The sequence below is a fragment of the Dendrobates tinctorius genome, unplaced genomic scaffold (genome assembly GCF_039654945.1).
Source record: "Dendrobates tinctorius isolate UK_male_01 unplaced genomic scaffold, ASM3965494v1 ptg000157l, whole genome shotgun sequence".
Lineage (NCBI taxonomy): Eukaryota > Metazoa > Chordata > Amphibia > Anura > Dendrobatidae > Dendrobates > Dendrobates tinctorius.
In genome coordinates, this window is record NW_027361824.1 from 15,741,351 (window position 1) to 15,813,439 (window position 72,089).

General features: G+C 44.6%; 1 protein-coding gene across 3 annotated transcripts; it reads right to left on the reverse strand.

Annotated features, from left to right (window-relative positions):
- Positions 1–5,879: 5,879 nt before the first annotated feature.
- THAP12 (THAP domain containing 12) lies at positions 5,880–54,111 on the reverse strand. Of its 3 annotated transcripts, none has more exons than XM_073548611.1 (5): positions 53,984–54,111; positions 52,556–52,676; positions 42,348–42,452; positions 39,441–39,477; positions 5,880–8,241 (listed from the first exon to the last, which is right to left on the reverse strand). In XM_073548611.1, exons 2-5 carry the CDS (start codon positions 52,568–52,570, stop codon positions 6,323–6,325), a joined length of 2,076 nt encoding a protein of 691 aa, XP_073404712.1. In that variant the 5' UTR covers positions 52,571–52,676; positions 53,984–54,111; the 3' UTR covers positions 5,880–6,322. The 3 variants fall into 3 exon arrangements, with proteins under 3 accessions (XP_073404712.1, XP_073404713.1, XP_073404711.1); XM_073548612.1 differs by having other exon boundaries at positions 53,951–54,055; XM_073548610.1 differs by lacking the exon at positions 53,984–54,111 and adding an exon at positions 53,712–53,944.
- Between the last annotated feature and the right edge of the window lie 17,978 nt (positions 54,112–72,089).

Sequence of the window (72,089 nt, forward strand, 5' to 3'; positions counted from 1 at the left end):
CCGACAACCAGCCTCGATCAGCTGATCTAGGAAGCACCTGCAAGTCCACCTGGAATGGACTGAGGAACTGAAGTATCAGGCACTGTACCATAAAATTAACAGATTTCACTTTTGGTCACCAATGAAGAGGATGCTGCCCCATTTGCACCAAAGTCCCTATAAGTCCTACTTCATAAACCAAAACAATATTGCTCATCAGTGTAAGTGCGCTTTCCCACATCAATTGTTTTTGCCAACCGGTATTTTTATGGACAGATCACTGACACATTACATTCTATGTGCCTTTGCCAGTGTCATCCATGTGCAATAAGGATTGTTATATTGCCACAAGACAATGGTTCCAGCGCGCTTTAACCTCTTAACGATCAGAGGTATTTTTGTTTTTGCATTTTTGCTTTTTGCTCCCCTTCTTCCCAGAGCTATAGCTTTTTTTTATTTTTCGGTCAAAATGGCCGTGTGAGGGTGAAATTCCGAAAACAAAAGTTCAATTCCACAGTTGTTTTTTGGGGTTTTTATTTTTACGATGTTCAATAAATGCTAAAACTGACCTGCCGTTATGATTCTCCAGGTCATTACGAGTTCACGCGTCTACTCATTCCTCGTCACTATGTAATAGGGTTGATATAGAGCACCCCAATGGGTTAGACAGCCAAGATTGGAGTTATCTACCAGCCGGGCATTAGCTGGAAGAGCCTTGGGGTGTTACAGCTGTTCTGAAGCCACAACAATGCATGTATGATGGACAGTACGCAGGAAATCCCAATGCTCAATGTCTGAAAATTGCAAACATTTGTCTTCTAAAAAGAGAAGGATGGCAAGCAAGCATAGTCTATGAAGAAGGTTAAAACAGGTCACCGATAAAGTGAGTCTTCTCGAGGTATAAATCCAGGTTTGTGCGTACAACTATGCGACGGTGGAAAAACAAAGTTTTTATTGGCGCCATTGATCAAAACTCCTTGTCACTTGAATTATCGGTTAGATGCAGACTATTCCTTTTATCCGTCCTTTCATCACCTTGAAACCTGACGGAATTCTCTCCGACAAGGACAACAGACCCCATTAGTTGAGCATGTTATCCATTACGTCTTTACCATTTGCCATCTTTAGGAATAAACTTTTTTTTTTTTTTTTTTTACAAATTACCGTCCAATTTGTTACGACTTTGTCTTCTTTTGTTCCCCCCCCCCCCTGCCTTTTCCTTCTGGACTTAGATTGGAGAAAGGAAGGATTGCGGTGACATGAAAAGTACACGAGAATGTGATGAGGAAATGTTTTCTTCATGACATACAGATTGGCCGTCCGCAATCGCAGTTCCTGAGCAGCTGTGGCTGATAAACGCTGTCACAATCTTTCAAAGATGAATTTAAAAGTGGAGAAATTGGAAAGGAGAAAAAACACAGAACATTCCAGCAGCCGGAGCGACGGACGATGCGAGGATTAAGTCGTTCTTTGTGCAAGGAAAATGATTTGTGGAATTTGTTTTTCCCAACTTCTTGCTTTCTAAAAATTAAAAAAAAAAATTAAAAAAAATTTAAGAGATCTACTTTAGGAATTGAACATTTTATAAAAAGTGCCATCCTATAGTTAGGCTACACAATCACCTCTGCAATCTTCTACCAGTCCGGAGAACGTAAGGGCAGCAGTTACGCAGGTAGTTTTTATGCTTCAAGCTACTTGCAGAGCTGAAAATTAGAGCCGTACTGTATCTCCCTAGACAGTGCATGGTCAGAAGTACAAAAAAAAAGCTAAAAAAAATTTCTACTGATTGACTTTCTACAGAAATTTTTCCCGTTTCATCAAACGTCTCGGCACACTCAGGCATTTGGTAGAATCTATCAATCTTTTTGGCCAAATTTAGAGTTAAAAAACAGAGATACAATTCATGAGAATTAACAAAAAAAAAATAAAAAATTGATGACCACCTGCTGATGTCCAACGTGGAAAAGGGGCTTTTGGGTCCATAAGGCACCAGATCAAAGGTTATGAGTGGTAATTCTGCAAGGCAACGTGTGTCACGATATTACAAGATCCCTGTGATGTGGTAAATCACAGCCCTTCTGTCGCAAAACAGCCAAAGATTTTTTGTTTTCTGTTGAAATGCAGGTTGTCTGCAACTTGTCTGCGACCTGTCGGCAATTAGGCTTTTCTTTTGCAGCTCTATGTTACTGTCTGGAGTCCTAATTATTTGTGGACTAACCCACAAAGTGAATCAACTTCCTTAAATTGTGACTCTGATTCTGTTCCATTCTTCAATTTTATTAAATATTGGCGACAACTCAGTATGCAAACACAAAGAACAAATGAATCGGTGCTCAGTGTCCCTATACAGTTCAATAGACTCAGCTCAAAGAATCCATCATCTCATCGTTTTAGAAATACTCATTGAATCAGTACTCATCCTCCCTTTATATCAGCATAGCTCAATGAATCAGTACTCATCCTCCCTTTATATCAGCATAGCTCAATGAATCAGTACACATCCTTTTATATCGGCACAATTCATTGAATCAGTACTCATCCTCCCTTTATATCAGCACAGCTCAATGAATCAGTATTCATCCTCCCTTTATATCGGCACAGCTCAATGATCAGTACTCATCCTCCCTTTATATCGGCACAGCTCAATGAATCAGTACTCATCCTCCCTTTATATCGGCACAGCTCAATGATCAGTACTCATCCTCCCTTTATATCGGCACAGCTCAATGATCAGTACGCATCCTCCCTTTATATCGGCACAGCTCAATGATCAGTACTCGTCCTTCCTTTATATCGGCACAGCTCAATGATCAGTACTCATCCTCCCTTTATATCGGCACAGCTCAATGATCAGTACTCATCCTCCCTTTATATCGGCACAGCTCAATGAATCAGTACTCATCCTCCCTTTATATCGGCACAGCTCAATGAATCAGTACTCATCCTCCCTTTATATCGGCACAGCTCAATGATCAGTACTCATCCTCCCTTTATATCGGCACAGCTCAATGATCAGTACTCATCCTCCCTTTATATCGGCACAGCTCAATGATCAGTATTCATCCTCCCTTTATATCGGCACAGCTCAATGATCAGTACTCATCCTCCCTTTATATCGGCACAGCTCAATAATCAGTACTCATCCTTCCTTTATATCGGCACAGCTCAATGATCAGTACTCATCCTTCCTTTATATCGGCACAGCTCAATGATCAGTACTCGTCCTTCCTTTATATCGGCACAGCTCAATGATCAGTATTCATCCTCCCTTTATATCGGCACAGCTCAATGAATCAGTACTCATCCTTCCTTTATATCGGCACAGCTCAATGATCAGTACTCATCCTCCCTTTATATCGGCACAGCTCAATGATCAGTACTCATCCTCCCTTTATATCGGCACAGCTCAATGAATCAGTACTCATCCTCCCTTTATATCGGCACAGCTCAATGATCAGTACTCATCCTCCCTTTATATCGGCACAGCTCAATGATCAGTACTCGTCCTCCCTTTATATCGGCACAGCTCAATAATCAGTACTCGTCCTCCCTTTATATCGGCACAGCTCAATAATCAGTATTCATCCTCCCTTTATATCGGCACAGCTCAATAATCAGTACTCATCCTCCCTTTATATTGGCACAGCTCAATGAATCAGTACTCATCCTTCCTTTATATCGGCACAGCTCAATGATCAGTACTCATCCTCCCTTTATATCGGCACAGCTCAATAATCAGTACTCATCCTCCCTTTATATCGGCACAGCTCAATGAATCAGTACTCATCCTTCCTTTATATCGGCACAGCTCAATGAATCAGTACTCATCCTTCCTTTATATCGGCACAGCTCAATGATCAGTACTCGTCCTTCCTTTATATCGGCACAGCTCAATGATCAGTACTCGTCCTTCCTTTATATCGGCACAGCTCAATGATCAGTACTTATCCTCTTTATTTCAGCAGAGCTAAAGGAATCTGCACTCATCGTCCTTTTATATCAGTACAGCTCAATGAATCTGTATTCATCGTCCCCCCAATATCGGCACAGGTCAATGAATCTCTAATCTTCGTTGCTTTGTAGAAAATGGATCTGATGTTCTCAAGTGTTCCAGTTGAATAGCTAATGTATTCGCATGGTAGACCATTTTAGAAGGTGGCACATAGTAAAAGTAAAAGTAAGACACATGCATTTGCCCTTTATTTCTATTTGCTTTTTTCTTTAGCTACAAACTACGGCATGATCCACGGAGTGGTAAAGACATCTTCTGACTAAATGAAATGAGAAAAGTCCTGCTCAAACTCTTTTAGATACCACTATAAATCTCTTCTTCTGCCAGAATTAAACATTTGGTGTGGATTACTCCAAGTATCCAGATGTTCAGCTATGACAATCTAAAAGGAATTTACCAAAACCTGAAGGAATCGTAGACCACCTGCAACATCTTCTAGAAGAATCGTTATTCTTCGTAGAGTTGATGAAATGCCATCTGATGAAACCGGTTATGACCAAGACCCGGCTCTGTAATGACGACTTAGGAGAATTATTCCAATCCTGTAAAGGTTATTAAACCAACTAGGGAATCATTCTGCCAATTTTCTTGTACTGTCATCACTACAAAAGCTGCTGCAGGCTGGGGTGGGAACGTAAAAAAATGTCTACATTTCTGCGTATCCGATTACCAAAGTGATATAATACTGAGCACACGGTGCATCTACACAATCATTCCATGGCTTAGAAATAGTTTGTATCTTGCATTTTCACTAATTTTTCAATCTGCATGCTGTAATTATGCAATTATCTCTGAGCTAGTGGGTGTAGACCAGCTGCCATGTCTCCCATACAGACTTGAATGATTCCTGCTCTCCAGTCTCTTTGAAACAAGTGTACAGAAGAAGCAGAAATCATAATGCTGAAGAACTGAGCAGTGTAACTGTGAGGCCAGCACTGTGGTGAGATAAAATACTAAGAACGCAGAAACAGAGTCTGTGTCTTTCTGCCCCTATCTCCACAGATTTCAATAGGTAGCTGTAACCTGATCTTTAAGTGAGCTGGCATTTCGTCTCATTTTTGGAATATAGTTGATTTTCGAAGGCGGAGTTGAGGAGGCTGGGGGAGAAGTGGCTCATAGTTACTAGCAGGGACGTTTCTATTTATAAACGTTCACCACAGACTGAACTACTGTGTTCCTAACTGTAGCATGATATTGTTAAAAGTCATACGCAAAAGTCATACGCCAGTCGTTCACATTAGATTGAGGCCTGTTTAGCGGACAGATATTCTTTCCATTGATCCCACCCACACTCATGCATGCTTGGGCTTGGTGTGCACGAGTGTCGAACCGGAAACAATCTGAAATCGAATAGCCCGATCCATCTTTCCCCCTTCCCAAAATCTGACATACAGCAACAGTCGGGGGAACCCCACATACCCTATAGAGATTTGAAATCTTCCATAGTTTAGTTCTAAGGAAATTTAGAAAAGTTCATTGCGGCCAGTCGTAAAGGGAGTCCATCAGCGCAGAATTACTGTTCAAACAGAGTACGGGCACTTGGGGCACCCTTGGCGTAGCAGTATAGTACACCTTCCCATCATGTCTGTCCCCCCTTCATTTCTGATTAGTTTTGGCTTTATAGAGCCAGAGAAGGGTGGAGATTGTCGCAAAAACAAAAAAGTAGGCGGTAAGTCGTACTGAACTGTTTGTCCAAACCTAGGGAGCACTAAGCGCCGGTACTTGGGTTGAACATTCATTCTGTGCCGACAGTCTCCTTTTAGATAAGGGATAAAATTGACCGTGAAAGAAGCCCCTTGTTCAAAGTGTGTGGATAATCGACGTATGCTTCGCCCTCAAACGAATTTCTCACTATTGTAAATCAGCGATTGAGAAAACAGCTTAAAAATTACTTTCTGCAAGGAAAACAAGTTTATATTTATGTTCTGTTAAGTCTTAGAAAAAAAACAACTATTTCAGTATAAAAATACAAACAGTACAATATTTGTACACCTTTCTTTCCCCATCTCTATAGCTCGGCTCTTCTGTACTATTCCAGTAATTACGGTAATAAACAGTGCGGAAATCAAATTTACTAAAATTTCTCCCAAACGTCTTCAAGTCGTAAGCGTAAGATTCTCTGTACATAACTACAATGTTAGGGTCAACTTAGATCGAAATACTAAATGCCCTAGTCGTGGATCATTTTATAAAGTTTTGGTAACAAACTGCATTTCTTTTGGCAGATGATCAACAGAATGGCAAACTTTATGATCCAAAGTAGGAACCCCATGAAAAACTCAAATTCTTGACGGCTAAGTACAAACATGTTGGACTTATGTGCAATCGGCATCAAACTTCGCCCACAGTTTCCGAACTTGGAGATGTGGACTCAACGTTATTTTCCACCATTTTCATGTACATGTCCACCATTACATCCAAATCATGTTTGGAGTCATAGCTTATGTTGACTAAGGCCAGTTGACTTGACCTTTGCTCCACAGGTGTGCTCTCCAAGTAGAACCTCAGACGCTTTCGTCCACTTTCAAATTTCTCATTTTCGACTTTAAAATCAGGTAAAATGCACAAAACCTTAAGAAGGGCGTAAACGTTGGGAAAGAATTTTATATCTGGGAGATGAAGAGACTCGAAGATGTTGGACGGAAGCTCAACATCTTTGCTTCTGTGTTTCCACTTGACGCGCCAACAGTGAAGTTCTGCAGAGAGTGTTTCGGGACTGGGGAGGTCAAATTTATATAGATCTGTATTATGTTCTTCACTGGTGCTGAATTTGAGCTGGCCCATGACAGATGGAACAAGCGATAAGCATTTGAGGGCCTTCAGGTGCTGTTCTGAAAAGATGTCCTTCAGACCTTGAATGATGTGTTGGATGGTCGGTATGCTAAGAGTTTCTTTATAGAAGTTTTCTGACGTTAGGTCCGGTTGCAAGTCTGTTTGCTGTATTCTACGGAAACGACTTGGAAGTTTTACCGGGATGTCGATCTCGGCTGCTAAGTTTGTGGCTTCCTCAAACCAAAATTCGTGATAAACTTCGATATTCTCCATGACTTCATTCAACGCGTGTAAAACTGCAGTTAAGCTATTGGCTGCTGAAAATACATCGGAGGTCAGTCCGTGCAAGTTTTTCCCAAAAGCTCGAGTAAACGATAGAGCGTTTTTCAATATGACGATAGTGACGACAAAGTCAAAATCCGTCAAGGCACTGGACAGTTGAAACACGCGTCCGGTGATTCTCGTATTCCATCTAGAGGAGTTATCGCAGGCTATCCCATCCAAGCAGACAACAAGAGAATGAAGGAGCGTCACTATAATTTCAAAGGCATCGTGCCTGCTTGTCCATTCTGATCTCAGGATTTCCTTCAGTTCATTACCCTTTTCAATATTGTCTATAAAAAGATTGGTGATAGCATTTTCCAGCTCGCACTGTAAGCTGGGCGTCTTACTAAAAAGTAAATAAATATCTTCCAAAGTACCTAACACCACCGAAACACCAGCAATGGGTATTGATTTTGCCAACCAAATATTCAAGGCACAAGAAGAACAGAGCGTATATGTTGCTTGGGGACACTTTTGCAATAGCCGTGAAGCTACAATCTTCATTTTAGAAGAGAGCTTACTGGAAGCAATGAACGACTGTCCGCGGCAATATTCCAGATTTAGTTTCCATTTTTCTGTGATGGTTGTAAGGAAGTTCATGGCTATGATTTCAGCATCCTCTTCGCAAAAGAGAAACCCAACAAAGTCTTCGTGGAGGTTGTTGGCGTCGTCTATATATCTAATGAAAATGGGCATGTGCTCTTGTCCTGCCAAGTCAACCGCGTCTTCAACAATAATTGAAAAGAATTGAGAGTTGCGTACATCCCGCATCACCTCCTCTCTTATGCAGCTATCGCAAACTTCCAAGATCTGCTCCTGCTGAAAGCGCGAGCAGTACTCCTGATTGACGGCGAGCATCTCAAATCTCTTTCTGAGAACTTCATCCCCAGAATTTATTCGAAAATCAAGAAGGGCCTGGAAGTTGTCCGGGGAATAAACTCCATCCGGATCTTTAAAACTTCGTCCTTCCAAGGATACATTCTGCTTTCCCATCAGTAGCACAATCTCAAACAAAGACTTGACATAGTCCTTGTTATATCTTTCCTCATCGGTCATTGGCGTGCTTTCTTCTGAGTCTTCAATTTCAATCTGGATTTCTACATCATTGTTGTTGCCTTCATGGTTTTCTTGCAGAGGGACGACGGAAGCATCAACTGAAAGATAAAAAAACAAAAACTGTTTACTGCACAGAAGATACACAATTTCCTAAGAATGACATACAGAATTGAGTTTGCCCATGTGAATTTTTGATATTTGCCTTTCGCAACTGCAGTGATGCAAGACTAAACATATTGGTCTTCACTTCAATCAACGATAGTAAGTGTACATTGTGAAAAGATTAAAAGATTTCCTAGAAAACTTGGTAAAGCATTGGGAGCATGGTGGTCGAAAATTAAAGGGGTTGTACCGGACTACAATATTAACGACCTATCTTTGGGACACGCCATCAATATCAGATTGGTGGTGGACCAACATTTGGCACCTCTAATGATTAGTTGTAGGCCGTTGGATGTAAAAAAAAGGGTGCAAAGCCAAAACAACTCCATATACTGTGTAGTAAGCCAATGACTAGTAATTACTGCAGATTTGCCTTTGAAGTGAATGAGATCTATGGTGCAGTTCCCAAGAATGACGAGAAGAAGGCATACGTAGCTGTGATGTTTTGGCATTGTAGACTATGAACATGCAACAACCAGGTGATCGATGGTGGTGCTGGGTGTTGGACCTCCTCCGATCTGATATTGCGGATTTATCCTTGACAACCTAGACTTGGACAACCAGGGTTGTGGGATCGGTAAGCCAAACCTCCGACTCCACTGCACTGCCTGACTATTGACCATGTACATACAGTATGGTGCAGCACTGGTCACTACTGAGCATGTACATAGAGTGCAGCACTGGCTCACTACTCAGCATGTACATAGAGTACAGCACTGGCTTACTATTGAGCATGTACATAGAGTGCAACACTGGCTCACTACTGAGCATGTACATAGAGTGCAGCACTGGCTCACTACGGAGCATGTACATAGAGTGCAGCACTGGCTCACTACGGAGCATGTACATAGAGTGCAGCACTGGCTCACTATGGAGCATGTACATAGAGTGCAGCACTGGCTCACTACGGAGCATGTACATAGAGTACAGCACTGGCTTACTATTGAGCATGTACATAGAGTGCAACACTGGCTCAATACTCAGCATGTACATAGAGTGCAGCACTGGCTCACTACTGAGCATGTACATAGAGTGCAGCACTGGCTCACTACGGAGCATGTACATAGAGTGCAGCACTGGATCACTACTGAGCATGTACATAGAGTGCAACATTGGCTCACCACTGAGCATGTACATAGAGTGCAGCACTGGCTCACTACGGAGCATGTACATAGAGTGCAGCACTGGCTCACTACGGAGCATGTACATAGAGTGCAGCACTGGCTCACTACTGAGCATGTACATAGAGTGCAGAACTGGCTCAATACTCAGCATGTACATAGAGTGCATCACTGGCTCACTACTGAGCATGTACATAGAGTGCAGCACTGGCTCACTACGGAGCATGTACATAGAGTGCAGCACTGGCTCACTACTCAGCATGTACATAGAGTGCAGCACTGGCTCACTATGGAGCACGTACATAGAGTACAGCACTGGCTTACTATTGAGCATGTACATAGAGTGCAACACTGGCTCACTACTGAGCATGTACATAGAGTGCAGCACTGGCTCACTACGGAGCATGTACATAGAGTGCAGCACTGGCTCACCACTGAGCATGTACATAGAGTGCAGCACTGGCTCACTACGGAGCATGTACATAGAGTGCAGCACTGGCTCACTATGGAGCACGTACATAGAGTACAGCACTGGCTTACTATTGAGCATGTACATAGAGTGCAACACTGGCTCACTACTGAGCATGTACATAGAGTGCAGCACTGGCTCACTACGGAGCATGTACATAGAGTGCAGCACTGGCTCACCACTGAGCATGTACATAGAGTGCAGCACTGGCTCACTACGGAGCATGTACATAGAGTGCAGCACTGGCTCACTACGGAGCATGTACATAGAGTGCAGCACTGGCTCACTATGGAGCATGTACATAGAGTGCAGCACTGGCTCACTACGGAGCATGTACATAGAGTACAGCACTGGCTTACTATTGAGCATGTACATAGAGTGCAGAACTGGCTCAATACTCAGCATGTACATAGAGTGCAGCACTGGCTCACTACTGAGCATGTACATAGAGTGCAGCACTGGCTCACTACGGAGCATGTACATAGAGTGCAGCACTGGCTCACTACGGAGCATGTACATAGAGTGCAGCACTGGCTCACTACGGAGCATGTACATAGAGTGCAGCACTGGCTCACTACGGAGCATGTACATAGAGTGCAGCACTGGCTCACTATGGAGCATGTACATAGAGTGCAGCACTGGCTCACTACGGAGCATGTACATAGAGTACAGCACTGGCTTACTATTGAGCATGTACATAGAGTGCAGAACTGGCTCAATACTCAGCATGTACATAGAGTGCAGCACTGGCTCACTACTGAGCATGTACATAGAGTGCAGCACTGGCTCACTACGGAGCATGTACATAGAGTGCAGCACTGGCTCACTACCGAGCATGTACATAGAGTGCAGCACTGGCTCACTACTGACCATGTACATAGAGTGCAGCACTGGCTTACTATTGAGCATGTACATAGAGTGCAACACTGGCTCACTACGGAGCATGTACATAGAGTGCAGCACTGGCTCACCACTGAGCATGTACATAGAGTGCAGCACTGGCTCACCACTGAGCATGTACATAGAGTGCAGCACTGGCTCACCACTGAGCATGTACATAGAGTGCAGCACTGGCTCACCACTGAGCAATGACATAGAGTGCAGCACTGGCTCACCACTGAGCATGTACATAAACTGCAGCACAAATTCATCAATACTAATAGCCGAGATCCTTAGCTCACGAACAGAACAGACATATTAAATTTCAGAAATTCATATGAAAACATTTACAGCACATTCTGCATTGAACCTCTGTACCCAATTTATTATATATTTTAGGAGTCAGTCGGTCCATTTTATACCAACTCCACCAAAATGGACACCGACTCCACAGCCCTGTGGATAACTCCTTTAATGTCACATAGAGAAATGAAAACTGGTAGAAATAAAAAGAACGACAAAACCCCATGGACCTGAATTCTAAGTAATGTTTGTGACAGCTGTGTTTTGCATCAGAGAGAAAACAATTTGAACAAACCCGAATTTCATTGTTCTCCCGGCACCTTCAGAACAATTCTGTCTTACATTACTGTTGTCAGACATTGCCTTCCTTGCCCCTGCTCTTGTGAAGTCAAGGCAAAAATGAGGTCTTACGTGTAATTTAAAGATATGGTGCAGCACTCAGTCCACATGAACACATTCTACATATTTATGCACTAACCCTGAAAATGACTTTGGGGTAACAGAAGTGAATTAGGTAACTTGTGCAACATATAAACAAAATTTCCCCAAATTTTTGCAAGCCTCTGTGAGAAAGTGGGGCAAGAAGGAAGTGACTAAAGTCAGAAAAGTTCTTAAAAAAAAAAAAAAGAAAAAAGTACACGTAACATCTGACATGCTGTGCGCATCCCGGCGATGTAGCAAATGTCACCTGCAAGGAAAAAAAAAAAAGACAAAAGTTGTGGCCAGATGCTCCCATTTATTTAAAAAAAATCTGTTTTTTTATGTTCCCCATGGAGCATCCAGATGCCGGAGTGGACAGGCTACAGGTCACTTGTTACCAGGTGTTTCCCTTCAAGGCCCAAATCCACAAATTATAAAGTCTAATTTGTTTTAGTGGTTAAAGCTGCGGACAATTTTTTTTTCTTTTTGTCTAGAGTCTTATCACCCCCCTCCCATAGAAGTCATGGAAGGTCTGCTCACACTTGTAGAGACAGAAGCAGGTGTAAAGCTTATAGGGTTTGCATACTTTTACAGTTTTTACATCGCTTGGATTTAAAAAAAAAAAAACAAAAAACAAAAAAAACAAATAAAGGAGCAAATAGTTTTAATTAGAGCTCAGAAGGAAGAAGCAGTAGCAGATTTGGTGCAAATGTATTACATAGGGACAATGATTGGGGTTAATCTTGTGGTCGACTACGACCAAGAACACTGTGTTCTAAACGCATCAGTTTTGTTCTCATTTACATGTGCAGACTTTTTAAAAATGTTTTCTATTATTAAAGGTGTTTTCATTTATACATCTATTTCTAAAAAAAAAAAAAAAAAAAAAAAAAAACAACCAGTGCTGGCTTTTCTTCTCTTTTTTGCTGTATTTCCCCCTATGCCACATAAGATCGGTGCACCTATGCCGTTATGAGCTGGCTCCTCTCTTACTTCTTCTACAATCATGCTAATACATCCATCGATGTGGGGGTGCACGCATCACAGAAGCAAAGCGTCACGAAGATAAGCGTCGGGATACAGCAGTTATTACATGGCAGTTAGTCAGGGCAGGAGTCAGGTAACCCACACTCTGCTGTCCCTTTTAACCATGTGCTTTATTCCTCTCCTCCTATGTTCTCTTGCAATCCACTTTCACCGACCAATCCCCCCTCCATCACAACTCATATACATCAGCTCCTCTCCCTTTCCTTCTCCCATGTACAGCTCCCATGCACTTCTCACCTTCTTAAACAACCTCAGACCATCTTGCCCTAACACACTGCACAAAAAATCTTTATACAATTCCAAAAACTACTTGCTCTTTATCTTCCTGCTCCTACTGATTTCAGGGGACATCTCCCCCAACCCCGGTCCACCATCCCCCAACCTCAACCCCTACCCTACCTCACATCGAAACCTTAATAATCTTACTAATATTATTTGCACTCCTTCATCTCCTTCTTTCAATTGTGCCCTTTGGAATCCACGGTCTGTATGCAACAAGCTTCCTTTCCTACACAATTACTTTCTGAAAAACTCTCTGAATCTGTTGGCCCTCACGGAAACCTGGATTCAGGATTCTGACACTGTCTCTCCTGCTGCCATTTCCCATAGTGGCTTACAATTCTCCCATTCCCCGAGACCGACAAACAGACCTGGTGGTGGAGTCGGCATACTCCTGTCCCCACAATGCACTTTCCAGGTCATCCCCCCAGTTCCATCACTCTCATTCCCTTCTTTTGAAGTCCACACCATCAGGCTCTTTCGTCCCCTCTCCCTCAGAGTAGCGGTCATATACCGGCCCCCAGGCTCACCCACCCACTTCCTGGACCATTTCTCTGCCTGGCTGCCGCACTTCATGTCCTCAGAACTACCAACCCTTATCCTGGGAGACTTCAACATCCCCATTAACAGCCCCACTTCCACATCTGCATCCCAGCTTCTATCACTAACCACTTCTCTAGGCCTCTCTCAGCTCTCAACCTCTGAAACACACAAAGACGGTAACACCCTGGACCTGGTTTTCGCCCGGCTCTGCTCAATCTCCTACATAGATAACTCACCGCTTCCCCTCTCTGACCACAACATTCTCTCCTTTACACTCACAAATCCTCGCTCACCCCAGCACCCTCCTACCTACCATTCAGTCAGAAATCTACAAGCCATTAACCCTCATACACTTTCAGACTCCCTACACTCATCACTGTCCCCAATCTCTTCTTTGTCCTGTCCTGATCTGGCTGTACATTACTTCAATGACACTCTTAGAAGCACCCTTGACCAAGTAGCTCCCCTCACCCTCAGAACCTCCAAACACAGAGTGAAACAGCCCTGGCTCACATCGCAAACCCGATTTCTCCAGCGATGCTCTAGGTGTGCTGAACGCTTATGGAGGAAAACACGCACACCAGAAGACTTCATACACTTCAAATTTATGTTAAGGACATATAACTCTGCCCTTCACCTCGCCAAACAGACCTACTTCACCACCCTGATCTCCTCACTATCCAACAACCCCAAGAAACTTTTTGACACCTTTCACTCCCTCCTCAGGCCAAAAGCACAAGCCCCTATCACAGACATTTGCGCTGATGACCTTGCCTCCCACTTTATAGAGAAAATAGACAATATCCGTCAGGAAATCCGCTCCCAATCACCAAATTCAGTGATTCCCATCCCTCCCTGCATTTCCCCTGGCTCACTCTCCACATTCGCTCCCATCACAGAAGAAGAAGTCTCCAGGCTCCTCTCCTCGTCCGACTACATGCACAACCGACCCCATTCCCTCACATCTCCTCCAGTCTCTCTCCCCAGTCGTCACAACTCACCTAACTACAATCTTTAATCTCTCCCTCTCCTCTGGCATTTTCCCCTCCTCCTTCAAACACTCTATCATTACTCCATTACTAAAGAAACCCACCCTCGACCCATCCTGCACAAACAACTACAGACCAGTCTCCAATCTCCCCTTCATCTCTAAACTCTTGGAGCGCCTGATATACTCACGCCTTACCCGTTACCTCTCCACTCACTCCCTCCTAGACCCTTCACAGTCCGGTTTCCGCCCCCTACATACAGAAACTACACTCATCAAAGTGACCAATGACCTTCTGACAGCAAAACGTAATGGTGACCACTCTCTGCTCATTCTTCTCGACCTTTCTGCAGCTTTCGACACTGTTGACCATCCTCTACTACTCTCTAGGCTCCAGTCACTAGGCATTAAGGACACTGCTCTTTCCTGGTTCTCCTCCTATCTTTCCGACCGCTCCTTCAGTGTTCTGTTTTCTGGCTCCACTTCATCTCCTCTTCCTCTCACTGTTGGGGTACCTCAGGGCTCAGTCCTTGGCCCCCTTCTCTTCTCTCTCTATACGGCCCCAATTGGACAGACCATCAGCAGATTTGGATTTCAGTACCATCTTTATGCTGATGACACACAACTGTACACATCATCCCCTGACCTTACCTCCGCTGTACTACAGAACGCCACTGACTGTCTGTCTGCAGTCTCCAACATCATGTCTGCTCTCTATCTGAAACTCAACCTCTCCAAAACTGAACTTCTTCTGCTCCCACCATCTACTAACCTCCCTAAATCTGACATTTCCCTCTCTGTGGGTGGCACCATAATAACACCCCAACAGCAGGCACGCTGTCTGGGTGTTATGTTCGACTCCGATCTCTCCTTCACCTCCCATATACAATCTCTTGCCCGCTCATGCCGCTTACACCTAAAGAACATCTCTAGAATCCGCCCTTTTCTCACCATGGAAACAACAAAAACTCTCACTGTCGCCCTGACCCACTCCCGCCTGGACTACTGTAATGCTCTATTAATTGGCCTCCCTCTCACTCGACTCTCCCCTCTCCAGTCTATCCTTAATGCAGCAGCCAGGGTTGTCCATCTGGCTAATCGTTACTCAGACGCGTCCGCTCTTCGCCAGTCGTTACACTGGCTGCCAATTCATTACAGGGTACAATTCAAAGTACTTGTTCTCACCCACAAAGCTCTCCACAGTGCGGCACCCCCTTACATCTCCTCCCTCATTTCTGTCTATCGGCCTAACCGACCGCTGCGCTCTGCAAATGACTTTCGACTAACCTCTGCCCTAATCCGTACCTCCCACTCCCGACTCCAAGACTTCTCCCGTGCTGCGCCAATCCTCTGGAATGCTCTACCCCAAGATATTAGGATCATCCACAATTTGCATAGTTTTAGGCGCTCGCTCAAAACGCATTTGTTCAGAGCGGCCTATCACATTCAGTAATCAAAGTCATGTTATGTTTGTGTGTGTGTAGCCCATTCACTATCTCCATCTAACCCCCACCCCCTGAAGATGGCTGGACCGTCATTGTAAATACATCATTGTAAATACAAACCTATACTTTGTATCTCCCCCACCTCATTGTAGATTGTAAGCTCCACAAGCAGGGTCGTCTTATTTCGCTTTAATTATTGTATTGTTAACGTTGTTACTTATGACTGTTGTGTTTGAAACTGTTCAACTGTAAAGCGCTGCGGAATATGTTGGCGCTATATAAATAAAGATTATTATTATTATCCATCGGATGTGTGATCGTGGGGGGGGTGATATGCTATGTGGGTATCATTTTGTGTATATTTCTATTTCACTGATTTTCATAGTGTTCACTTGTTGCCTTGTATCATTCCGTGTATTCCCCATATTGTCTAGAGTCTCAATTACCTTCCAAAAGGCTGATAATTGAATTAGCTCACTTACTGTCTGCAGCCTGACTGTATCTATGTCTCTTGATGACCCCCTGTTGTGTCTTAATCCCCGAGGCACCTTTGTTAGGTCTGGGAGGTCTGAAAACCACCCCAAACCCGTTTGACTACTCCTGGACATAGGGAGGGGGCTGGGAAGGAAAGGGGGGAGAAGTCAGTTCCTGTGTGGTGGTGATCGTGTGAACATAGCACGTCAGAGAAAGGGAAGCGTATGGACTTTGTATCCTCTGTCTGCTGGATTACTGGACTCATGTCCCTGGACATTTTATCCTGTTACTGAACTTCATTCGTGTTCTGGACTATTGTATCCTCAGTGTGGTGGATTGTTTATGGACCTTCTAATTTTGCCTATAATAAAGGTCTTGGGATTGTTCACACTTCCCTCGCTCTGTTGATTGTGTGGTATCGGAGCAGGACCGCATGACAACTGATGGCAGCAGTGGGATCAACAGAATGTAACCTAATGGAGAACCACCCACAGAGTGAGTACAGAAATTGGACTGTATCCAGTTTAGAGGAGAGAGCCAGAGACCTGGGCCTGAACTACCAGGGACTGACTAAAAAAGCCTTAATTGACCTACTGGTGGGCCCTAGCCCGGCCACCTCCTCCCAGATGTCTGAAGGACGAGAACTGAAGACAGGGATCCCCATCCAAAAAAGCAAGTGGTTGGTGTGGTACGAAGAAGAGATGGCGGTTCTGGGCCCAGGCGTCTCTTAGGAGTACAAGAGGAGGCTGCCCGCCGGGCAAAGCGGAGGCAAGCAATGAAGCTTGAAAGAGGGAGTAACGCAATGTGGAGTGTAAACCCAACGATCCGAGAGCCTGTAAGGATCACCCGGACAGAGTTTAAGCCATTTGATGAGGCTTCCGGAGATGTGGAGGGGTTCTTCAAGGACTGAGCAGCAGTGTGCTGTGATGGAGGTGCCCCACTCTGGCTGGATGCGTTTGTTAGTGGGACTCCTGGACGGTAGCATGGCGGAGGCTTACCGAACCATTGGCGCACAGCGGAATCTGGATTATAACATTGTAAAGCGCACTATCCTGGATTACCATGCTATCACTCCAGACTCATATAGGGCCAAGTTTAGAGACCTCCCATGCACCACAGGGGGATCTCGTTTAGGATGTATGCACATAAGATGTCCCAGGCATGTCGAAGATGGCTGGAAGCAGAAAATGCCTTTACTGTGCAAGATGTTATACAGGCGTTCCTTATAAAACAATTTCTTGCCAAGTGCCCCGCAGAGGTACGGGAATGGGTCCGGGAGTGCACGCCATGTACCCCGTGGATAGAGCTGCAGTCCTGGCATTTGAAGCCCTTACTATCCGGCTGCAATGGAGGCTTCTGGACAATGAACCACGGCCTGCTCCCGCGCCCCGCCCCCCTCTGATTATATCTACCCTTCCACCTAGTCGGAAGCCGATGACAATCACGCCTCACAATCCTGGGCCACAACATTTCCGAACACAACCTGGGGGTATCACAGAGAGGAGGTGTTATGGGTGTGGGCAATCAGGACATTTGCAGTCTGACTGTCCCTCAAGGATTCAGAGAGAGACCCACGCAGCCTCACTTCATCCAGTGCATCTTGTACACTCCATCCAGCCTGAGGAAGAGCTACCACCACCCCCACCAGAGTGGACCACCGACCACGGCACCATAGATACCCCTCCTGGAGTGTACGGACTCCAGCCTTTGTCATCTAGCTACCCAGAGCAACGGCAACGTGCAGTGTCAGGATACAAATAGTCAGGATTTAGAGACACGGGGGCATTCCTGACTATCGCTGACCCCCGAGTGATTCCACCCGAGGCAATTTACCAGGGTCCAGGAATTCCCATTGACCTGGCGGGGGGTGCCCGCAAATATATACAGCGAGCTTCTGTGTGTATGGATTATGGTTGTGGAGTAAAACTGTGTTGGATTGGAGTTATGGGATGACTTCCTGCAGATATCCTCCTTGGGAACAACATTGGGGAGTTACAGTGCCAATTTGTGGGAGCAGTCACCTGACTACAGGCCATTCAAGCACTACGTCATCCAGACCTCACCAGGGAGCAACCACCACGAACCGCATCAGAGATGGTAAGCAATACGTTCGCTGCTACTACATTGGGAGAGTCTTGGGATAGAGGAGTTTAGGAGAGAAATAGAGGGTGACACTACCTTAGCAGCCCTTAGGCGAAAGGCAGAAACTGGGCACATGGGAGATAATGGGGATGGCTTCACTCGAGAAAACGGACTGTATTATCGTGTAACAAAGGGCAGTGACCAGGGCAACCCTGACGCAACGACCAGGAAACTCATTGTCCCTCAGAAGTACAGGGCACAGCTACTCCAACTGGCCCATGACATCCCCTTGGCTGGGCATCAAGGGAGGAAAAGGACTGAAAAGAGAGTCGGCCAAAGTTTTTACTGGCCTGGCATCACGCAGTCGGTAACCCATTACTGCCGCACCTGCGATGTGTGCCTGCTAGTGTTGAGCATTCCGATACTGCAAATATCGGGTATCGGAATCGGAAGTTCCCATAATGCAATGAGCCAGTGTTGTGGCTGTGAGTGGCTGCTGAAATGATGCCATCATGATGCGCGGTCTGTGCGGGCCTGCCGGGGGTCTGTGCGGGCCTGCCGGGGGTTGTGTGTGTGTGCAGGCATCGTCTGATGGGACTACAAGTCCCATCGGGCTTGCCTGCTACAATGACAGTGATTGACACATTAGCCAATGATGGGACAGTAGTAGTCCCATCATCCGGCTAATGTGTTGAATGTAAAAAAAAAAAACATATACAGTGCCTACAAGTAGTATTCAACCCCCTGCAGATTTAGCAGGTTTGATAAGATGCAAATAAGTTAGAGCCTTCAAACTTCACACAAGAGCAGGATTTATTAACAGATGCATAAATCTTACAAACCAAAAAGTTATGTTGCTCAGTTAAATTTTAATAAATTTTAAACATAAAAGTGTGGGTCAATTATTATTCAACCCCTAGGTTTAATATTTTGTGGAATAACCCTTGTTTGCAATTACAGCTAATAATCGTCTTTTATAAGACCTGATCAGGCCGGCACAGGTCTCTGGAGTTATCTTGGCCCACTCCTCCATGCAGATCTTCTCCAAGTTATCTAGGTTCTTTGGGTGTCTCATGTGGACTTTAATCTTGAGCTCCTTCCACAAGTTTTCAATTGGGTTAAGGTCAGGAGACTGACTTGGCCACTCCAACACCTTGATTTTTTGCCTCTTGAACCAGGCCTTGGTTTTGTTGGCTGTGTGCTTTGGGTCATTGTCTTGTTGGAAGATGAAATGACGACCCATCTTAAGATCCTTGATGGAGGAGCGGAGGTTCTTGGCCAAAATCTCCAGGAAGGCCGTGCTATCCATCTTCCCATGGATGCGGACCAAATGGCCAGGCCCCTTGGCTGAGAAACAGCCCCACAGCATGATGCTGCCACCACCATGCTTGACTGTAGGGATGGTGTTCTTGGGGTCGTATGCAGTGCCATCCAGTCTCCAAACGTCACGTGTGTGGTTGGCACCAAAGATCTCGATCTTGGTCTCATCAGACCAGAGAACCTTGAACCAGTCTGTCTCAGAGTCCTCCAAGTGATCATGAGCAAACTGTAGACGAGCCTTGACATGACGCTTTGAAAGTAAAGGTACCTTACGGGCTCGTCTGGAACGGAGACCATTGCGGTGGAGTACGTTACTTATGGTATTGACTGAAACCAATGTCCCCACTGCCATGAGATCTTCCCGGAGCTCCTTCCTTGTTGTCCTTGGGTTAGCCTTGACTCTTCGGACAAGCCTGGCCTCGGCACGGGAGGAAACTTTCAAAGGCTGTCCAGGCCGTGGAAGGCTAACAGTAGTTCCATAAGCCTTCCACTTCCGGATGATGCTCCCAACAGTGGAGACAGGTAGGCCCAACTCCTTGGAAAGGGTTTTGTACCCCTTGCCAGCCTTGTGACCCTCCACGATCTTGTCTCTGTTGGCCTTGGAATGCTCCTTTGTCTTTCCCATGTTGACCATGTATGAGTGCTGTTCACAAGTTTGGGGAGGGTCTTAAATAGTCAGAAAAGGCTGGAAAAGAGATAATTAATCCAAACATGTGAAGCTCATTGTTCTTTGTGCCTGAAATACTTCTTAATACTTTAGGGGAACCAAACAGAATTCTTGTGGTTTGAGGGGTTGAATAATAAATGACCCTCTGAATAAACTTTTCACAATTTAAAAAAAAATTAAACAAAGAAATAACATTCTTTTTGCTGCAGTGCATTTCACACTCCCAGGCTGATCTACAGTCCAAATGTCACAATGCCAAGTTAATTCCAAATGTGTAAACCTGCTAAATCTGCAGGGGGTTGAATACTACTTGTAGGCACTGTATACTACATATATACTACATTCATACTACACACATACTACACACATACTACACACATACTACACACATACTACACACATACTACACACATACTACACACATACTACACACATACTACATACATGTCCGGGAGATCGTCGTGGGACACTCGTGGATTTCTGCGGATCAGGGAGTATATCGGTTGTTTGTTATTTTAATATTTTTTTTAAAGATGACACTGGCTTCGGGGATCAAAGTGACAAGTGATGTATATATGTACTCTGTTATATGTACTGTATGTCTATATGTATGAATGTATTGTATGAATGTATTGTATGAATGTATTGTATGTAGTATGTATGCATGTTGTATGAATGTAGTATGTATGTTGTATGAATGTAGTATATATGTAGTATGTATGTTGTATGAATGTAGTATGTATGTAGTATGTATGTTGTATGAATGTAGTATGTATGTAGTATGTATGTATGTTGTATGAATGTAGTATGTATGTTGTATGAATGTAGTATATATGTAGCATGTATGTAGTATGAATGTAGTATATATGTAGTATGTATGTATGTTGTATGAATGTAGTATGTATGTAGTATCTATGTAGTATGTATGTTGTATGAATGTAGTATGTATGTTGTATGAATGTAGTATATATGTAGCATGTATGTAGTATGAATGTAGTATATATGTAGTATGTATGTATGTTGTATGAATGTAGTATGTATGTAGTATCTATGTAGTATGTATGTTGTATGAATGTAGTATGTATGTAGTATGTATGTTGTATGAATGTAGTATATATGTAGCATGTATGTAGTATGTATGTATGTTGTATGAATGTAGTATATATGTAGTATATATATATATGTAGTATGTATGTATGTTGTATGAATGTAGTATATATGTAGCATGTATGTAGTATGTATGTATGTTGTATGAATGTAGTATATATGTAGTATATATATGTAGTATGTATGTATGTTGTATGAATGTAGTATGTATGTATGTTGTATGAATGTAGCATGTATGCTGTATGAATGTAGTATGCATGTAGTATGTATGTATGTTGTATGAATGTAGTATATATGTAGTATGTATGTATGTTGTATGAATGTAGCATGTATGTAGTATGTATGCTGTATGAATGTAGTATGCATGTAGTATGTATGTTGTATGAATGTAGCATGTATGTAGTATGTATGCTGTATGAATGTAGTATGCATGTAGTATGTATGTTGTATGAATGTAGTATATATGTAGTATGTATGTAGTATTAATAAAAAGAAAAAAACTGAGTTCCATGCAGAAATTGTAAAATATACATATATTACATCAAGTGACATGCATGTATACAATATTTACTAGAAAAAAGACCCTAAAAACATGTGTATATAGGCCCAAGGCACACAATGGGGTAATATAATATAAAAATATTGCACATAAAAGAAAAAAGTATTATCAATATAAGATGCTATTTTTCAACCTCATCTATCCACCATATAACCCCTCAAAAACAGACAATTACTTATGCTCATGAGATCTGGAATACCACCAGTGTGTATAACATCAGAGCGCTGTTTAGAGGAAATGGTCAAAAACTGTGCAAAAAATACTTTTAGTGCTTACCCATGGGCCTATAAACACGTTTTTAGGGTCTTTTTTCTAGTAAATATTGTATACATGCATGTCACTTGATGTAATAAATGTATTTTTTTTTTTTTACAATTTCTGTACGGAACTCCGTTTTTTTCTTTTTATTAGTATCTATTTGGAGTATACAGTGTGAGTCCAATATCATTTTTATGGGATTAAAATTATTGATTTTCTTTTGAGTTTATTAATAATTTATTGTAATACCCATAATTTTCTTCCTTTTGGAATTGTGTTAGTTATGCATGTAGTATGTATGTTGTATGAATGTATATATGTAGTATGTATGTAGTATGTATGTATGTTGTATGAATGTAGTATATATGTATGTTGTATGAATGTAGTATATATGTATGTTGTATGAATGTAGTATATATGTAGTATGCATGTTGTATGAATGTAGTATATATGTAGTATATATGCACGTTGTATGAATGTAGTATATATGTAGTATCAATGTAGTATATATGAAGTATGTATGTAGTATGAATGTAGTATATATATAGTATGTATGTTGCATGAATCTAGTATATATGTAGTATGTACTGTATGTAGTATGAATGTATGTTGTATGAATGTAGTATATATGTAGTATGTATGTAGTATGTATGTTGTATGAATGTAGTATGTATGTAGTATGTATGTAGTATGTATGTAGTATGTATGTTGTATGAATGTAGTATGTATGTATGTTGTATGAATGTAGTATATATGTAGTATCAATGTAGTATATATGAAGTATGTATGTAGTATGAATGTAGTATATATATATAGTATGTATGTTGCATGAATGTAGTATATATGTAGTATGTATGTAGTATGAATGTAGTATATATGTAGTATATACCGTATGTAGTATGTATGTAGCATGAATGTAGTATATATGTAGTATGTATGTTGCATGAATGTAGTATATATGTAGTATGTATGTTGTATGAATGTAGTATATATGTAGTATGTATGTAGCATGAATGTAGTATATATGTAGTATGTATGTAGTATGAATGTAGTATATATGTAGTATATACCGTATGTAGTATGTATGTAGCATGAATGTAGTATATATGTAGTATGTATGTTGCATGAATGTAGTATATATGTAGTATGTATGTTGTATGAATGTAGTATATATGTAGTATATACCGTATGTAGTATGTATGTAGCATGAATGTAGTATATATGTAGTATGTATGTTGTATGAATGTAGTATATATGTAGTATATACCGTATGTAGTATGTATGTAGCATGAATGTAGTATATATGTAGTATGTATGTTGCATGAATGTAGTATATATGTAGTATGTAGTATAAATTTAGTATGTATGTTGTATGAATGTAGTATGTATGTTGTATGAATGTAGTATATATGTAGTATGTATGTTGTATGAATGTAGTATATATGTAGTATGTAGTATAAATTTAGTATGTATGTTGTATGAATGTAGTATATATGTAATATATATGTAGTATGTATGTTGTATGAATGTAGTATATACAGTATGTAGTATGTATGTACTGTATGTATGTTGCATGAATGTAGTATACAGTGGGGCAAAAAAGTATTTAGTCAGTCAGCAATAGTGCAAGTTCCACCACTTAAAAAGATGAGAGGCGTCTGTAATTTACATCATAGGTAGACCTCAACTATGGGAGACAAACTGAGAAAAAAAAATCCAGAAAATCACATTGTCTGTTTTTTTTTTTTCATTTTATTTGCATATTATGGTGGAAAATAAGTATTTGGTCAGAAACAAGCAATCAAGATTTCTGGCTCTCACAGACCTGTAACTTCTTCTTTAAGAGTCTCCTCTTTCCTCCACTCATTACCTGTAGTAATGGCACATGTTTAAACTTGTTATCAGTATAAAAAGACACCTGTGCACACCCTCAAACAGTCTGACTCCAAACTCCACTATGGTGAAGACCAAAGAGCTGTCAAAGGACACCAGAAACAAAATTGTAGCCCTGCACCAGGCTGGGAAGACTGAATCTGCAATAGCCAACCAGCTTGGAGTGAAGAAATCAAGTGTGGGAGCAATAATTAGAAAATGGAAAACATACAAGACCACTGATAATCTCCCTCGATCTGGTGCTCCACGCAAAATCCCACCCCGTGGGGTCAGAATAATCACAAGAACGGTGAGCAAAAATCCCAGAACCACGCGGGGGGACCTAGTGAATGAACTGCAGAGAGCTGGGACCAATGTAACAAGGCCTACCATAAGTAACACACTACGCCACCATGGACTCAGATCCTGCAGTGCCAGACGTGTCCCACTGCTTAAGCCTGTACATGTCTGGGCCCGTCTGAAGTTTGCTAGAGAGCATTTGGATGATCCAGAGGAGTTTTGGGAGAATGTCCTATGGTCTGATGAAACCAAACTGGAACTGTTTGGTAGAAACACAACTTGTCGTGTTTGGAGGAAAAAGAATACTGAGTTGCATCCATCAAACACCATACCAACTGTAAAGCATGGTGGTGGAAACATCATGCTTTGGGGCTGTTTCTCTGCAAAGGGGCCAGGACGACTGATCCGGGTACATGAAAGAATGAATGGGGCCATGTATCGTGAAATTTTGAGTGCAAACCTCCTTCCATCAGCAAGGGCATTGAAGATGAAACGTGGCTGGGTCTTTCAACATGACAATGATCCAAAGCACACCGCCAGGGCAACGAAGGAGTGGCTTCGTAAGAAGCATTTCAAGGTCCTGGAGTGGCCTAGCCAGTCTCCAGATCTCAACCCTATAGAAAACCTTTGGAGGGAGTTGAAAGTCCGTGTTGCCAAGCGAAAAGCCAAAAACATCACTGCTCTAGAGGAGATCTGCATGGAGGAATGGGCCAACATACCAACAACAGTGTGTGGCAACCTTGTGAAGACTTACAGAAAACGTTTGACCTCTGTCATTGCCAACAAAGGATATATCACAAAGTATTGAGATGAAATTTTGTTTCTGACCAAATACTTATTTTCCACCATAATATGCAAATAAAATGAAAAAAAAAACAGACAATGTGATTTTCTGGATTTTTTTTTCTCAGTTTGTCTCCCATAGTTGAGGTCTACCTATGATGTAAATTACAGACGCCTTTCATCTTTTTAAGTGGTGGAACTTGCACTATTGCTGACTGACTAAATACTTTTTTGCCCCACTGTATATGATGTATGTATGTATGTATGTATGTATGTAGTATATATGAAGTATGTATGTAGTATGTATGTTGTATGAATGTAGTATATATGTAGTATATATGTAGTGCCCGCACAGACCCCCGGGAGATCGTCGTGGCGGATCACTCGTGGATTTCTGCGGATCAGGGAGTATATCGGTTGTTTGTTATTTTAATATTTTTTAAAGATGACACTGGCTTCGGGGATCAAAGTGACAAGTGATGGTGAGTATGTACTCTATGTTATATGTACTGTATGTCTATATGTATGTATTGTATGAAAGTATTGCATGTAGTATGTATGTTGTATGAATGTAGTATGTATGTTGTATGAATGTAGTATATATATGTAGTATGTATGTATGTTGTATGAATGTAGTATATATGTAGTATGTATGTATGCCAACAAGCTTCAAGCAGTGTGGGAAGGCCCTTATCAGGTTGTCAAGAAAATTAATGACACTATGTCATTGCTCTGGACTCTAATGGTCGACGACAGAAAACCATCCACATTAACATGCTGAAAGACTACCACAACCGATCTCTGCATGTACTAGCCACCCCCCCTAGTGATACCGCCAATGACAATTATGTCCCCGATCTCCTCCAGGTTGCCCAAGCAGGAAGATCACTGGAACAAGTGCCCCTGGGCTCCCATTTATCGGATATACAAAAGGACGATATTTTTGCCGTACTAAAACCAAGGGCTACTGCTTTCTCCTCAAAGCCGGGGAAGACTACTCTCACCAGCCACCATGCGGAAACCCCCGGACAACGCCCCATACAGAAGGCTGCCTACTGGGTTCCAGAGGCCGGTCAAGGTATGATAAAGAACGAACTGGAGGAGATGAAACGACTGGGAGTTGTTCAGCCATCTCACAGTTCTTGGGCCTCTCCTGTCGTCCTGGTCCCCAAGAAGGATGCTACAACACGATTCTGCGTTGATTACAGACGATTAAATGATGCAACCAAGAGTGATGCTTATCCCATGCCCAGGATTGATGATCTATTGGATCGTCTGGCCAGTGCCCAATTTGTGACCTCGTTAGACTTGAGCAAGGGGTACTGGCAGATACCCCTAACGGAGGACGCTCGGGAGCGCTCAGCCTTCATTACTCCATTTGGGCTTTTTGTGTTCCTGGGAATACCCTTTGGGATGAAAACCGCCCCCGCTACTTTCCAGAGACTGGTAGATCGACTGTTACAACAATGTCAGAACTTTGCCTGTGCTTAGTTCAATGACATTGCCATTTTTAGCACCACCTGGGTGGAACATGTTAAACACTTGGGCATAGTGCTGGACTGTATCCTTACTGCAGGACTGACCATTCGCCCTGATAAATGCCAAATAGGGATGGCTGAGGTGCAGTACCTCGGGCATGGAGTAGGGGGTGGGACACTAAGGCCTGAGCCTGCCAAGGTGGAAGCCATTAGCAACTGGTGTAGACCCTAGACTAAAAAGCAGGTACTTGCATTTTTAGGAACTGCTGGTTACTATCGCAAATTTGTTTCTAACTTCAGCACCTTGGCCAAGCCACTAACCGACCTGACCCGCAAGAACATGCCTAGGAATGTGACATGGACGACGGCATGCGAGGATGCCTTTTCAGCGTTAAAGACCGCCCTCGTCACTGCTCCTGTCTTGGCTGCCCCGGATTATAAACGCAGGTTCCTCGTGCAGACAGATGCATCCACCTTTGGGATTGGGGCAGTACTTAGCCAAGTGAACGCGGCCGGAGAAGAACATCCTCTTGCTTTTGCCAGTCGAAAACTACTGGATCGGGAAGTTGCCTATGCCACTATTGAAAAGGAGTGCCTTGCCATCGTATGGGCGCTAAAAAAATTGCAGCCATACTTGTTTGGCAGAGACTTTACAATTGTTACAGACCACAACCCCCTCACATGGCTAAACCGCGTATCAGGGGACAATGGAAGATTTCTGCGGTGGAGCTTGTCCTTACAACCCTACAGCTTCTCCATCCAATACAAGCGGGGAAGCCAACACCAGAACACCGATGGTCTGTCTCGACAAGAAGAACCATAGGCTCCCCAGGCCGACCTACCCCTGCCACTGTACAAGGAATTATAAATAACTGAGCAATGTGGACTAAAGTGAGCAGGCCAGAGGTCTGTGTAGACCTCATGGCGTGCTCACTTATTAAGGGGGGGGAGAGGTTGTGATGGTGTGATATGTTATGTGGATGTCATTTTGTGTATATTTCTATTTCACTGATTTCCATAGTGTTCTCTTGTTGCCCTGTATCATTCCGTGTATTCCCAATATTGTCTAGAGTCTCAATTACCTTCCAAAAGGCTGATAATTGAATTAGCTCACTTAGGGCCCCGTCACACATAGCGACTCAACAGCGATCCCAACAACGATATCAACGTGTCATCATCGCTGGTGAGCTGTCAAACAGGCAGCTTCACCAGCGATCAGCACCAGCGACGCCGAGCGCGCGGCATCGCTGTGTCCTTTAGTTACCAGCGCGCTGATGCAGGGAGCTGGTAACTAAGGTACACATCGGGTTTCTAGGCACTGCATTTACCCTAGTTACCAGCTCCTGCTCGCTGGTCTCCCGCCTGTCACACGCAGCGATGCGTGCTGGCCAGCGACCCCAAAAATGTCCAGAGGTTTCCAGAGATCAGCGATACCTGGCAGGTCAAAACTTGTGACTCAGCAGTAATCTCGCTAGCGAGATCGCTGTGTGTGATGGGGGCTTTACTGTCTGCAGCCTGACTGTGTCTTGCTGACCCCATGTAGTGTCTTAATCCCCGAAGCACCTTTGTCAGCTCTGGGAGGCCTGAAAACCACCCCAACCCGTCTGACTACTCCTGGACATAGGGAGGGGGCTGGGAAGGACAGGGGGGAGGAGAAGTCAGTTCCTGTGTGGTGAGGATGGTGTGAACACAGCACGTCAGAGAGAAAGGGAAGCGTATGGACTTTTTATCCTCCGTCTGTGGATTTCTGGACTCTCATCTACCTGGACATTCATCCTGTTACTGGACTGCATTCTTGTTCTGGACTATTGTATCCTCAGTGTGGTGGATTGTTTATGGACCTTCTAATTTTGCCTATAATAAAGGTCTTGGGATTGTTCACACTTCCCTTGCTCTGTTGACTGTGTGGTATCGGAGAAGGACCCAGGGGCAACGATCAACAGGAATGAAGTAGAAGTCAACATAGCCTTGTGGTCGCATCTGGTACTGTGGCTTAGTGCAGCACAGTTCACTGTCCTGCAGTGCTAGATACAGCGGCATGGCCCACGCCTGTAGATAATACTTCGACTAGACCGTGGCGCCCCATCAAGGCCATCGATGCAAGATCCCGGGAAAGAAAAAAGTAATTATGAATAAATTCCTGAATATCTTTAAATTAGCAAATCACATTGGCTTTGTCTGGAGGTAATAACGACCGTACAGCGAGAAGACTGCGGTCTTGTTGCTCTGCCAGAAACCTGTCGTAGAGCGTTAGCAGAGAAACCAATGCTCAGACTACAGCGAGCTCCTCCGTAGACAGAACTAGGGTTACTGGATAACAAAGGGAACTTAGGCATTTATTCTTAATGACATTTTAGGGTTTTTTTTTTATTCATTCTATATAATGCGGCCACTATCCGCCTCTCACTAGGATTTTATTGTAAATCAGCTGCGGATTTTAGGCGCAGAATATGAATGATACAAATCAGCAGAGAGTAAAGATACAGACAGCAACAAATCAGATCACAATTCTGGATCACGTACGTGGTTTTTATTGTTTGCTTTATTTCTCTACAAAAAGAAAAATAATATTACAATTACAAACTAGGTGGGTCCATTCTTAAAGGGGCTGTCCATTTTCAAAAGTTCAATGGGACAAAATTTGGAACTGCTTAAAAATAATAAAGTGAGCATTACTTGCCTTCTGCCGATCCTACGCTGCCTCGCTTCTGATCGCCGCAGGTCTGCAGCGATTAGGTTATGACTGCATCATGTGACTGCTGCAGCCAATCACTGGGCTCTGTGGCCGTGCTGAGGGCGCGGCTTGTTGACATGAGGTCTCTGCTGAAGCAATCACTGGCTAGAGAAGTGGTAGAAATGAATTTCATGTCTTTTTTTTCAAGCAGTTCAAGATTTTGAGCGACCGAACTGTGAAAATGGAAAAACCCCTTTGACCATCACTGGGGACAATCTACAAGACATTGACATTACACCGGCACCTTCACAGAATATAAGAGATACCGCGGCATTGGCGACCAATATGCAGTGACTGGTTAAAACATGGCAGGGTGAAGCCATAATAACCAGTAAAATAGATGATCGGACATAGTCTCATCAGAATAGCACATACACAAAAAAAATACCGATGTGTGACCTCCTCTCCCCCCCCCCACACAACTCCAAAATGGGAGCGCCCGCGCCCCATTCCGGACAAGTAACATCTTCATGGTCACTTTTCTTTAGAGTCTAAGGGAGATACCAAGGCAACTGAGGACCCTTCCATGTTTTTACATTCGGATTCACGTGAATTAGTGTTCTTTAGTACAGTGGTGCTTGAAAGTTTGTGAACCCTTCAGATTTTTCCATATTTCTGAATTTGACCTAAAACTACATCAGGATTTTCAAACAAGTAATAAAAGTAAATAAACAAATACAACTAATGAATCAAAAATATTATTCTGTCTTTTTTTTTGAGGAAAATGGTCAAATATCACAAGTTTGAGTGGTAAAAGTATGTGACCCCTTCACTCATGGTCTTATTTCTCCTCAAAATATTGTTCAGTAGCCTTCTCTTTTGTCTAGGTGATCTAGAGCAATCTGCAGACATTGCTGTTCAGTGTCCTCAGTGTTAATGTGAGAGAGGCCTTTGGTTGCTTAGAGGTTACCTTGGGTTCCATTGTGACCTCATCTTGCTCCTGGAGTGATCTTTATTGGTCGACCACTCCTGGTTAGGTTAATAACCTGTACATAATCTGTCTGACTGTGGATTGTAGGAGTCTAAACTCCTTAGAGATGATTTTGAAACCTTTTCTAACCGGATGAGCGTCAACAATTCTTCTGAGGTCCTCAAATATCTTCTTTGTTCATGTCATAAACGTGTGTTGCGTAGATCAAACTTTGATCCCTGCTCTTTACATAAAACATGTCACCCACTCACAACCTATTATCCCACTGATTGAAAATCCAACAGTCTACTCTCACCTATCTGCTAATTCTAACGGTTCACATACTTTTGCCACGCACAGAAGTGAATTCTTGACTACTTTATTCTTTTTTCTCTATATTTTTAGCACTTGTGTAAAAATCTGAAGCAGCTCTAGGTCAAATTTATGTAGAAATGTGAAAAATTCAGAAGGGTTCACAAACTTTCAAGAGCCACTGTATACCTGTTTTGACAGTAAAGAGTCTTCTTGTGAAGAGCCAGCTGTACAGTCTGTGCAACCTGGGAAAATGAAGCAAACAAGCGGTTCTCCAGGAGGAAGAAATAAACTTGCTAGAGTCAACTATAGGTGGTCATTTTCAAACCATCTTTAAAAACTATTTAAAAGGGGGGGGGGTTTTCTCGTGAAGACCACCTCTGTCCTCATGTTGTCATAAGGGAGGTTCATGTATGGCCTTCATAAACCAAACCAGAGTCCTTTTATAAGGATTGGCTTGTGTTTTGATGGACGCAGCTCATCCAGGCATCATGCGGGGGCCATTTGCTTCAATGGTTGCTACGTTAATTGGGCCACAATCGGTCAAGCCAAACTAAACCAGTGACGCTCGGTTGACCAAGGGGCTTCTGGTCGTTAGGGTCTGCCGCCTTCTCCTGTACCGGTCAACCGATGCCATGTGAACGAGGTAGGAACAGTAGGTAGCAGTGAACTCGTGTGACATTCTACTTTTAAAGGGCAAGTCTATTTTCACCAGAACTTTTTTTTTTTTTTAGTAGAATAAAAAAAAACCAAAACTCTCAAACTTGCCCTGTGATAATCCAAAAACTCTAGCAATGTCACCCCCGAGCAGTAAAATAATCTAACGTTCACCAGCGCTCAGTGTTGATGTTGTCCTGCTCTGTAGAGAACGTTCCAAAACCATTTCCCGCACTTTCAAGGTCATTGCTAGCTTTGCGTTCAGTTAGCAGAGACACTGTCTGCTGTGGAACTATAAGAGCCAGCGGCTTTAGAGCGGGTGCTGAGTCCATTTCTGGAGAACGTGACCTCCAGCTGTAACGGTGTAAAGATCCGACTCGCGGTGCGACCATGGATCCCGAGAATGAAGTGGTGCAGTAATGATGTAATGCTGCGTCCGCCTCCAGTTTTCTCCCTTGCTCAGCGGCGCTGCAGTTTACGGAAAATCACGCAGAACCGGCGCTACACTCAAAATTAGAGCTGCACCCCTTCATTCTGGTGCATGTTAACCCGTGCGTCTTTCTAATAGACAATGGAGTAGTCATCTCTGCAATGTAAACCTCTCTCTCCTGCCCGTTTGTTACAATGTATCAGTGCAGGTAAAATGTGTTAAGCCAGAGGATTTTCTAGACAGGATAAAACAGAGGGAAAAACCGTAATCTGTGGAGGCCATACTGGCGAACTATTCCTTTTCACTGACTGCAAGCAGAGATACTAAGATGGTAGAAGAATTGAATCCAAAGGTATATTGGCGATTTTCATTCCACAACGAAACGGGCTGCTGCTTTCCAGAAGATGCAACCGCCGGAGAGCGAGGGGGGACAGTAGTCTATGTGAAGGAGGTAAGGGTGGCTCACGGTGGCGGCTCGTCTTGTGCAGAGATGTATCGCATCAGCCGCGGGCTGACCGTGGGGACGTCTCCTTGGCTATTCTCGATATAACAGAAGATGAGATTGGTTAGCGCCATTCGAAGACTCGCTTGTTGGCTGTCGGGCACCCGAGCCAAGTAAGGTACAAGACAGCGAGCAAAGTCCATGTGTGGATCTTCTTCCTCTAGATCCTCTTGGGAATGTTGGGGGTGGATGGTATAATGGGGTCCGGCAGCTTCGAACTCAGTCTTTATGAAGTCTGGGGGTGACGGCGGCTCTTCCTTGACGGACACAACCTGGACCTGGTCATCATCCGTCCCCTCTCCTGTCCTCCTCGCTTCAGGTCGCTGGACGGCCTTCCTAAGAAAAAAAAAAAAAATGAGATTTTGGGGATGGTTTCTGAACACTTTGCAGGCTCCGATACGATCGAGAAATTGGAAGCGAGACTTACTTGTCGACCTCGACGATTGGCTGAAGGAACATTAACTCCTTGAAATGGGGGAAGGCAGGTACCTCTTCCCCAGGGGGAGGCAATTCTTGGCTCATCTGCCTGTGGAGCTCCTGTCGGAAATTCTCCTTGAGTAAGTGCCATTGTGTCTGCACCTCCCGTACTGGAAATAAAGCACAGGTTTTGCCACCGTTAAGTCGTACAATAAAAAAAAAATATATTTTTTTTTATTAGATTTGCAAATGCTTTGCTATATCTGCTATGACGTTATGTACTCCAGTCATATCCGGAGCTGTAATTAAACCTCTGCAAGTAACGTGCTGCAGTATATGATGGCATGCACTGACAATATTAGGCGTTGAATGGTGGAATGATCGCACTCCTTGGAGGAGGAGGTCTTGTCTGCCTATTGGACGATCATTCTGGGGACCCCCCCCCCCCCGTGAAGTATATTAGTGAGATACTTGGGAGAAAAAAATAAATAAAAATGGACAGCTTAAGAGATTGTAAGCAGGAATTTGAATGCAGCTTTAGCTGTGACTGGAGTAGAAGCATTTGCAAAGTTCTGCATATTGAGATATCTTTTCACTTTTTTTCTATTTTTTCTTTCTACCCACCTTTCATGGATCTTTGCTGCGGGTTCAGGCTGTCCCAGTCCATAAATATCTCGGAGGAGATCTGGTTCCAGACGGTCCCTCTCCTCGCCAGGTCGCTGTAGGAGGAGTGCCAGGGGTCGTACAGCTCGGGTTGCTGACGTACGAGCGCTATCAGGAGCTCAATATCAAGGAATGATTTGGACGCCATGAGGAAACTGTGTTGTAATCCGAATACCACCTCCGTTCCTGTATAGACAGGAAATATTTGCCAGCGCGTCAAAAAAAAAAAAAAAAAAATCCGACGCAGGGACGAGGGAGACATCTTTCCATCCCTAGGAGAGGCCATCCATGGACTGACTACAACCATAACTCCTCATACATCTTTTTGGCAGTGGCCGATACTGTGGCTCAATCCCATTCACTCAAGGACCTGAGCTGCAATACCAGACACCGCCACTATCAAAGGTACGGCGCTGTGCCTGGCTAATAATGAAGGGAAGTGGTGATCCTCTCAATCAGCAAAATCAATGGGATACCAGGTGACAGATCCCACTGGTAATCATTGCCTAATCTAAGGAAAATAAAACTCCTTAGTGGCATAAAAAAACAAATACAAAGTATAATTAGGAAAAAAATAATCACATTTTTAGGCAAACAGTCAACTTTTGCATTTAAAGGGGCAATTTTACCACTAAATTGTGTGGTATGGCTGTATAGATTGGAGTAAACCAATGCAAATGATACTTGTCTTGTATTATTCCAATGTGCCAGTGCTGAGAAATTGAGTGTTGAAGCCGCATGGGAAGATAGGCTGGAAATGAATTAGGGGCGTGTCCATACACTCAGCTGACCACACCTCCAGTGCAATTATAGGCTAATTTGGCACATGGCTTTGTGGCTTGATTTCTCAGCGCTTGTACGACGGATTACTACAAGACAGCTATCATTTTGATTGTTGTACCGGGAGCTATACAGTCACAGTGTTCGTTACAATAATAAAAATCTCCCTTTAATTTATTATTTTAACAATCTTCTACGATATATATTAGTCTCTACTGTGACGTTTATAACGCCTTATGTGACATTAACATGTTCTAGAGAAAGAAATTCTATTCCCCCGGATAAACAAAACTGCAGTCAATCAGTTTGCAATAATTGGCTGCAGGGGTAACATGCTTATGTCACTAGAATGGAGAAGTACACATGGTTGCAAACCCAGCTGACCCAGGAGGAGGAAAGTTTTTATATTGTTTTTTTACCTTATCCAGCAACCTGCCATTGATGAGGGGGTTGTCCGGTGGTGGATAGCCCCTTTTAAGTCTATTGCTTTGTTTTACCCCTGTATGGGATTACTATGGGGGGGGTTATCAATAATGTATTGTAGCACCGTGTCACTTCTGGCCAGCACAGTATAAAGAGGATATCCAGCTTTCATAATGCACAGGACGGTAAGAAACACATAAAAATACATGAAACATTCTGTATATAGGGAGGAAAGCACTCCTGTTATTAGGAAGCGCAAATCACTCTGTATATAGGGAGGAAAGCACTCCTGTTATTAGGAAGGGCAGATCACTCTGTATATAGGGAGGAAAGCACTCCTGTTATTAGGAAGGGCAGATCACTCTGTATATAAGGAAGGCACTCCAGTTATTAGGAAGGGCAGATCACTCTGTATATAGGGAGGAAAGCACTCCAGTTATTAGGAAGGGCAGATCACTCTGTATACAGGGAAGAAAGAACTCCAGTTATTAGGAAGTGCAGATCACTCTGTATACAGGAAGGAAAGCACCCCTGTTATTAGGAAGGGCTGATCACTCTGTATATAGAGAAAAGCACTCCAGTTATTAGGAAGGGCAGATCACTCTCTATATAGGGAGGAAAGCACTGCTGTTATTAGGAAGGGCAAATCTCTCTGTATATAGGGAGGAAAGCACCCCTGTTATTATGAACGGCAGATCACTCTGTATAGGGAGGAAAGCACTCCAGTTATTAGGAAGGGCAGATCACTCTGTATATAGGAGGGAAAACACTCCTGTTATTATAAAGGGTAGATCACTCTGTATATAGGGACGAAAGCACTCCGGTTAGACAGCCGGTCCTCTGGAGACACAGACTTCACGTTCAGCAATAATTAGTGCGAGAAAAGTCTGAAAATTGGATCAGGCTGCAAACTGCGATCATTTGGGCTAAAAATTAATGACGGGATGATGACTGCAGACTGAAACTAGTGTAACTGAAGGTAACCACAGACATATAACTGTTGTGAATTCATTTTCTGGTCTGCAAGTCGTGAGTTCTCTTTCCAGGCTCCCTATGGTGGTGGCAGGAGGTAGTGAAGCTGATTTAATTAGCAGAGACCTGCCACCTGATATTGAGGACGAGGATTGGACATCTGGAGTCTCAGACTGGATTTAAGACAGCCGACTCCCTATTCCCATGCTGGTGATTTTTCCTGCCTCCTGAGGTCTTAGTTTCCAGTTCAGTCCATGCATGCTCAAGCTAAGTTATTTCTGCTCTTGTCCACATTTGATTTGGTTTTGTCTATTCAGTTTTTGTGTGGTCAGCCAGCTCCGGCTGGGGCTGTGCTGAATTTCCATCCTTAGGTTACTGTATGTGCCAGTCCCTTATTAGATTGGCCTCTTTTTGCTCTGTTCTCAGAATATGCCAGAGTGCTGATATAGTGGGCGAAGTCTAGTGACTTCAGGGTTTTTTTTGTTACAGAAGTGTTGGACATTTTTTGCAGGGTTTATTGGCGTGATTGCAGACAGTGTCTTTCCTTTCCTGTCCTTTCTAGTTAGTTTTGGCCCCATCGTTTGCTCAGTCTATTTTCCTACCTGTGTTTGTGCTTTCATCTTGTTTCACCGTTAATACATGTGTGGGGGCTGTCTATTCCTTTGGGGTCTGCTCTGGGGCAGTTTAGATTTCCCCTTTTCTTGCTTTAGGCTTATTTAGTCCTCCGGCTGTGATGAGGCATCTAGGATCATCGTAGGCACGCTTCACGGCTGCTGTTAGTTGTGTGGTTCGGATCAGGGGTCTGCAATCCGCATAGTTACCAACCTCTCTGGTTTTCTGTGACTTCGCTTGTTTTTGTTTTCCTCCTCGGTGACCCATTCATAACATATAACCTAAGGTGTCTATAGCCTTTACATGACGATCATATTACAGCTTCATACAAACACTGAGCAGCCAGGTGACAACCATCGACTTCAATGGCACCTTAAGGGCCGAGGATTTTCAGCGGTACATTTGACCTTTTATTAGCTTTTTATTGCAATTTTTCGGGAAGCGCGGTGACCAAAAGAATGACAATTCTAGAGTTCTGATTTTTCACTTCTTTTCAGCATTTAAACTACAGTTTCAATAATTTCACATGGGGTTAGATCAGACTTTTTATTTTGGACAGAACGATATTGAATATGTTTATTGTTTTATTTCTTTAATTTTTGAAAAAGGTGGCAATTTAAACTTTTATAACTTTTTTCTTAGTCTTCCTAGGTCACTTGATCCTGGAAGTCGGTGCGTGTTAAATGCTGCTGTCAGATCTTGACAGCGGCATTTAACAGATTAACAATTGCAGGTGGAGCACTGATCCACCCCCAATTGTTAGTGGCCGGTCCTGGCTGTAACACACAGCCATCATCTGCCGGGGATGGGGCGGGCTCGCTGCATGAGCCCGCTCCATACACACGCTTTCGACTTGCGCCGGACAGGCACGGCGGATATCGTGAAGGGGTTAAATGCAACGATTGGAGCTCGTTGCAGATGTGCAGTTATAGGCTGGTGCTGACTGCGCAACACAATCGGCGCCTGTCTGCTCTGAAGAGGCTTCGGCTCCTAACCTGACTTCAAACTTTGCTTTTCAACACCTTCAACAATTTTCTGTTTTCTAGGATCAGTTCACACTGGACGGATCCTATGTGGATAACCGGATCAGCGCCAGAAGTCTGCGTTCTGGGCTCAAGATTTTTTTCACAGGTGAGCACAGAAATGCAGTATACAGAGATTATATATATATATATATATATATATATATATATATATATATATATATATATACATACACACACACACACACACACACACACACACACACAGTAATCAGAATGGAATGAAGCCATGTTGGCACCTTATAGATCAGACTAGTTATGCTGATTATTTCTTCATCAGTGGTGAGAATGTGCGCGATGAAAGTAGATTTATACCATGGGGCGACTATAAATACGGCCGGCTCCATACGAGCACTGGCACTTACGTTTTTCTGTTGTGGCATAGGACCAGATTTAACGTAGGAAATGGACGGATACAGCTGAAGATGAACGGACGCCAATCGCTAGAGTTGGTGCGATTTGCAGGATCTGGTTCATCAATCACTGACGGCGGTATTTACTAAGCGCAGACACGAAGCGCGTCATTGATCCCACCCACCGAAGCCACTGTCAAGTGATCACGGGGCACCGATGGGTTGTCCCAACAGCCGGGGGTCTGCAGAAGACCCCTGTGCTGGTCACCACGATCCTCCTGTGAACACCGGTGCTCATAGACATAGTTATTTCTGCTACACAGAGTGCTGAAGTCCTGCTATGTAACCGGAAGATCACAGCTCAAGTCAGCTAAGGGGACTACTGAAGACAGGAAAAAAAAATAGTTTTAAAAACATATTAAAAAAAAGTTCAAATCATCTCCTTTTTGCCTCGTTAAAAATATGACAATAAAAAAAATTACACATTTGGTATTGCTGCGTTCAGACATGTCCAAGCTATCAAAATGTAAAATAAATTAATCCGATAGGTAAACGGTGTAACGAAAGAAAAAAATGAAAATGCCAGAACTACTTTTTATGCTGCTGCAACATGGCAATATAATGCAATGGCGAATCAAAATATCGCATTTACCCTAAAATGGGATCGATAAAAAACATCAGGTGAAAGCGCAAAGTAAGTTGTCACTCAGATCACGAAAAATAGAAACGCTACGGGACTCAGAGAATGGCGACAAAAGCAAAAACTTTTTTTTCACCACTAATAAATAATAAACTAGACATGTTTGGTATCTGCGTACTCGTAGTGACCTGGAGAATCATAATGGAAGGTCAGTTCTACCGTATAGTGAACATGGTAAATAAAAAAAAAAAAAAAACCTATTGTGGAAAAGAACTTTTATTGCAATTTCACCGCACTTGTATTTTTTTATTCCCATTTTTCCAGCTCACAATTTGGTAAAATCAATGGAGCCGTTAAAAAGTACAACTTATCCCACAAAGAACAAGCCCCAGTACTGATGTATTGGTGGAGAAAAAAAAAAGGTATGGGTCCTGGAAGAAGGGAAGGAAAAATGGACAATCACCTGGGTGTGATGGGGTTAATGGGGTGGGCAGCTCTTATCTGAGATCATCTGTGGTCTTTTTTTTTTTTTGATTAGTCAGCCTGATGATCGATGCCGGGATTTAAGAGCTGGTCACAGACCACGGTCGTAGCCGATGGACTGAATCATGTGATTAGATTTTCACCAACGACCGATGATCATAATGGGGGCTGTTGTGTTTCCATTTGGGCATTTGCCATTTTAATAGCAAAAAAATATTTAAAAAAATACTAAGGGCCCTTTCAGATATCTGTGACAATCGGTGCGATGTTGGGTCGAAGCGCTTGGCCTTGCCGCACATCTCTATGAAGCTATCAGATGTGCGGTCAGTCTATGCATTGCGACCCGACATCTGACCGATTATCACGGACATCTAAAAAGAGCCCTAAAGAATTCTCAAGTGCTAGTGATGAGCGAGTATGCTCGGATAAGGCGTTATCATGCTTGGATGCTAATCGAGTGTCTATGGCGTGCTCGAAAAATATGTTCGCGTCCCCTTGGCTGCATGTCTCGGGACTGTTCGACAACTGCAACACGTGCAGGGATTGCCTGTTTGTTAGGCAATCCAATCCCTGCATGTGTTGGGGCTGTTGAAGAGTCCCGAGACATGCAGCCAAGGGGACGTGAACATATTATTCGAGCACGCTGAAGACCCTCGATAAGCGCCTGCGCATGCCCAGATAACACCTTACCCCAGCACATTCACTCATCACCAGTGCCAATAATAAAGCCTCGGCGGTGATACAGACTCAGTCACATTACATTACTCATCCCCATAATAAACGCTAAAACAGAAAAGGGAAATCACTTACGTTTCCGCTCTTTTAATATCCGGATTTCTTCTTCGCTCTGAGGAGAAATGGAATAAGATGAATGACGGGAGAAGGAGAAGGTAAAAGAAAAGTCTGATCAGTGATTGAGCAGAGGATGATGACTACTCTACACAGCCGCACAGATACAGAGAGGATGCAGGAAGAATCCAAGAAAGGAAAGCAGAAACGTTGCAGGTTTTGAGTTTGTTTGGTTTTTTTGCTTTGTTTTCTTGTGCAAAACACAGTGCGAGTGAAGAGGATGTGATTGATCCCATCACAGAAGAAGTCTCCAGACTCCTCTCCTTCTCATCCGACTACATGCACTACCGACCCCATTCCCTCACATCTCCTCTAGTCTCTCTCTCCAGTCATCACAACTCACCTAACTACAATCTTTAATCTCTCCCTCTCCTCAGGCATTTTCCCATCCTCCTTCAAACACGCCATCGTTACTCCATTACTAAAGAAACCCACTCTCGACCCATCCTGCACAAACAACTACAGACCAGTCTTCAATCTCCCCTTCAAGTCTAAACTTTTGGAGCGCCTAGTCTACTGCCGCCTTACTCGTTACCTCTCCACTCACTCCCTTCTAGACCCTTCACAATCCGGCTTCCGCCCCCTACATTCGACTGAAACTGCACTCATCAAAGTGACCAAAGACCTTCTGACAGCAAAACGTAACGGTGACCACTCTGCTCATTCTTCTTGACCTATCTGCAGCTTTCGACACTGTTGACCACCATCTCCTCCTCTCTAGGCTCCAGTCACTAGGCATTAAGGACACTGCTCTTTCCTGGTTCTCTTCCTATCTCTCTGACCGCTCCTTCAGTGTTTTGTTCTCTGGCTCCATGTCATCTCCTCTTCCTCTCGCTGTCGGGGTACCTCAGGGCTCAGTCCTTGGGCCCCCTTCTTTTCTCTCTCTACACGGCCCCAATTGGACAGACCAACAGCAGATTTGGCTTTCAGTACCATCTTTATGCTGATGACACACAACTATATACGTCATCCCCCTGACCTTACCCCCGCTGTACTACAGAACGCCAGTGACTGTCTGTCCGCAGTCTCCAACATCATGTCCACTCTCTATCTGAAACTCAACCTCCCCAAAACTGAACAACTTCTGCTCCCGCCGTCTACTAACCTCCCTAAATCTGACATTTCCCTCTCCGTGGGTGGCACCACAATAACACCCCGGCAGCAGGCGCGCTGTCTGGGTGTTATGTTTGACACCAATCTCTCCTTCACATCCCATATACAATGTCTTGTCTGCTCTTGCCGCTTACACCTAAAGAACATCTCTAGAATTCGCCCTTTTCTCAACAGGGAAACAACAAAAACCCTCACTGTAGCATTGATCCACTCCCGCCTGGACTACTGTAACGCTCTACTAATTGGCCTCCCCGTCACTCGACTATCCCCTCTCCAGTCCATACTTAATGCAGCAGCCAGGGTCATCTATCTGGCTAATCGGTACTCGGCTGCCCATTCAGTATAGGATCCAATTCAAAGTACTTGTTCTCACCCACAAAGCTCTCCACAGTGCAGCACCCCCCTACATCTCCTCCCTCATTTCTGTCTATCGGCCTAACCGACCGCTGCGCTCTGCAAACGACTTTCGACTAACCTCTGCACTAACCCGCACCTCCCACTCCAAGACTTCTCCCGCGCTGCGCCACTCCTCTGGAATGCTCTACCCTAAGAAATTAGGACTATCCACAATTTGCATATTTTCAGGCGCTCCCTCAAAACACATCTGTTCAGAGCGGCCTATCACGTTCACTAATCAAAGTCATTCTATGTGTAAGTGTGCGTGTGTAGCCCATTCACTATCTCCATCCATCCCTCACGATGGCTGGACCATCACTGTAAATACACCATTGTAAATACACACCTGTACTTTGTATCTCCCCCACCTCATTGTAGATTGTAAGCTCTCACGAGCAGGAGCGTCTTATTTCGTCTTATTTTGCTTTAATTACTGTATTGTTAGCGTTGTTACTTATGACTTGTGTTTTGAAACTGTAAACTGTAAAGCGCTGCGGAATATGTTGGCGCTATATAAATATTATTATTATTTCATGTGGACTCTGGCCCCCTGTGCATTTTGTGCTGCATTTCCCCCCCCCCATCTATAGGCTACTGTAGTGATTCCGAAAAGAGAGACTTATGAACTAAAAAAAATACCGAAAAAAAAAGGCAGTAATCCGAGCAGATTGCTTTTATGCATTTGGAGAAAAACATACAGCATTTCTGCAGAGTGGAACATGGCCCAATATAGTCCTGACTGGACCTGATCCCGCACCGTCCGCCCCAGAGGTGTCACGCATAGACGAAATGTAAGATCCATGGGGTATTGTCATCTGGTAAAGTAGTAGAATCCTACCTGGGGGACCCCACCGATCCGGGGAAAAAATGGTGCAGCGCTGCAGACATTTCACGGTTTTCCCTACACAACAGGTCCCAAATGCACGGGCGCACCTACAGGCTGCTAAATCAGTGCATCGCCCCCTTCATTCCGCACAGCAACCTGACGAGCGAACACAGCCATTCTGGGCTGCTCTATGAGATCGGTGTCATAATAACAGGATGGTGTGGCTCTGATGAGCCCCGCGACCACGTGAGCACTGCTCCGAGACTCCGCCACAGGAACACACATCAATGTATGTACGGGGCAGCGGGGGAGAAGCCGAGCTCTGGGGGAAAACGGGGGGAGAAGGCGAGCTCAGGGAGGGAAACGGAGGGAGAAGGCGAGCTCAGGGAGGGAGAAGGCGAGCTCAGGGAGGGAGAAGGCGAGCTCAGGGAGGGAGAAGGCGAGCTCAGGGAGGGAAACGGGGGGAGAAGGCGAGCTCAGGAGAAGAAACTGAACTGATCTAATTCAGGGGCAGATATAGGGAACATCCTTACCAGCTCCTTTATTCTTTTTCTGCGTCTGCCGGGGTTCCCGAGGTGACTGGTGAGGTCAAATATGGTTGGGATGGCATTTTCCCGAAGGACAGTCCTGTACGGGCTCTGAAAAGAAAAATAGCAGAAATTATTATGACTTTTATATACATGTTCGATATGTGGGATAGAGGGGAGCAGCAAGCTGTAGGGGGCTACACGTGGATATAGATTACCAGGCCCCTCCCTGCTACTGAGGTCCCTTCCACTGAGGCTCTGCCCTTCTATAAGGGACCCCTTCCATCCTATTAGAGACCCCTCCTCTCCTATTATGAACCCTTGCCCCTTATTAGGGACCCCTTATCTCCTATTAGGGACCCCCTGCACTCTTTCTTGGTGTTATAAACATTCACACATTGGGATGCGACTGGTAGTACAGACGTGGAATCCATCAGCAGGTATCATATTTTCCAATTTCCAAGTCATAGGGCGCCTCTCACTTCCTGATGTGGAAATCACACTGGCTTCAACTCAGATGTGAAAATCAGGCACGTTGGATTTCAACATGCCCCATCCCCCCAACATCGGCAGGATTTCCCCGAACACAATCTATATGTCCCTCTAAAATCTGTGTGTCACCCTTCATCTGATGCGTACGGCCGCCCTTAGGATATTATTGCTATTATGCTTTGCTTATATAGCGCCATCATTTCCACAGCCCTCTACAGACATTATCATCACTGTCCCTGATGGGGCTCACAATCTGTTTTCCCTATCAGTAGGTCTTTGGAATGTGGGAGGAAACCGGAGAACCCGGAGGAAACCCACACAAACACGGGGAGAACATACAAACTCCTTGCAGATGTTGTCCTTGGTGGGATTTGAACCCAGGACTCAACTCTGCAGTGCTAACCACTGAGCCACCGTGCTGCCCTAGGATATCTCAGCTGCTGATGGCACATGTGGTGCTACCACACAGGCATAATGCCACGAGTCACCGCAATGTTGGATGAGGCCGACTGGATAAATCTATGTAGTTTATGCGTTGATGCAGCATTAAGGTGACTGTCAGCAACTTTTTTTTTTTATTTTTTTTTTTATAGCAATGTTTTTCTAATCCCTGTAAGGAGTTGTACCAAGAATACGTGAGACTCCATATCATTAGCACAAGGGGTGACTTACTGATCGCTAAGAACGGGGCTCTACAGAGTCGAGCATGTGATCCTCCACTCCATCCATCCTCTATGAGACTGTTGTGTTTGGCAATTTCTTACCGCCCCATAGAGAATGCAGCAGAGCCTCTTTCTCAGGATCACGAGGGGACGGACCCCCGGCGACCCCCACCTTTCAATAGGAGATCTCATATACACAGTCCTGGCTGAAAGTGTTGGCACCCTTGAAATTGTTCCAGAAAATTAAGTATTTCTCCCAGAACATTATTGCAGTTACACGTTTTGTTATACACAGGTTTATTTCCTTTGTGTGTATTGGAACAAGACCGAAAAAAAAAGAGAAAAAAAAGGCATATTGGACATAATTTCACAAAAAAACAAAAATGGGCCGGACAAAATTGCTGGCATCTTTCTAAAACTGTGAGTAAACAACTTTGCTTCAACCATGTGATGCTCGTTCACTCACCTTGTGGCAAGTAACAGGCGTGGTTATATAAAAATCACACCTGAAACCAGACAAAAAGGGGAGAATTTGACTCAATCTTTGCATTGTGTGTCTGTGTGTGCTGCACTAAGCATAGAGAAGAGAAAGAGAAGAGAACTGTCTGAGGACAGGAGGACCAAAATTGTTGAAAAATATTCACAATCTCAAGGTTACACGTCCATCTCCAGAGATCTGGATGTTCCTTTTGTCCACGATGCACAACATAATCAAGAAGTTTACAACCCATGGCACTGTAGCTAATCTCCCTGGACTTGGACGAAAGAGATAAATTGATGAAAGGTTACAACTCAGGATAGTCTGGATGGAGGATCAGCAGCCCCAATCAAGGTCCAATGAAATTCAAGCTGTCCTGCAGGCTCAGGGTGCATCAGTGTAAGTGTGAACTACAGTGCCTTGCGAAATTATTCGGCCCCCTGGAACTTTTCAGCCTTTTCCCACATATCATGCTTCAAACATAAAGATACCCAATGTAAATTTTTGGTGAAGAATCAACAACAAGTGGGACACAATTGTGAAGTTGAACGAAATTTATTGCTTATTTTAAATTTTTGTGGAAATGCAAAAACTGAAAAGTGGGGGGTGCAATATTATTAGGCCCCTTTACTTTCAGTGCAGCAAACTCACTCCAGAAGTTCATTGTGGATCTCTGAATGATCCAATGTCGTCCTAAATGACTAATGATGATAAATATAATCCACCTGTGTGACTGTCATCAAGTCTCCGTATAAATGCACCTGCTCTGTGATAGTCTCAGGGTTCTGTTTGAAGCACAGAGAGCATCATGAAGACCAAGGAACACAACAGGCAGGTCCGTGATACTGTTGTGGAGAAGTTTAAAGCCGGACTTGGATACAAAATGATTTGCAAAACTTTAAACATCCCAAGGAGCACTGTGCAAGCGATCATATTGAAGTGGAAGGAGTATCATACCACTGCAAATCTACCAAGACCCGGCCACCCCTCTAAACTTTCATCTTAAACAAAGACTGATCAGAGATACAGCCAAGAGGCCCATGATCACTCTGGATGCACTGCAGAGATCTAGAGCTGAGGTGGGACAGTCTGTCCATAGGACAACAATCAGTCGTACACTGCACAGATATGGCCTTTATGGAAGAGTGGCAAGAAGAAAGCCATTTCTCAAAGATATCCATAAAATGTGTCATTTAAAGTTTGCAACAAGCCACCTGGGAGACACACCAAACATGTGGAAGAAGGTGCTCTGGTCAGTTGAAACCAAAATCGAACTTTTTGGCAACAATGCCAAACGATATGTTTGGCGTAAAGGCAACACAGCTCATCACTAGGAACACACCATCCCCACTGTCAAACATGGTGGTGGCAGCATCATGGTTTGGGCCTGCTTTTCTTCAGCAGGGACAGGGAAGATGACCAAATTTGATGGGAAGATGGATGGAGCCAAATACAGGACCATTCTTGTAGAAAACCTGTTGGAGTCTGCAAAAGACCTGAGACTGGGACGGAGATTTGTCTTCCAACAAGACAATGATCCCAAACATAAAGCAAAATCTACAATGGAATAGTTCACAAATAAACGTATCCAGGTGATAGAATGGCCAAGTCAAAGTCCAGCCCTGAATCCAATCGAGAATCTGTGGAAAGAGCTGAAAACTGCTGTTCACAAACGATCTCCATCCAACCTCACTGAGCTCGAGCTGTTTGCCAAGGAAGAAAGGGCAAGAATTTCAGACTCTCGATGTACAAAACTGATAGAGACATACCCCAAGCGACTTGCAGCTGTAATCGCAGCAAAAGGTGGCACAACAAAGTATTAAGTTACAGGGGCCGAATAATATTGCACGCCCCACTTAAGCATTAAATTTCGTTCAACTTCACAATTGTGTCCCACTTGTTGTTGATTCTTCACCAAAAATTTACATTTGGTATCTTTATGTTTGAAGCATGGCATGTGGGAAAAGGTTGAACAGTCCCAGGGAGCCGGATACTTTCGCAAGGCACTGTATCCATCCACATGTGAATGAAATGAAATGGCATGGCAGGAGACCCAGGAGGACCCCACTCCTGACACAGACATAAAAAAGCTAGTCTGCAGTTGCCAAAATGTACATCAGTAAGCCAAAATTCTTCTGGGAAAGCTTCTTGTGGACAGATGAGACCGAGATAGAGCTTTTTCGTAAAGCACATCATTCTATTGTTTGCCAAAAATGGAATGAAGCCTGCAAAGAAAAGAACACAGTACCTACAGTCAAATAAGGTGGAGGTTCAGAGATATTTTGGGGTTGTTTTGCTGCCTCTGGCACTGGGTGCCTTGACTGTGTGCAAGGTATCATGAAACCTGAAGATTACGAAAGGATTTTGGGTCACAATGTAGTGTCCAGTGACAGAAAGCTGGGTTTGCGTACTAGCTCAAGGGTCTTCCAGCAGGACAATGACCCCAAACATACTTCAAGAAGACCCAAGAAATGGATGAAAACAAAGTGCTGGCGAGTTCAGAAGTGGCAGCAATGAGTCTGGATCTAAATCCCATTGATCACCTGTGAAGAGATCTAAAAATTGGTGCTGGGAGAAGGCGAAATATGAGAGACCTGGAGCAGTTTGTGATAAAAGAGTCATCCAAAACTCCAGCTGAGAGGAGTAAGAAGCTTGTGGATGGTTATAGGAAGCGATTGATTGCAGTTATTTATTCCAAAGGGCGCAACCAAATATTAACCTGAGGGTGCCAACAGTTTTGTCCAGACTATTTTGGGGGTTACGTATGAAATGTCCAATTTGCCTTTTTTATCTTTGTTTTTGTGTTGTTCCAATACACAGAAAGGAAATAAACCTGTATAACAAAACATGTGTAACTGCAATAATGTTCTGGGAGAAATACCGCACTTCACTTTCTGGAACAATTTCAAGGGTGCCAACACCTTTGGCCACAACAGTAATGCTTGGCACAACCCCTTTAAGAGATGCATCACTGATTAATCCCTTCACGACATTTGATGTATAAATACACGTCATATGTCGTGTCTCGCCCCTTTGGTCCGGGCCCATGTGCCAATAACAGCAATGGGTGGAATCGCGATCCATCCGCAGCTGTTAACCATGTTAGATCTCGCTCTCAATCTCCAACAGCAGCATTTAACACGATCGAGCCAAAAACGCGTCATGAACCTTGCTCAACGATACTCCATATGATCATGGGGTGCCGATGGGTTGGCATGACCCCCATGCTTATCATTGCCGATCTATGAGTGCTGCCCAGTGGCCGGCGCTTATAGCAAATGATTTTTGCCACATACAGCAGAGCTGAAGCCCCACTATGTATAGCTCAAGCCCATCAGAAGTCTCCTATGGAGGCTATTAAAAGTAAGTAAAAAGTAAAAAAAAAAAAAAAAAAAGTTTAAAAAGTTCAAATCACCCATTCAAAATAAAACAATAAAAAAATATCAAAAACACAAATATTTGGTATTGCTGTGTTCAGAAACGCCTGATCTATCAATATATAAAAATAATTAATCCAATTGGTAAAAGGGAGTAATGAGAAAAAAAAATTTAATGCCACAGTTAAGGTTTTTTGGTCGCTGCAACATTGTGATAACAGATGATCAGATCTTATCTCCCCCAAAATGGTAGAGAGAGGGACTTTAAAGGCCCTTTTACATTTAGCGATGCACCAGCGATCCGACCAGCGATCCGACCCGGTCAGGATCGCTGGTGCATCGCTAAATGATCGCTAGTGAGCTTTCATACAGAAAGATCTCACAGCGATGCAGCAGCGATGCAGCAGCGACGCAGCGCACAATACTCACCTTTCACACACAGCGATCCTGACGTCCTCCCGCCCGCGTCCAGCGTCGCTCGTCTCACACAGCAGGAAGCCCAGCAGGAAGCAGACGATGAGAAATGGAGCCGGGCATTCTCGCGCGATTAGCGATGGACAGCGGGGGAGCCGTCGTTGGCAAGTATCACACATAGCGATGTCACTAGCAATATCGCTATAACGACACAAAACCAGTGACGTTTTAGCGATATTGCTAGCGATATCGCTTAGTGTAAAACCCCCTTAACACTGATGGCTTATCCTTAGGATAAACGAGGAGGTGTCGCATTGTATGTTAGAAACGCGTATATCTGCACAGAGATTGAAGCTTCAGAGACTGGGAGTTCTGTGGAAACTGTTTGGGTAAGAATACAAGGACAGAACAATGGAAAGGACACCATTGTAGGCATTTACTACAGGCCGCCTGTGCAAGCTGAAGATATGGATGAACTCTTTATGCATCAAATGGCCAAGTTCTCCAAAAAATATGACATAGTTGTCATGGGAGATTTCAACTATCCAGACATTTGTTGGGAATCTCTCTCAGGCAAAACTAACAGGTCAAGGAAATTCTTATCCTCTCTTGCTGACAACTTTATCTTCCAAAAGGTAAGGGAGAAAACAAGGGGAACTGCTACCTTGGATCTAATCCTTATAAACAGGGAGGAAATGGTTGAGGAGGTAAAAGTGGCTGGGACCCTAGGAGGTAGCGACCATGCTATTTTAGAATTTTGGATAACTAGAGGCGGAAGACCTGTGAAGACTCAGACGTCAAGGTTAGATTTCAGGCTGAGTGCAGACGTACTTTTTGGCCCTGCAGATTTTTCCACGCAGAATGGAAGAAATCCGCAGGTCAAATGACCTGCATTTTTCCTGCGGATTTCTTCCATTTTTCCTGCGGTTTTTGTGCGGTTTTCCAATGCGGTTCTCCCCCTGCGGATTTGGTGACAGGGGAGATGGAAAACCGCACAAAAGAAGTAACATGCTGCGGATTTTGTACCACAGGAAAACCGCACGGAAAAATCCGCAGCGCCTGCACAGCGGTTTTTTTTTTCCATTGATTTTAAGGCTACTGTACATCACACTGCGGATATGCAACGTTTCTGTGCAGTAAAATCTGCTGCGGATCCGCTGCAAATCTGCATCGTGTGCACACAGCCTCAGAAAGGCAGATTTTAAGAGATTCAGAAAGAGAATTGGAGGGATCCAATAATGTCCAGGAAGGATGGGAAATCTTGAAAAACAAAATTCTAAAAGCACAGTTGTTAACAATTCCGAAAAGAGGGAAGAAAAGGAAGCATTTAAGGAAACCAGGATGGATGAACACAGAACTTAAGCACATGCTAAAAAGGAAGAAAGAAATGTTTATAAAATGGAAAGAGGGAGGCATATCTAAAGAAGAATATAATGCTGTCTGCAGAACCTGCAGGGCACAAATCAGATTAACTAAAGCTGACAATGAATTGAGGCTTGCAAGAGACGTCAATAACAATAATAAAGGATTTTGGGGATATGTCAAAAGTAAAAGAAAAGTCAAAGATGCTATAGGATTTTTACAGGATGAAAATGATGAAATGGTAAGACAGGATGTTGAGAAGGCCGAACTTTTAAATTCCTATTTTGCATCTGTTTTCTCTCAGAAAGGAAATGTAACATCAACTGTTCTTCACTGTCCTATTAAGGGAATAGAAGAATCCAGGATATCTATAAACAGAAAGATAGTGAGGAAACACTTAGCTAACCTAAATGAATTCAAGTCTCCAGGTCCAGATGAATTACACCCCAGAGTACTGAAGGAGATAGCAGAAGAAATTTTTGAACCCCTCGCCATAATCTTTGAAAATTCTTGGAGAACAGGAGGAGTGCCAGAAGACTGGAAAAGAGCAAATGTTGTTCCTATCTTCAAAAAGGGGCAGAAGGTGGACCCAGGCAACTATAGGCCGGTGAGTCTGACTTCTATACCAGGAAAGATCTTTGAACAAATTATTAAACATGTATGTCAGTACCTGGATAAGAATGACGTGATTAAACAGAGTCAGCATGGGTTTGTAACTAATAAGTCATGTCAGACTAACTTAATTTCCTTCTATGACGGAATCACTGATTGGGTGGATCAAGGAAATGCTGTAGATATAGTATATCTTGACTTCAGCAAAGCATTTGACAAAGTATCTCATACAATCCTTATTGAAAAAATGACTAAGTATGGAATGGACAAGGCAACTGTTAGGTGGATTCATAACTGGCTTAGTGATCGGACCCAAAGAGTGGTCGTAAATGGCTGCACATCCAGTTGGAAGAATGTCTCAAGTGGGGTACCACAGGGCTCTGTCCTGGGCCCTGTATTGTTCAACATCTTTGTCAACGATTTAGATGAAGGAATTGAGGGTAAACTGATTAAATTTGCTGATGACACAAAGCTAGGAGGGATAGCTAATACTAGAGAAGAGAGAGAGAGGATTCAAAAAGATATAAATAAACTGGAGAAGTGGGCCGCAACTAACAGAATGGTTTTTAACAGGGAGAAATGCAAAGTACTACATCTGGGCAATAAAAATGAAAAAAGCATATATAGAATGGGAGGAATAGGGCTAAGTGACAGCACATGTGAAAAAGACTTGGGTATACTAATAGATCACAGACTGAATATGAGTCAACAGTGTGATGCAGCAGCAAAAAAGGCAAATGCAATTCTAGGATGTATTATCAGAAGCATACAGTCTAGATCACGTGAAGTCATTATTGCCCTCTACTCCTCTTTGGTCAGACCTCATCTGGAATATTGTGTCCACTTTTGGGCACCACATTTTAAAAAAGACATCAACAAACTGGAGCAAGTTCAGAAAAGAGCGACCAGAATGGTGACCGGTCTGCAAACCCTGTCTTATGAGGAAAGGTTGCAGGATTTGGGAAAGTTTAGCTGCAAAAGAGAAGACTGAGAGGAGACTTAATAGCTGTCTACAAATATCTCAAGGGCTGTCACATTGTAGAAGGATCAACTTTATTCTCATTTGCACAAGGAAAGACTAGAAGAAATGGGATGAAACTGAATGGGAGCAGACACAGATTAGATATCAGAAAAACCTTTTTGACAGTTAGAGTGATCAATGAGTGGAACAGGCTGCCACGAGAAGTGGTGAGTTCTCCTTCAATGGAAGTCTTCAATCAGAGGCTGGACAGACATCTGTCCGGGATGATTTAGTGAATCCTGCTTTGAGCAGGGGGTTGGACCAGATGGCCCAGGAGGTCCCTTCCAACTTTACGATTCTGTGATTCTAGGATAGGTCACCAATGTCTCATCGGTGGGATATGACACCAGGTACCCCCGCCGATCAACTGTTCCATCTAATCAATAGGGGTTGGGTGTGCAGTACCCTGACAAGTGTCCCACCCCCACTGATCAAACATTGGTAACCTACCCTAAGGATAGGCCATCAGTGTTAAAGTCCCGGACAACCCCTTTAAATGGGTACATTTGAGTTTCCACAAGAGCTGGGTAACAATGGCAGCCATGGTGGCTTTCTTATTACGGTTTTGTATTATCTTGCAGCTAATCAACAGCGGCAAAACTACAACTCCCAGAAGAAGCCCACATCGGGAATTGCATTTTCAGACTTCTGCTCCATGCTTTTCACTGCAGCTTTGCTCCTTTATGACACGTCTTGGATCAGCTTAGGTGACTTGTCTATTGGGGTTTAATGTTAAAATACTGTGTCAGATTACCGTTTTGTCCCTCCATGCTTTACACTGCAGCTCCGTTCTATTGGGACACAGCTATTTAAAAAAAAAGTCCCTCCTGTTCAGCCACCTCATGTATAAGAGTGAGGTACACTGCCTAAATCTTGGCTGCATTCTCTAATGTAGGTACAACGCAGTCCACCTCCTGTGTCAGCTCTGTCTCTCCTTGCTTTATACTGCAGCGCTGCTTATTTAGGACACAGCTATAAGTGACTCGGGCTTAGCTGTGTAATCAAAGTCTGAACCAAAACCTTGCTTAGTGGCGCAAGCTGTTGCTACATGCTTTACACTGCAGCTACGCGCCATTAGTGACTATGTTGTAGTGTCACGGTCTAATGTGAGTCTATTGTGACCACACGGAAATCAAACTTGACTCGGGCTAGTGGCTTGCCTCTTCCCCCATGCTTTAAACTGCAGCTTTGCTTGGTCAGGTCAGCAGCCTAAGGCTGTGTGCACACGCTGCGGATTTTGCTGCGGTTCCGCAGCGGTTTTGACCGCTGCGGACCTGCAGCAGTTTTTGCTGCGGTGTACAGTACCATGATTCCCTATGGGAATCAAAAACCGCAGTGCAGATGGTGCGGAATTTTCCGCGCGGATTATCTGCGGTTTTCAATCCGCAGAAAGAATTGACATGTCAATTCTTTCTGCGGATTCCGCTGCGGTTTGCCATCTCCTCCATTGAGGAGATGAAAAACCGCAGGGCAAAACCGCAGAGCAATCCGCAGGTAAAACCGCAGGTCTTTTGACCTGCGGATTTTACAAAATCCGCACCTAATCCGCAGCGTGTGCACACAGCCTTATGAAGGAAGGGGCCACAATAAAACGGAAGGAGCCTGGAGATTATCCATCCCGACGCAATCATGTAAAACTGTGGTCTGTAGTCTTTCACAGGTAAACTATAAGTCCCAGTATGCTATGAAAGCTGCAGGCCATCAATGTATGCTGGGGATTGTAGTTCCCAGCGTGGACTGGAGAGTGCCGAAGGGACGTGTACGGAGGCGATGTGCGCGGAATGCCGGCTACTCACACTTCTGCAGATCATGGAGTCCTCAAAGTGCTGGGCGCACAATCTGTAGTGCTTGTTCAGCTGATCGGGGGTCTTGTCCTCCAGATCATATCTCCGACAGTTCTCCACCCACTTCTGACACCTACAAAATATGAATGATTCCAAAAAGATTAAAATAAAAATGTAAAACAGCATTGAAATTAAAATAGGAAAAAAAAAAAAAAGTCACCCCAAAACAAAAAAAAAAGTACTGAAATCAAATAGAAGAGAAAACTGAAAAAAAAACGGAAAAAGTATTGAAGAAAAATTTCACACCATAAAGAATTAAAAAAAAAAAAAAAAACACGTTTATCCCCAAAATAGCGACAAACCAATTTTTTCTTTAAAACAAAAAAAAAAAATCTACAAATTTGTAAAACCAATAAAATGTAAAAAGACAAAAAATGTAGCGCAGTCGCCGAGATCGGCCCGCCGTGCTCAGACCGGCCGGCGGCTCTCCTGACCCTTAGAGATACATGAAGCGGCCACGCTGGGGTCGGGAGAGCGCTGCCTCCGATTTATATGGCTGTCCGACAGTGTCAGAAGCCCCTCACCCCACTGGTCGCAGGTGCGAGGGTCCAGGGAAGGACCTGACTGATAGAGGGTTAAACCAACCCCCCCCCCCCGAGACCCCAAGTAATTAATGGCTCCCTCCGTTATGATGGAACCAGCAGACCCCACAAGACGCAGGAAAACAGGATCCGGCAACAGCAGCTCGTCGGCCGCGTCTTATAAAATGATGGGACGGCCGTGTCGGCGCTGGAGACTGCACTCAGGGGGTCCCGAGGGGGTCCCGAGGCCGCCATTCAGCGACAATGCCCAATAAAGGGGTCTAACGGGGCACACGGGACCCCCGAATATTCCGTGACGACGGCAGATCATAAAGGATGACACCCCCCCCAGGGGGGATCGCGGGGTCCGGAGACGTCGGCCGTGTCCCCAAGGCTGCTCGGACCCCCGGAGCACGGCTGTCACACAGAAAGGATGAGGGGAGATCCCCAGTGTGGAGAAGGTGGGGGTCCCATGACGGCCCTAATACACAGGTGTAGAAAAGATGCCCCCTCCCCCATAGAAAGGGAGGAGGACCCCGGTACTGGGACCCTCATTATCCCCCCGCTCTGTCAGGAGCTGCTCTCACCGGCCCGGGTCCCGCGGGAATCTGAAGAACGCCAGGTCGGACTGTGTGCTCTTTCGGGTGCAGTTCGGGGCAGCGCAGAAATTCGGCATTTTGGATATGTAACGGTTTTTCGTTGGGGGGAGGGGAAGCACCGGGATGACCCCGAATCCTCCCCTCACCAGGGGGCGCGCTGACTACCGGGAGACACCCAGGCGCCCGCCGCTCCACACTGCTGTGCGCGGCCTGGAGGAATCACACACCTATCCCACAAAGCACCGCGCGGCCGCTCTAACCTCACACTGTACTCTATGGTTCACTGCAGAGGACGCGGGGAAACCATAGAGATGCGCGAGGACAGGGATAGAGCGGAGCATGCTGGGAGGACCTGAATAGACGGCGTCACCTGTGGCCCTGAACAGAGAAATATCTGCTGACTGAGAGCTCTGAGCCGTGTATCTCATCCTCTACTGTGTGATTCTGACTGCTGAGCCGTGTATCTAATCCTCTCCTGTGTGATACTGTCTGCTGAGCCGTGTATCTAATTCTATCCTGTGTGATACTGTCCGCTGAGCCGTGTATCTAATCCTCTCCTGTGTGATACTGTCTGCTGAGCTGTGTATCTAATCCTATCCTGTGTGATTCTGACTGCTGAGCCGTGTATCTCATCCTATCCTGTGTGATTCTGACTGCTGAGCCGTGTATCTAATCCTCTCCTGTGTGATACTGTCTGCTGAGCCGTGTATCTAATCCTATCCTGTGTGATACTGTCTGCTGAGCCGTGTATCTAATCCTATCCTGTGTGATACTGTCTGCTGAGCCGTGTATCTCATCCTCTCCTGTGTGATACAGACTGCTGAGCCGTGTATCTAATCCTCTCCTGTGTGATACTGGCTGCTGAGCCGTGTATCTAATTCTATCCTGTGTGATACTGACTGCTGAGTCATGTATCTAATCCTATCCTGTGTGATACTGTCTGCTGAGCCATGTATCTAATCCTATCCTGTGTGATACTGTCTGCTGAGCCATGTATCTCATCCTCTCCTGTGTGATACTGACTGCTGAGCCGTGTATCTCATCCTCTCCTGTGTGATACTGACTGCTGAGCCGTGTATCTAATCCTATCCTGTGTGATACTGACTGCTGAGCCGTGTATCTAATCCTCTCCTGTGTGATACTGTCTGCTGAGCCGTGTATCTAATTCTATCCTGTGTGATACTGTCTGCTGAGCCGTGTATCTAATCCTATCCTGTGTGATACTGTCTGCTGAGCCATGTATCTCATCCTCTCCTGTGTGATACTGACTGCTGAGCCGTGTATCTCATCCTCTCCTGTGTGATACTGACTGCTGAGCCATGTATCTAATCCTCTCCTGTGTGATACTGACTGCTGAGCCGTGTATCTCATCCTCTCCTGTGTGATACTGACTGCTGAGCCATGTATCTAATCCTCTCCTGTGTGATACTGTCTGCTGAGCCGTGTATCTAATTCTATCCTGTGTGATACTGTCTGCTGAGCCGTGTATCTAATCCTATCCTGTGTGATACTGTCTGCTGAGCCATGTATCTAATCCTATTCTGTGTGATACTGTCTGCTGAGCCGTGTATCTAATCCTATCCTGTGTGATACTGTCTGCTGAGCCGTGTATCTAATCCTATCCTGTGTGATACTGACTGCTGAGCCGAGTATCTAATCCTATCCTGTGTGATACTGTCTGCTGAGCCATGTATCTAATCCTATCCTGTGTGATACTGTCTGCTGAGCCGTGTATCTAATCCTATCCTGTGTGATACCGACTGCTGAGCCGTGTATCTAACCCTCTCCTGTGTGATACTGACTGCTGAGCCGAGTATCTAATCCTCCTGTGTGATACTGTCTGCTGAGCCGTGTATCTAATCCTATCCTGTGTGATACTGACTGCTGAGCTGTGTATCTAATCCTATCCTGTGTGATACTGACTGCTGAGCCGTGTATCTAATCCTATCCTGTGTGATACTGACTGCTGAGCTGTATCTAATCCTATCCTGTGATACTGTCTGCTGAGCCGTGTATCTAAGCCTATCCTGTGATACTGACTGCTGAGCCGTGTATCTAATCCTCCTGTGTGATACTGATTGCTGAGCCGTGTATCTAATCCTATCCTGTGATACTGACTGCTGAGCTGTATCTAATCCTATCCTGTGATACTGTCTGCTGAGCCGTGTATCTAATCCTCTCCTGTGTGATACTGACTGCTGAGCCGTGTATCTAATCCTCTCCTGTGTGATACTGATTGCTGAGCCGTGTATCTAATCCTATCCTGTGATACTGGCTGCTGAGCTGTATCTAATCCTATCCTGTGATACTGTCTGCTGAGCTGTGTATCTAAGTCTATCCTGTGATACTGACTGCTGAGCCGTGTATCTAATCCTCTCCTGTGTGATACTGATTGCTGAGCCGTGTATCTAATCCTATCCTGTGATACTGACTGCTGAGCTGTATCTAATCCTATCCTGTGATACTGTCTGCTGAGCCGTGTATCTAAGCCTATCCTGTGATACTGACTGCTGAGCCGTGTATCTAATCCTCTCCTGTGTGATACTGACTGCTGAGCCGTGTATCTAATCCTCTCCTGTGTGATACTGACTGCTGAGCCGTGTATCTAATCCTCTCCTGTGTGATACTGACTGCTTAGCCGTGTATCTAATCCTCTCCTGTGTGATACTGACTGCTGAGCCGTGTATCTAATCCTCTCCTGTGTGATACTGACTGCTGAGCCGTGTATCTAATCATCTCGTGTGATACTGACTGCTGAGCCGTGTATCTAATCCTATCCTGTGATACTGTCTGCTGAGCCGTGTATCTAATCCTATCCTGTGTGATACTGACTGCTGAGCCGTGTATCTAATCCTATCCTGTGTGATACTGACTGCTGAGCCGTGTATCTAATCCTCCTGTGTGATACTGACTGCTGAGCCGTTTATCTAATCCTCTCGTGTGATACTGACTGCTGAGTCGTGTATCTAATCCTATCCTGTGTAATACTATACCCAATGTAAAACAATGTACATTGACTTGAAAAAGTCTTCATACCCTGTGAACATTTTCTGCGGAATGAGATGTAGTTTTCAATGACATCATTCATTTTACTATACAATGTCCTGGGAAGCTGGAAAAAAATTCTAAATGTGATGACGTTGCAAAAAGAGAAACAAAAAAAAACAATAATTCCTCATTTTTTTGCTTTTATTACTCTTTATTGCTATAACAATAACTTTGCAATATGGTTCTCCAGGTTATTATGAGTACAGCGATACCAAAGTTGTAATTTTTTTTTTAAGTGACAACACAAAATTGGAAATTCATGAAATAAATTACAATTTTTCCTGTGTTGCCGTTTTCCGAGACCTGTATCATTTCCATGTTTTTTGTTGGTGGAGATGTCTGGGGGTCTATTTTGATTGCTGACATTTTTATTAATTCCCCGTCGATGCAGATATTTTAACTGCTCCTCTTTGCATTTTTTTTGTGGTATTTTAGCCCTCAAAAAAATCTGAATTCTGGAATTTCAGTATACCCGTATATACTCTATACTCGTGTATAAGCCGACACCCTAATTTTGCCACAAAAAACTGGGAAAACTTATTGAATCACGTATAAGCCTAGGGTGGTAAATTTCAAAAGTAAAAATAGATACCAATAAAAGTAAAATTGAGACGTCAGTAGATTAAATGTTTCTGAATATCCATATTGAATCAGGAGCCCCATATAATGCTCCATACAGTTCATGATGGCCCCATAAGATGCTCCATACAAAATACACCCCATATAATGCTGCACAAAGGTTAATAATGCCCCATGAGATGCTCCATAGAATAGGCCCCATCAGATGCTCCATAGGTTATGCCCCATATGCTGCTCCATAAGATGCTCCATAGATTATACCCCCAGAAGATGATCCATAGTTTATGCCCTCATATTCTGCCCCCATAAGATGCTCCATATATTATGTCCCTATAAGATGCTCCATATATTATGCCCCCATATGCTGTCCCCATAAGATGCTCCATATATTATGCCCCATATGCTGCTGCTGCAAATAAAAAAAAGACATACTCACCTCTCCGTCGCTGGGGGCCAGGTGCCGGTGTCACTGCTGGCTCAGGACCCGGCACCTGAGATATTCACCTGTCCCGGGTCCATCGCTGCTTGCCGCTGTCTGCCGCGTCCTCTGTCAGTGACGTTCAGGTAGCAGAGGGCGCGGCGCGCACTAACCACGTCACCATGCCCTCTACTGTTTGAATGTCACTGACAGAGGACGCGGCAGACAGCGGCGAGCAGCGATGGACCGGGGACAGGTGAATATCTCAATACTTACCCCTTCCTGGCGCGGACTCTGCCGCCACGGCCTCCCTTCCTTCAGCGGTCACGTGGTACCGCTCATTAAACTCATAAATATGCTCATATTCATGACTTTAATGAGTGGTACCACGTGACCGCTGAAGGAAGGAAGGGAGACGGTGGGAGCAGCGGGGGGACTGCAGAGACCGTGCCAGGAGGGGGTAAGTATGATCTGACACCCCTGCTCCCCCGCCGACCCCCTGGCATATGACTCGCGTATAAACCGAGAGGAGGACTTTCAGCCCCAAAAAATGGGCTGAAAATCTCAACTTATACTCGAGTATATACAGTACCGTATATTTTTCTCTCTTTACAGCGTTTACCAATCAGATTATTTTTTTATTTAATTTTTACAAACACAAGGTTATCACGTGTTTGTTTTATTTATTTTTAATAGGGGGAAAAAAGAGGGTGTGATTGGAATTTTTATATTTTTTTTAATATTTTTCATATCTTCCTTTTTTTTCTTTTTTAGAAGGAGGGAAAAGGGGAAAGTTAGGTTATTGAGTTGAGGTGATAAGTCTGTCTAAAGAGATGTTTTTAAAGCTCACTTATAAACGTGGGGGCTAGATATTAGATTGTTTGGGGTAGTGCATTGCAGAACACTGGCGCAGCACGAGAGAAGCCACACTAACTATTTTAAAATCGGTCGGATTTTGATGCAGGAGAGTGTTGTGAGTGTCATGCATTTTTTTATGGGAGTACAATCCGATTTTTCACACCTAGTATCCGATTTACACCCGAATGCAGTGCGATTGCTGTCCAGCTGCAATGAGATTTTAACATGAGCTTTTACATAGAGAAATTCTCTGTCATTTACACATCGTTTTCAAAGGAAATATTCTTCAAACGATATTCTTCAAAACACACACACATATAATAAAAGCCAACAATTCATGTGCTGCGTACAGTTAAATCACTGAGTGACAGGTTAGAATAGATACACATAGAGTAAATAGATATATAGATGTCAGTGATACACGTGTATATATATTACATAGAAGAAAATCTGGCAATTCTTCTGCACAGTACTGTAAAATCATTGCAGGAGCCGACAGGATAGGAGAGATGGATTACATGCAATAAATCCATATAGTATAGGTAGATATATAGATGTCAGTGACAAATACAATTAGTACAGAGTGTGTGTGCAAAATACTGGACATGTATTTAATTAATAAACGATTAATTTTTGTAAAAAATGGCATGGGGTCCAGCAGAGAGAAAGCTGACGGCTGGTGGCAGATGTTTATAGCCTGGGAAGGGGGAAATACCCATGGACCTCCCCAGGCTATTCGTATCAATTCACAACTGTTACACCCGGTCCCTGTCCTGGCTCTGCGCCCCGGTCTGCCGCTGCTCCCCGTTCAGGGCACTGACATCGTGCCTTGCACGTTGTCCCTGTGCAGCAGCCGGCTCCCTGTGTGTCCCATGCTGCTTCTCAGTGTTCAGTTCTCTCCCCTTCCCCCACCTCCTGGCGTCCCATGGGCAAGTCTTCAGCTAAAGCTATTAGGGCATGCGCGCTCCCCTGGCTTCATAAAAGGACAGCGTGCATTTTTCAAAATGGGTAATTATCCAATGGCAGCACACTGGCTGCTATTTCTGGCCTCTCCTCCATAGAGAGCGCGCCGGAGCAACGAGTATCAATCACTGCTACATCCGGTTCTGTTGCTAACCTGTCTGCGCTGCGTTTGCAGTCTTTGTGCCTTCTCTCACGCTATCTGTCTCCACAGAATATCTGTATCCTGATAACCCTGGCTATCTCGGCAATCATCTGTGCAAACGCCATCCCGTTCCGCCAACAGCCATCCGAGTCTGAGGACTGTGACAAGGTTTCTAGAGCCTTCTATCTACCAACTGCCCAGATCCAGGTCCCGTCTCATTACGGACTCTGCTATTATTTCCTGTTATCCCTTTTGGTCTCGCTGGGACAGCTGCCACGTGTCCGGGGTCTAACTGGAGGTAGCATCTGTGTCCTCCGGGCATTCTATTCTGGTCCTGTTCCGAGGGACTTTACTACGGGTACCCGGGGCTCACTAGTTACGCCCCCTTCGGAGCCCCTCGGACCATGGCCCGAGGTTCCACTTTAAAAATAAAATTACATCAACTGTATACTTAGCCTTTACTGGCTATTAAAAGAAATGACGTGGGGTCCCACTATAATTAATAACCAGCAAAGGCTTTGCAGACAGCTGCTGGCTGATATTAATAGCCTAGGAAAGGGCCATGGATATTTTCGCCCCCACAGCTTAAAAACATCAGCTCTCTGCCGCCCAAGAAACGGAAAGATGCGCCAATTCTGGAATTTAGCCGTTCTCCCACTTTCCCTGTAGCGGTGGTAAGTGGGGTGATAGTTGGGAGGGTTGATATGATTGGGTCACCGAGGAGGAGAGCAAACCCAAGCTAAGCCACAGAAAACCAGAGAGGTTGGTAACTAAGCGAATTGTGAGACCCCTGATCCTATCCACACAACTAGCAGTAGCCGTGGAGCGTACCTACAATGATTCTAGACGCCTCGACACAGCCAGAGAACTAAATAAGCCTAAAGCAAGAAAGGGGAAATCTAAACTGCCCCAGAGCAGACCCCAAAGGCATAGATAGCCCCCAAACATATATTGTCGGTGAGACAAGATGAAAACACAAACGCAGGTAGGAAAATAGTTTGGGCCACATCGTTTGCTCAGCCTATCTAGACAGGACAGGAAAGGAAAGACACTGTCTGCAATCACGCAAAAAACCCTGCAAAAAATGCCCAACACGTCTGATAGAAAAAATACTGAAGTCACTAGACTTCGCCCACTATATCAGCACTCTGGTATATTCTGAAAACAGAGCAAAGAGAGGCCAATCTAATAAGGGACAAAAACAAACTGGCACAAACAGTAACATACGGATGGAAATTCAGCACAGCCCCAGCCGGGGCTGGCTGACCACACAAAACTGAAATAGACAAAACCAAATCAAATGTGAACAATAGCAAAAGAACACTTAGCTTGAGCATGCAGGGACTGAGCTGGAAACCAAGACTTCAGAAGGCAGGAAAAAATCAGGGATAGAGGGAGTCGGCTGTCTTAAATCCAGTCAGAAACTCCAAATGTCCAATCGTCCTCCTCATTATCAGGTGGCAGGCCTCTTAATTAGATCAGCTCCATTACCTCCTGTAACCACCAGAGGGAGCCCAGAAAGAGAACTCGCGACCCCTCTGTCTATACAACCATCTCCACTACCTTCACCAGCAACCAGAGGTAGGCCAGAAAGTGAATTCACAACAGTTGATGTCACCTTTGTATTGACAGGTGACATCAAGCCCCAAGGTTTTTAAAGGAGAGGCGTCAATAAGAAAGTGAGGACCCCACTTCTGACACACAGACATAAAATTAGATTGCAGTTTCCAAAAATGTATGTAAGCCAAAATCCTTATGGACAGATGAGATCTAGATAGAGCTTTTTGGTAAAGCACATAATTCTACTGTTTACCTAAGATGCAATGAGACCTTCAAAGAAAAAGAACACAGTACCTAGAGTTAAATATGATGGAAGTTCAAGGGTGTGTTTTGAGGTTGTTTTGCTGCCTCTGGCAGTGGGTACTTTGTATCAAGGCATCATGAAAGCTGCAGATTACCAAAGGATTTGGGGGCCAATGTAGTGCCCAGTGTCAGAAATCTGGGTTTGCCTGCTAGGTCATGGGTCTTTCAGCAGGACAAGGATCCCAAACAAGAAGCACCCAGAAATGGAAGGAAACAGCGCTGGACAGTTCTGAAGTGGCTAGAATTATAGAAAAAATTTAAATCCATAATACTCCTCTCCAGAAGGAGGCAGAGCTGATAATCCAAACCCCTTTTGGAAGTAAGACCTTACTTTGGAGACACGGGGGGGTCAGCGGATGCCCTAGTCCGCTAGCCAAAACCACATGGACAACTACTCAGACAACAGGGTGAGGATAAAACTGTGGCAATACTTTATTGAACCACAAAATAGGCAAATAACATAGAACAGTCCTAGCAAAAGATCATGCAAATTAGAGTCTCACCCTTCCGCTAACCCGCTGAGAGGAGAGCAGCTGTTCAGAGCTTCCAGGGCCGTCTACCCCACCTGTGGCACCCACACGGAGAGGAGGTAATGACAAGCTTAAGAAGATGATAGTCCATTGAGGTAGAAGACCAGTTGACTGGAGGGTCACAACCTGGCTTCACCAAACATCTCCATGGAGACAGGTGCCCGGTCCCATTCCTGGCATTCACAAACTTATCCATGGGGCTCAGATGACCAGTGAATCCAAATCTTGACTACCCCAAATGTATCCATGATTCACCGATGGTTAATGGAGCAGATCTGTATTCTTTCAGCTGGGGCCTTGGTCCCCTAAACTGACATACTGTAGAATGTCAAATCTGTGTCCCTCGTGATGGAGCCATGATGTCTTGGCTGCTGTCCTGTAGAGAGTTACTAGTTCTTTGGATGTCTAGATCTCTTGGCTGACTGGATGTATCTGTCTGAGGTTACAGAGTCATATATCCTTTTTATAGTTAACAACTGTCCTTCAAGGCAGCATTCATAGGTATAGGGGAAGAGTGGTGACAAGATCAATGCCCATTGTTTGATTATGCATAGTTTTTCCGCCTCTGTTTTGCAAGTCCACAAACTAGCTGGCCTGGACAATGTGTAATCAACAAGTCTACAAGTAAATATTACAGGCTTACACAAACAAAAGTCTTTGTTTTCTTGACCAGCCAGAAAGAAACACACAAATTCAAAATTCAACATATAGATATTCCTCCTGGCTTGCTGAAAATACACATCTAGTTAATTAAGATAAAATGCTGTGTCGTCACACTTACAATATTGGATTCTTGCTTGTTTGGAAAAAGGTTAAAAAACAGAAATCGGTAATAGCAATAGCAGACAAGGTTGTGGCATTCTGAAGTCTGGTCTGTTATTCTTATTACCAATCTCTGGTTTTAACCTTTTTTTTTCCAAATAAGAAAAACGTCTTACTTACCCAAGAATCCATCATTGTGACCCAAAAGGGGTTTAGATTGTCCGCTTTGTCTCCTGAAGATTTTCTTCTACATGCTTGCAGCCCTGATGAGGGTTTCTCCATGCGGTGTCTCCTCACCTTTGTGTCACAGGTGTAACGTTTGCTGGTGAGCTGAATATTTTCTTTGTTTTTTTAAGACTACACAATGGAACATATGGGGGAAGAAAGAGAAACTTATGAATAGTTAGGAAGTGAGGAAAGCTAATTAAAATCCCCCTTGAAGCAGAGACTTCCTGCAGTTCCCAAGTGATTAAAGCAGGAAATCTATTGTGGGAAACAGACATAGTCTAAGATTTGTGGATTCAGGAAACAGGCTCCTATGTTCCATGATAGCTCTTCCTCCCATCTAAAGACCCTGATGACAAGGGTCCAGCCATGGTGTCTCCATTGTCCAGATAGGAATATGGGTTCTGTATCGATCCGATACTTATGTGATATGGAATTTCGTCGTCTTAGTGAAGGGACGGACGTAACACATTTCCTCACATGGCCGTGGGGCCACTAGAATCCCTCCAGTTGAATAATGGTTTGATAGAGAGTGCAAACTAGGTCATATTTGAGCCCTATTGTGCCAACATTTTTGTACTGCTCATTTTTGGGGTTTTGTGATAAATTTTGTCCAATTTGCCCTTTTTTCTGTTGTTTTTTTTTGTGTTGTTTGAATACAGACTGAGAGAAGACTTAATAATGGTCTACAAATATCTCAAGGGCTGTCACATTGCAGAAGGATCAACTTTATTCTCATTTGCACAAGGAAAGACTAGAAGCAATGGGATGAAACTGAATGGGAGGAGACAGATTAGATATCAGAAAAAACTTTTTGACAGTTAGAGTGATCAATGAGTGGAACAAGCTGCCACGAGAAGTGGTGAGTTCTCCTTCAATGGAAGTCTTCAAGCAGAGGCTGGACAGACATCTGACTGGGATGATTTAGTGAATCCTGCTTTGAGTAGGGGGTTGGACCAGATGGCCCAGGAGGTCCCTTCCAACTCTACGATTCTATGATTCAGACAAAGGAAATAAACGGGTATAACAAAACGTGTAACTGCAATAATGTTCTGGGAGAAATACTTCATTTTCTGGAACAATTTCAAGGGTGCCAACACTTTCGACCATGACTGTAATACTGCTCCCTTTGCAGGGCGTGAGGTGCGTGTATCACCGCTCGCCCCTGGTTTATAATTTCCACGCAGAAGGCGCTGGAATAACATCGCGGTGTATAATGATCTTTCCAGGGTCTCACCTTTTCGCTACGCTGATCACACTTTCTGAATCTGTAAAATCGTAAATCACATGATACGAGAAGCTGCGTACGACGTGTCGGGGGCTCTGGTCTGCAACCATGAGAGCTTCACTACAGTAAACACTCGTGCGCGCTGGGTCCGGGCCAGACATCTGGGTAAATGGCTCTGTGTATAAGACTAACTCTTCATGATGTGCATGCAATAAAGCGTTCTGCCCCCAAAATAAGAAAAAAAGTCACCCTATTACAGGTTCAGGGATGGGATGTGGATCCAGGGAGCTAGTCTGATTGTCGTAAGGAGTCGGGAAGGAATTTTACCCCTAATATGGAGTTATTAGATTTTGTCTCATGGGGTTTTTGCCTTCTCTTTGATCAACATGTTAAACTCAATGGACTTATGTCAACCTCAAAAAAAAACCTTAGAAACTTGGATCATTGTCACGTTGGAAAAGTGCCCATCTACCAAGGGCACGGAGTGATGGCAGCATCTTCTCCTTAAACATAGATAAGGACATCTGTGATTTCATGATACCATCAATGATATAGCTCCTGACCCCAGCGGTGCTGATGTGCCCACATAAGGACACAGCCACCACCATGGTTCACTTTAGGCACTATGTATTATTCTAATTAAATTTTTCTAAATGCCTGATGCTGATAGCGACGGCACATCAAGAACTAGTCTGAATACCAAAAAAAACAGCTTACATATCAAAATGAGGAAATGATTGCACTCAATTGCGTTAAGGCATATCAATGTGAATTACAAGAAGTGTGAATAGCGTAATGGCTTTGGAAATTTAGGAATAACACATGAGATACTTAGCACAAAATTTGGCCAAAAAATGTGAGCCCTTGCCTTAACGCAATTGAGTGCAGCCATTTCCTCATTTTGATATGGTGCTTATAGTGAAACATGGTGGTGTCTTTACGTGTGGCTGCATGAGTGTGATCGGTGTCGGTGAGCCACATTTCATTAATGTGATCATGAATTCACAGAGTTATAGTGAAAGAGAAGATACAAGGAATCTGACTCCCTTAGACTAGCATTTCTTCTGCGGTGTTGCTATCAGTGTGTCAGGAGTGGGAGAAGAGGGTTGCATTGACAATCCAACACAATGGGCAGCACTTTGAACACATTTTATATGTGGTCATAAACTTGTAAATAACTCATGAAAGAATAAAGTTACGTTAAAACCAAGCACACCATTGTTTTTCTTGTGAAATTCTCCAATAAGTTTGATGTGTCACATGACCCTCTTCCCATTGAAAAAAATAAAGTTGGATCCAAAATGGCCACCATGGTCAGACTCACCACCCATCCTGAAAAGTTTCTCCCCTCCCATACACTAATGTGCCACAAACAGGAAGTTGATATCACCAACCATTCCCATTTTATTTACGTGTTTCCATATAAATTCATTCCAGTGTTAGTTGAATTCCTACCAGAGTCCACCTCATGCTACTTAATGTGTCTTACACCCGGTCCCTGTCCTGGCGTGGCGCCCAGTTCTGCCACTGTTACACCGGGTCCCCGTCCTGGCGCTGCGTCCAGGTCTGCCGCCGCCCCTCGTTCTGGGCACTCACCTCAAGCCTCACATGCTGTCCTTAGGCAGCAGCCGGCCTCCTCTGGATCTCATGCTGCTGCTCAGCATTCAGGCCTCCCTCCACCTCCTGGTATCCTGTGAGGAGATCTGTAGCTAAGGCTATTAGGGCACGCCCGCCCGCTCTCCTGCCTTCTTAAAGGGATGGCGTGCATTATTCAAAAAGTGCAGTTAACCAATGGCAGCGCACTGGCTGCTATTTCTGGCCTCTCCTCCATAGGGAGAGCGCCGGAGCAACGAGTATCTATCATTGCTACATCCGGTGCTCATGCTAACCTGTCTGCGCTGCGTCTGCAGTCTCTGTGCATTTTCTAATGCTGTCTCCACAGCATATCAGTATCCTGTGCTTCCTGGTTATATCTGCAACCATCTGGGCCTCAGCCATCCCGTTTCGCTAACAGCTATCCGTGTCTGAGGACTGTGTGAAGGTCACTGGAACCGACTCCTTACCATCTACCCGGATCCAGGACCCGGCTCATTACGGACTGTGCTGTAACTACTGTTATCCCTTTTGGTCCCGCTGGGACAGCTGCCATGTGTTCGGGGTCTAACTGGAGGTAGCACCTGTTGTCATGTCCGTCACGCCGGCCATGTCTGTTATGCCGCATGACTCCTGGAGCGGTGTGCACGTGCTCTGAATTCTCATGCCCGTTATGTCTCGTGCTGCAAGATGCCTGGAGCGGTGTGCACGCGCGCCTTACCTCATGGCTGCACGCCATTGCTAGGTAACCATCCGTTTCTGCTCTGATTCTGCAATCCTCTGTTTTCCTGGAGCCCCTGATCATGTGACCTTTCTATGTTCCAGCACTGTCTGATTCTGCAATCCTCTATGTATTCCTGAAACCCCTGATCATGTGATCTTCTCTATGGTTCAGCCCAGTCTGTTCTAGCAACGCTCTCTATGATCCTGGAAGAGCTGAACCGGAAGTCCTTCCCTGATCCTCACCCGGAATTGCAGGTGCTATGGTGCTATATCAGACCGCCCCTCCCTATGGTCAGGGCCTGAGTATCGTGTTGCTTCCCTGCATGGCTGCTTGGTCTGCTGGGTCGCTCCCTGTATTCTGTGCCCCTGCACTCTACCCTGTCGTGCGTCTCTGCACACGCTCTGTGCTTGTACTCTGTCTCTAGTCTCATGCCATGTCTTGTGTTGTCTCTCGTGCCATGTTTGTCCTTGCCTTGCTTTGCCTTGTAGTACTTCCGCTGTTCTCTGCCTGAGCCTGTTTCGATATGTCTTGCCTAAGCTCTTCCTTGCCTTGTTGTTCATCCTATGTTCCGTGTCTAGTCTCAAGGCTCCGCCTTGACCCGGCTCTGGGCTTCAGCCTACGCTCCGCTGCTAGACTCTGTCCTATGGTGCTTTCTAGCACATTCCATGTCTAGTCTCAAGGTTCTGCCTTGACCCGGCTCTGGGCTTCGGCCTACGCTCCGCTGCTAGCTCTGTTCTCGCTCTGACCTGGCTCTGTGTTTCTGCCTACATTCCGCTCATTGTTCCGTACCCTGCCTAGCTTTGCCTTGTTTCTTGCTTTGCCTTGCCTTGCTTCTTCGTGTGCCCTTTGCATGCGCCTGGCCTTCCTAGCCTCCTGCTTGTGCCTCAGCCGTGCTCATCGGTCAGTGACAGCTGAGTCGCCTGCTATGCCCCAGTCGGGTTCGCTGGAGTCTTACCCACCTGTTTGTGCTGCAGCCCGTCCAGCTAGCCAGTGCCCCAGCCGTACTCTCTGTGCTTCCTTGCACTCATGCTGTCTCTGCACTGTGCTCTCCGTGCTTCCCTTAGCACACGCAGGCCCTCGCCTGCCCCGTGGCATACCTCCCCGTGCTTCTGTAAAAGTACGTGCAGGTCTAGCCATGTACCCTGTTGTGCCCTCTAGCATGTACAGGTCCTAGTCTGTACCCTGACCCTGGCGTGCCTCTCTGCACGCGCAGGACTCTGCCTTGAGCCCTGACCCTGGTGTGCCCTCTGCACGCGCAGGACTCTGCCTCTGACCCTGGCAGGACTCTGCCTTGAACTTTGACCCTGGCGTGCCCCTCTACACGCGCAGGAATCTGCCTTGAACCTTGACCCTGGTGTGCCCTCTGCACGCGCAGGACTCTGCCTTGTGCCCTGACCCTGGCGTGCTCCTCTGCACGCACAGGACTCTGCCTTGAACCTGACCCTGGCGTGCCCCTTGGCACGCGCAGGACTCTGCCTTGTACCTTGGAGTGTCTCTACACATGCACCCTGTCTTGTATGTTGAACTCTGAACCCTGGCGTGTCCCCTACACACGCACCTTGCCTTGCACTTTGCTTTGAACCCTGGCGTGTCCCCTACACACGCACCTTGCCTTGCACCTTGCTCTGGACCCTGGTGTGCCCCTAGCATGCACCCTGCCTGGAATCTTGCCTTGGACCTCGGCGTGTTCCCTAACACGCACCATGTCTGGAGATCTGTCGTGCCTCCTTGCCTGAACCCTGGTTTGCCTGCCGGATGCCTGGAACCTGCCGATCGCTGCCAGAGATCGTAAGGCTGATGACTGCAGCCTGATGTCCGGAGCTGAGGTCCGCAGCCGGATGCCCTGTTCCTGTCGATCGTTGCCAGTTGTCCGGAGTCCGATGCCATTGAGCCCTTGCCTGTACCCAGGTGTGCCACCTGGCACGTACCATGCTATGGACCTTGGCGTGCCCTCGCACGCACCTTGCTGTGTTTTGCTTAACACGTTTTTGCACTGAATGTTATCCTGAATTTGCCTTAATGAAGATACCTTGAACTTACGTCTTGTCTTATCCTGTCTCCTGCACTCGTACCTAGTGTCTGCTTGAGCTGGCCGTCTGGTGCCAGCAGTCGTGGTGGCTCACCCCCTTGGTCTTGCCCCTGACACTCCCTGTATAGGGGGTGGTTCCTCACAAGGTCAGCTCGCCCTAGGTTGGTGGGTGCCACTGTTTATAATTATATAAACAGTAAAAAGATTAAAATTGATGGTGTCGGCCCTTTAAAGAACAATGAGGGTGAAATCATAGAGAGCGATGTGGGAAAAGCAAATGTTTTAAATACTTTTTTCTCAACAGTGTTCACACAGGAAAAGGATTTGCCACTAGGGGAAATGCAGAGTGATAATGTAAACTCCCCATTAAGTATTACCTGCCTAACCCAGGAAGAAGTGCAGAACCGCCTCAGTAAGATTAAAATTGACAAATCACCAGGCCCTGATGGCATTCACCCTCGGGTATTAAGGGAGTTAAGTAATGTGATAGACAGGCCTCTATTCCTTATATTTAAAGACTCTATAGAAACAGGGTCTGTTCCTTTTGATTGGCGGCAAGCAAATGTGGTACCAATATTCCAAAAGGGGTGTAAAAGGGAACCTGGAAACTATAGGCCGGTAAGCTTAACATCTGTTGTGGGTAAAGTTTTTGAAGGGTTTCTAAGGGATAGCATTATGGAATATCTCAATGTTAATAAATGTTTAACTCCATATCAACATGGATTTATGAAGGATCGCTCCTGTCACACTAACCTGATCAGCTTCTATGAGGATGTAAGCTCTCAAATGGACCAAGGAGAATCATTGGATGTCATTTATCTCGACTTCTCTAAAGCATTTGACACTGTCCCACATAAAAGATTGGTCAGTAAGAGGAGAAAGCTTGGGCTAGGGGAAAATGTGTGTAGATGGGTAGGTAGCCGGCTTAGTGATAGAAAACAAAGAGTGGTTATTAATGGGGCATCCTCAGATTGGGCCAGGGTTACTAGTGGGGGACCACGGGGGTCTGTATTGGGCCCCCTACTGTTTAATATATTTATTAAAGATCTAGTGGATGGCTTACACAGTAAAATATCAGTATTTGCAGATGATACAAAACTATGTAAGGTAGTTAACACAAAGGAGGACAGTTTGCAACTACAGACAGATTTGAGTAAATTGGAGAATTGGGCTGAAAAATGGCAAATGAGGTTTAACACAGATAAGTGTAAGGTTATGCACATAGGAAGGAGAAACAGATGCTACAATTACTTACTAAATGGGAAACTGCTGGGGAAATCAGACATGGAAAAAGACTTAGGCATCTTAGTCAATAAGAAGCTAAATTGGAGTGCCCAGTGTCAGGCAGCTGCCACCAAAGCAAATAGGGTCATGGGATGCATTAGAAGAGGTCTGGGGACACGAGATGAAAACATAATTCTCCCTCTGTACAAATCACTCGTCAGACCACACTTGGAGGATTGTGTGCAATTTTGGATGCCGGTGCTCAAGAAAGACATTACTGAACTAGAAAGGGTTCAAAGGCGGGCTACTAAAATGATAAATGGAGTTGGTTCACTACAATACCCAGAAAGGTTATCAAAATTAGGTCTATTTACTCTAGAAAAGAGAAGACTTAGGGGAGACTTAATATATATGTACAAGTATATCAGAGGGCAATACAGAGCTCTCTCCAATGAACTGTTTGTACCAAGGACTGTGACAAGAACAAGGGGGCATTCTCTTAGTTTGGAGGAAAGACAATTTCTGCACCAGCATAGAAGAGGGTTCTTCACGGTAAGAGCAGTGAGGCTCTGGAATTCTCTTCCTGAGGAAGTGGTGATGGCCAACTCACTGAAGGAATTTAAGAAAGGAATGGAGGCTTTTCTTGTGAGTAACAGTATAGAAGGTTACGAATAACAGAATATTATAGGTAGATGGTTGACCCAGCTTAGGGGAAGGAATTTTTTACCCTATGGAGAAAATTGGCTTCTACTCTGTGGGTTTTTTGCCTTCCCCAGGATCAACAATGCAGAACAGCTGCACTAAAAATAGGCTGAACTAGATGGACATAAGGTCTTCCTTCAGCCTTCAAAACTATGTTACTACTGTATGTTACTATGTCACTCTAAAGAAAAAGTCGACTCAGCGTAAGCTGACCTCGTCACACCTGTGTCCTCCGGGTATTTCATTCTGGCCCTGTCTGAGGGGCTTTACTACGGGTACCCAGGGCTCACTAGTCACGCCCCCTTCGGAGCCCCCCCCGGACCGTGGTCCCGAGGTTCCACTTTAAAAATAAAAACGAATGTGAACTTCACCATCTCTGCCTCCGCTTCTATTCGTTACAGATTGCTCCGGCCATGGAATCCGCTGGACCCCAGAGGCCTCCGACTATGTAACTGTTTAAGAGGTGACCCGCTTAAAAGATCAACAGGACAAGATCATGTCTTACCTACGTAACCTGTCCACCCGCATGGATTCTCTGCTGAACATGGCTGCTTCTGAATCACCTATCAACACCCAGGTATCTGCTGTCATGGCAAGCAAGGGTCCTCGCCTGGCGGCTCCTCCCTGCTTCCATGGTGTCAATCAGTATACCCTACACTTCGAAATCTTTTGGCACATGTTTGCTTCTGACCGTGCCAAAGTGAGCTTCATTATGTCACATCTAGCCGGAGAGGCTCTCGCCTGGCTAAACCCGTTATGGGAGAGAGGAGACCCGCTGGTTAATGATCTTCAATCTTTCCTAGAGACTTTTCGCAGGACCTTCGATGAACCTGGCTGGGTCATGTCGTCCGCTTCTGCCCTGCTTCGTTTATGCCAAGGAACCCTCACGGTGGCTCAGTATGCTGTTCAGTTCCACACCCTCTCGTCTGAGCTGTCCTGGAACAATGAGGCCTTGATGGCCACCTTCTGGGAAGGCCTATCTGGAAAAATTAAGGATGAGCTGGTGGGACGGGACAGACCTACCATCTTGGATGACCTAATTTCCTTGGCAACCCGGATTGACCTGCGTTTTCAGGAGGGTTCCATGGAGATTAAGCGAGACAAGAGGTCCTACCACCTGGACTCTAGTTCTTCCAAAATGGCTACCTCATCTTCTCCTGAAGCTATGGAGGTAGATCGAGTAAGTCTGGCCAGCCGCTGCCAGGAAGCGCGTCGCAAAGACGGAAGCTGTCTATAATGTGGTAGTTCCGAACACCTGATCCGCTCCTGTCCAAAGAAGTCGGGAAACTCCTGTGCCTAGGTTCGGTAGGAGAGGCCACCCTAGGTGGAGAATATTCCTCTCCTTCATTGCAGATCTCAGTCTCCGTGACCTGCAGAGCAATAAAATTTTCTGGACTTTGTCTGTTGGATTCCGGGGCCGCCGGGAGTTTTATCCAGCAGACTCTTGTGGATCGTCACCACTTACCAGTTCAGGCTCT

Bases quoted from the DNA above. Each gene is read 5' to 3' on its own strand.
- THAP12 (XM_073548610.1), bottom strand. From the start codon at position 53,800: ATGCCGAATTTCTGCGCTGCCCCGAACTGCACCCGAAAGAGCACACAG. The intron at 42,453-52,555 runs GTGAGTAGCCGG...TTTTCTTTTCAG, and splicing joins ACTCCATGATCTGCAGAAGT to AGCCCGTACAGGACTGTCCT. The intron at 39,478-42,347 runs GTAAGGATGTTC...ATTTCTCCTCAG, and splicing joins GAAAAAGAATAAAGGAGCTG to AGCGAAGAAGAAATCCGGAT.